Genomic DNA, 72,089 nt, shown 5'->3' with positions numbered 1-72,089 from the left:
TGAGCTCACTAATCGGTAGATTAGCGAATTTGATGGGACATATCTGGATGGTCTCACCTGGACTCTCACGTTTGGCGGGTGGTATCACTGGGATCTGGTTGTTTATGAATGGCTTCACTCACATCTGTGGTGGGTGGTGGGAGCAACAGGGGCAATTGTGTTACATGTCTCCAACCTGTAGCAGGGGAAGCTAGGCTTGTTTACATGGTTGCTGAGTCCCTAAAACAGCAAGAGAAAGTAAGTTTCAATGCAGAATCACTTTTCAAGTCTGCTTGTGTCACATTTGTTATTCTCCTTGGCCAAGCCAAAAGTCAGAATACCCAAGCTCCTGGGTGTGAGGAGGGAAATTCTGAAAATGATCTGCAACAGATGGTGATGCCTGAGCTTGGTTTTGGATACATAGGATTTTACAGATAGACAAGTGGAGAGAAAATTCATTGTAAGAAGAGGGAACATGATATTGAAAACTGTGGAGGAGTAAACATCATAACCTCCTCTGAAAACATGTGATTTTGCCTTTTTGCATATTGCCACCATTCAGCCTTGCATGTATCAAGCTTCAGAATTAGAACTTAGATTTTGAATGTCAAATTTAAATTCCAATCCATTTGCTTACCCTAAGAGAAGACACCTTAAAAATCATGAGAGAAGTAAAAAAAAAAAAGTGCAATTCTTATAGTTGACACAACTTGCCTTTTAGACTTCATATTGTCATCACTTTCTAAATATGATAAAATTTCAAGAGCTAACTCACCAATAACAAATAATAAAATGAATTATTAATATTATTCCCATTCAAGACAATTCTGATTGGGAGTGGTGGTGGGGGTAGGCAGTACATGAAACCAATAAGCACACCAGTAGAATTTCTTGAAAAAACAGACTCTGTTGACTATGGTGGATTTTACACAGCTAGGTAGAAGAGGAACCGATGACTAAGTCAAGTTTATTGATGATGGTCAGTTTTATGCAGAAAATGGTGTCTCCAGTGATAGTAGTTGACCTGTTATGTTGTGCGCCCTACTCTATGCCTAAGTGACATTTTACAACTCTTTATATTATGATGTCTGAAACTGAAACATTAGAAACATCTATGTTTAGATACATTTCACATTTAACCACAGGGGCTAGAAAATTTTGCCATTAGATCTATTTGATGCTACTGTCAAGATGTCTGTTTTTCAACATTTTACCTCTGTGATCTAGATGAACATTGTTGCTCACAGCGATTGTAGCCAAACTTTATGTCTTGGCTCCCTCATGACCTATCTGATATGACAGTTTTCAGAAGAAGAATGTCATACATTTAAAAATTAGTGAGTTACCAAGCTGTTACATTTGGAGTCTCACAAGATTATTAATATTGGGGTTTTTTTGGCAAAGGTGTGGAGAGATTAATCTTAGAGTATTAGGGGTGAATTGGAGATTGGAAATACGGTTCTACTTTTCATTTTAGCACTGCCCAGAGAGCTGAAGGAACTTAGCCAAAGCTACAAAGCCAGCTAATTACAGAGTTGAGGACCTAACTGAGGCTACCCATCTGGGCTAGTGCTCTTTCTACTACATCATGCTGCCTCTCATCAAAGTTTGTGGTACAAATAAATCACCATTTCATAGCTATTACAGAAATTTATTTAAATATTTTATATCAGCCCAAGTTCTAGGTGCTTAAAGATAGGACAGTGAACAAAATATAGTACTTGCCTTCATGTAGTACCAGCTTAGTTATAATATCACATCACTGATGATTTTGACATCTTATAACTGTTTGCTCCTATATTCATTCATTCAGGAAATATTTCAGAAGCACTAAATATATGTCATTACTTTTCTAGGCACTGGGAAAATGTCAGTGAATCAGAAAAAAACAATCCCTGCTCTCAAGGAGCTTTTAGTATAGTATTCATTTTTAAATACATTTATTTTTCTTTATAAGTAAATATAATAGTGTGTAAATATAAAATACATAAGTAGAAAAGAAAAGAAAATATTAACTAAAAAGAAACATTATATAAATATAAACATTCACACGTATAAATAATATGGCATAATGAAAAGACAACGTTCTAGTAGTCAGGAGATGTGGATTTTAATTTTGATTTTTGCCTCTGAAGAACTGTGTGACTTTTAAAAAGTTACGTAACTTCCCTAGATCCCCATTTACTAGTCTATAAAACAGGGAATAGACTAAACCTGTATTCAGTATCATAGCCACATGCCAGTCCCAGAATCAACCATTCCTCGTAGAAGCCCTGGTTCCTTTCTGTAGGGGATGATGTTAGAGACCCAGGGTCGTGGCACAAAGTACACTTGTTGTTTGGGTTCCAGGGCCCTTTCACTGGACAGAGCTCTTCCTGTTTCTTTTCCTTAAAAGTGCCTGCCTTCTCCCATTTATCTCAGTCATCCCTACCTGCTTCTGATTCTTTCATCATTTTGCATCTGCAATACACTGTTATTTGTACCAATCCCAACCCTCATTCCTGATTTGCCCTTCTTTTATAGATCCAAAATAGCTTCTCTGTTAGTCTTTGGAAAGTTGGTACATGTTGACTGACTTCTTTTCTTCCTTCATTCTGGGCCCTGAAAAGTGGATAAACCTCCGTCTGTGTGTGTGTGTGTGTGTGTGTGATTGGATTGTGATTTATTCTGTTATCACACTTTCATTTTACAAGTCCTTCTATCAAATTGGTCTACGAGTTAGAGTGCAGTATTCTTCCAGCAGTGGCCTTAGCCTTTTTTTCCTGCTACAGTTTTCTGAACTAAATCCTTTTACTTTTCTTTTAATTTGAAACTTGTTCATTAAGTCGTTCATTCATAAAGGTATCATGACTGTGCTTGGTATTCCAGATAATGAGGTGAAAGAGACAGACATACCCTGCAGTAGTGATTCTAATCACAGTTCATGCCACCAAATTTTTTTTTGGCCACCAAAATATTGATAATTATTTTCATTTGGTGATAGATATGTGGAGACTCATTATACTAGCCTCTCTATTTTTGCATATGTTTGAACATTTTCATACTAAAAAGTTAAATTAAAAAACACCCAAAGTGCCAAAATGCATCATTTAGATTGAGTTCAGTTTGTTATCAGAATATTTTGCTGGGCACTAGCTGTCTCACCACCGGTCAGAAGGTCAATTAGGGATGTTTCTTATTTCATAGAGAATTATGTAGAATTTTCATTTTTAAAAATAAACATATGACTGTATTTAGTTAATGGATTCTGTGGTTTACGTACCCTGAAATAAACTGATTCCTCCTTTCAGGAAGGATTCTAAAAATCACATTCATATTATATATTCATGTACCCATGGAAGGCTGGTTTTGACATCAGTATGGAGTGCTATTCTTATATATGCAACCCTAAACTATTGCCTATTTGATGACGGTTGGCCCTTCTGTGTATGATGATCTTTGTTCAAACTGTGCTGATTCTACAGTCCGCTCACCTGCAGAGCTCAGCTGTCTGCAGGAGTTACAGCAGCAGACCCTGCACATCTCACCTGCTGTTCGGTCCTCACGGCTGTGCTGTCTCCTTCCTTGCAGGTAAGGCTCATTCACATGGAACTCACTTAACTCTCATAGCGAAACACTGTGCTGACGTGATTACATTAGTTTTCTCTCTTAGGGGGTTCTCATTTATGATATAATTTTGCATTGTAAACATTTTCTCCCTTGATTCCACAGAAAACAAGAGCCCAGTCAGACTGGAATGAATGTCTTAAATCAAGGAAATTCAAAATAATAAACTGTAATATACATAATAGTCTGCCCATTCTAGCCTGATTGATTCCAAGCTCCCCGCAACCAGGGTAACTTTTCTCCTGGAAGTACCCTGGAAAAAGTTGTGCATGCCAAACGGGACACATAAATGAGTAATTGTCTTGTGAAATATTGAAATTTAGAAAAAAGACATTCTCTAAATATCTAATGTTTGCTGGCTGAAGCATGGTTTTATCCTAGCAAGCTTATCTGCTACTAATTACAGTGCACTTTCCTCCAGTGTGCATTTAGTCCAAATGTAAATATTCCAAACATAATTACCCTTGCAAGGCTCTTACATGGTAATGGTTGCTACAGTCCGGGAATATTCCCAGTGGAATAGCTCCAATTCTTTCATTTCTCTATTAATAGTTCCCCACAATTTTTTTTCATTACAGATGTTCTTTGAAAACCTACGCTGGATGCATTTTGTTGCTTAATAAGAATTTTAAACTTTTATATTTTAATAATACTTTGGATAATTCAGCATCTTCTCCATAGTCACAAATTTTAATTTTTCTTGTCATGAACCACGAAAACTTATTATGAATTAAAAAGGAAAAAAAAATTAGATAGGTATCAATTGTAATAAAAATTAAAATGTGACCCACAGTTATAATTCTGTATTTCTTCTTCTTTTCCCAATCATTGTATTTATCATCATTCAGTTTTGAAATTACTGTGTAGAGTATAAAATATTTTAAAATATTATAAAATGTAAATTGCAGGTACTCTTTATATTAGCTGATTAAAACTGAAAACAGTTTCATGTTTCCTTATCAAAATTTGTTGAAATGTATGTAATATCATTCAACTTGGATACCTGGGAATCTATAATTGTGCACATGGTCAGGGAAGAAATATAAATTGACAATTGTTATTTTGTATATTTCTGACATAGGTGGAAAAGCATGAATTGTTATAAAAGCAAATATGTTACTTGCTGAGTTTTCAAAAGTACATTATCTTTTTCTGATCCTAAAAGTTACACATGTTCATATTAGACAAATCAGAACATATGTTTTTTCAAAAATACAAAAAATTCCATAATCCAAAGACAAAGAGTTAATATTTTTGCACGTTTATTATATACTTTTATATTGAAGTTTGTTTCTTTAAAAATTTATTTCCTCTCATCATTATAAATGTTTTTATTTTTAATATTTTCCAAAATTTATCTTATGTCATATTCACTCACATTACTATTTATGGTATCTTCAAGTTTTATAAATACTTTTGTGATAATTGTATGTGTGCACATTACAATTTTTGTATAGGAATTTCTTCAAGGAGAAAATTCTAAAAGTGGAACTACTGGATTAAGGGATTCAGTCATTTTAAGACTTTAAATCTAATAGTAACAAAAAGGTTTAAACCAGTTTATACTCCCCAGGGAATATGAGAGTGCTTGTTTTATTACCTCCTTACCAGCACTGAGTATTTTTATTTTTGAAATAAATAAATGAAGAGATGAATATGGAATCTACCTGGATCTAATCATTTCATTTTGAAAATTTTTAAAGGCTTTTAATGATGTTAGACTTCTCCACATTTTTAACACATATTAATTTCCTTATGGGTGATTGTCTGTTCATATCTTTTGTAAAAATGTTTACTGGAGACTTCTTTTACTATTTTTAATTATAGGAAGCTCTTCCTTGCAGAAATTTAATAAATACTTAATTTTATGCTTGCTTTTTATATTTTAAAATTTGCATTTAATTCTTAAATTTATTTGGTATGTATTTGATGAAATGGTTTATATCATATATTTTATAGTATGAGTTATAAAAAAACCTCTAAGTTTGTGACTTTCCCCAGAATCATTTAATGAATAATCCTTTTTTTTTTTTAATTTGGGAGGTTTTCTTTATCATATATTTAAAAAAATTTGGTAGCACTGTAATATTTTAATGTTTGAACATGTTACATCTCCCCTCACAATTATTATTTTTCATTTTTAAACTTACTTTGTGTGTTTCTTCATCTAAATACATTTTAAGATCATTTTGAAAAAATTTTTATAAATGGTTTTTGGACTGTCAGTGAACTTATAAGTGAATTTGGAATGATTTGCCACCTTTAAATTACTCAGTTTTCTTTTCCAGGGAACATAGTATATTTTTAGCTTTTTCTTTATGTAGGTCATGAAATGTGACTATTGTGAATAAAATATCTTATCTTTTACATTATCTAGCCACATATTGGTAGATATGTAATGAAAATATCCATTATAACAATATTTATCTATATAATAATATCTAAATGTATCTTTCATTGTCTAGCTAGATATTGTCAGGTATATAATAATAATATAATAATACATTCATTAGTCTTAAGGTTTATTAAGCAATTATCTTATTTAATTTTCAAAATAATCTGAGGAAGTGGACATTTTGGTTTCCATTTTACAAATGACGAAACTAAAACTTAGAGAATTTGAGTAACTTGCCCCAGTTTACAACTGCTGAGTGACAGAACCACATCTCTGACCTCTGACTTCAAAGTCTGTGTGTACTGTTAACCACACCCCTCAACACTTTGAAAGCTGTTCAGTTATATTTTTGACTTATATTCTGATGGACTACATTTTAGGATTTAGAGAAAAGTACATTTGAATTACAAATTTCGAGTCAGCATTCTTTATTCCCTGTTGCAGACTCCTCAATAAATCCTCTATTGAATTTCAAAGAATACGCCAGAAACAAGAACTCTCAAATGACTGTCAGTAGAACTTGTCAAAAGAAGATTAGAAAGGCTCTATTAATATTTTTGCATACATTATGTCTTTAGCACAAACTTTGCGATTTAAAAATTATGTCTCTTTCCCACCCCTGGAATTTCTTATGTAAAAAAGCTCCTAGACACTTCCAGAAATCCCTGCTTAGTATTTTGTTATACATTAGACAGCCATCCTAATGACATAGTATTAATATACCTATTGTGGTCACAACAGGAAAAATAAGAGGGAAAGACAGGTCATTTGCCTCTCCAAAAGCCATTGAGTATTGTACTCATGAGCTCAACACAGCTCAGTTGACCACACAATTTAAAAAGTGACCATTGAGAAATGGATGATGATGTATCAAATAATAGCTTATGAACAATGACTGTAGCATTTCTTCAGAATGAAAAAGAGCCCTTTAAATATGGGACCAGACTGTATAACTGTCTCAGAAACCTGTACATTATCAAAGATACTTAATGAAAGAAGGAAAGGAAAATGGCTCAGTCTTATAAGATTAAGGCATCCAGGATCTTGGGTATTCTGATGGTTTCTGTCCATCAGGACTGTAGCCTTCTTGTTTTGCTATATCATGTTTGTATTTTGTCCAAGTGGTAAAAAACAAAGAAACAAAACAAAACCAAAACCCACACAAAATGTTTGTGTCCTTTCTTTTCACTGGGGCCACAAGGATGTTATCTTCATTTAGAGGATAAACTCTTTCTTGTGCACTTGGTTCTTGTGAACATGTGTGTATCTTGTCTAAAACTGAGGTTTTGTTGTGATTTTGAAGAGGTTCATCAGAATTCAGTCTTGCACAGTATTTCCATGTGTAAAAAATCACCGTCTTCCTCAACATTCTGTACTTTTACTTTTTTTTTTTTTTTAAGTGGAGGTACTGGGGATTGAACCCAGGACCTCATGCATGCTAAGCATGCACTCTACCACTGAGCTATACCCTCCCCCTACATTCTGTACTTTTGATCAGCGTAATATTGGGACTGGCAGGTACAAACTCAGAGGCCATGGCAGATTAGATGGTAAAGCTAGAACTTTGTTCCTTGACCTGTGTCAGCTATGAACTGTCTTTTCTTTCTTCATTTGGCTGTGTAGATTATATGAATGCTTCTCAAAGGAAAATTCCAGCAAAGTGACTTCCACACCAAAACTAAATACTCTTTGGGAGATGGAATCCTCTCTGGTCTGCTGCAGTCACAGCTGAAAGGGTCAGAATTACCACGGCATTGAGGGGTTGACTCCAGATCTTTTGGTGTGAGCGTCTCATGTTTAGAGTAACTGCATTCTGAACTACTACACTCGTTACGAGAGGCATCTAACCTACCCTGAATATCACATAGTCAGTATAGTATGCCCAGAAGGCAGTTGTGGAATTCAGAGTTACAGAGCCTCCATTTTGACAGCTAAGAACATTCCCCAAGCATCCTTGGGTTTTCCTAAACCAGTACTTTTCAAACTTTACTATGCATACAAATCACGAGGACTCAGGTTTTTATCATGTAGGTCTGGAGTGGGGCCTAAGATTCTGAGTGATGGCGTGGAGATGCTGACATTGCTTGTTCGTAGACCCCATTTTGAGATGCAAGACCTTGGCCAAAAAAAATCCCAGCTGACTTTTAGATGGCCCACTGCCAAAGTAGCCCTGGCTCCCTTAATATTTCCATAGCACCTGCTGCTCCATTTATAGAAAAGAATTTGAGGGATGGGTCTTTGTAACTCCGAAGAACTTTTACATCATTCAGAATGTCTTTTAGAGCCTGCAATGAAAAAAGGCCACCAGAGGATCAGTAGAAAACACTCTTCAAAAAGTAACAGTCCCCAATATTTTATAAACTATCAATGGAAAAAAACTTTTAAAAATTGTGAATCACTGTGTATACCTGAAACTTATTTAATATTGTACATCAACTATACCTCAATCTAAAAAATTTAAAAAAATAAAGACTTGGCATTGTGGGGGGGGAGTAACTGTCTTTTAAATTTTGAAACATTGCACACAGTTCTCAATTGGCCTTCATCAGGGTTCCTTGGAATAATGGGTATTTCTAAAGGGGCTTTTTCTCTCTAGGATGTTGGCATGCTACCCTTTTGATGTTCAATTTTCACTGCATCCTTGACTATTGACTTTTGTAGAAAATCTTTGCTGGATATTGCATGAATGATTATGTTCTTCTGTGACGTTGGCGGGAGAAGTATTAAAAGAAAGACACAGAGTCAGAAACCATAGTCATGATATTAAGTGAGACAGGTTTTCTGGAGGCACTAGTATTTGGGCCTCCTCCCCCCGCCCCCCGCTAGGCAGAGACATCTTCTGTGGTAATCAGTTACTTTCTGGTAATGTTCTGCACTAAGCACACCATATGTGGTGACCATCCTGTAGAAGAACTTAGCAGCCTGTGTGGCCCTGTCAACTGAAAAAAAAAAATGCACAACCTGAAAGTTGAGAATTTTGTTGTTGTTGTTGTTTTGTTTTGTTTTAAATTTACTTTCTGGGGGGAGGTAATTAGGTTTCCTTATTTTTTTTTTAATGGAGGTACTGGGGATTGATTGAATTCAGGACCTCATGCATGCTAGGCATACATTCTACCACTGAGCTATACCCTCCCCCTCCCTCAAGAATTGTGTTTTATTTGGCGGACTTTCTGAGGACTTAAGCCTTGGAGACAGCCTCTCAGATCACTCTGAAGGACTGCTCTGAAGAGTTAAGAGAGGAGCCTGGATATATAGGAGTTTTTGCAACAAAAACTGGGTAGTTGAACATCAAAAGATTACTGTTAATTAAAGAAAACCTAACATCTCAGGTTAAGGAATTTAGTACTTTTCTATGTATGGGAAGATGTAAGAGTCTGGGCTTACTGAAATCATTCCTTTGATGTGCACCTTAACTATCTAGGGCCGGTGTCCTGTTCTTTCCCATCCTGAATCCCCTCTGGGTGCACAGTTGGGGCAGCTGCAGTGGCTGATGGCTTGATGGCTGCAACTTCCTGTGTTTACTGATATGGTCCACAACGTTCTTTGTCCACAGCCCTGACTGATCAAGTAGGAACAGCAATCAGATGATCATGGAGCTAACTCTGTAAGATCATGTCTGGTTTGTGTCAGATGTGACCAGCAAGAGCAAAAAACCAGGAAGCAGCACCTCCAGGTAGAGTGTGTCCTAACAAGGAGGGCCTCATTTGTGATCTCTGTGTAGGTCGAATTTTTATTTTGGTTGTATTCAATAAGGGAGGAAAAATGGATATGCGTGACTTATCAGACAGAAGAGTCTAGATAAGCAGAGGATCACAGTGGGGGAAGATCCAGGAGGGGCTCATTAAATCCCATGGCTGGTAACCTCTCCATTCCAGTGGACAGCCAGAATTTATTTCTTTCTGAAACCAGTGCGAGTGTCCTCTCTTCAGATCCAATTTCTGCCTCTTCCTGTTACCAGTAATTGCAAAGTCCAGCCTTCCTCTGGCCTCCTCTGTTCAGCTAAATATTGTTTAAAATTCTTTATCTGCATGTATAATACTTTGTAGCAAACCCATGCTCATGACAGTTTCTTTTTTATGTGTTGTTGGATTCTGTTTGCTTATATTTTGTTGAGAATTTTTGCATCTATATTCATCAAAGATATTTCCTGTGATTTTCTTTTTTGGTAGGGTCTCTGTCTGGTTTTGGTATCAGGGTGATGGTGGCTTCACAGAATGAGTTTGGGAGTGTTTCCTCCTCTTTAATCTTTTGGAAGAATTTGAGAAGGATTGCTGTAAGTTCTTTGTATGTTTGGTAGAATTCCCCAGTGAAGCCATCCAGTCCTGGACTTTGGTTTACTGGGAGTGTTTTTAAATTACAAATTCTATTTCATTTCTGGTAATCAGTCTATATTCAAGTTATCTATTTCTTCTTGATTCAATTTTAGTGGACTGTATGTTTCTAGAAACTTGTCTGTTTCTTCTAGATTCTCCAGTGACGTTTCCTTAATAACGATTTTTTTTTCTACAATGGAAGTAACAGATATAGGAATCTTGGAAAATATAAACTTACAGAAAACCCCAAATTGTCCAAGTTCTTATCATTCAAAACAACCACTATTAATGTTTTAGTGTATTTCTTTCTGTTTTCCTCTTACTAAGCATTTAAAAGTTTGTTTTTATTAAAGCAATATAAAAACTTAGAAAACCTTGACATTTTAAAAATTTCTCTGTTAAGCCTCCTTGCCCCTTCTCCCACCTCCTATGCCAGGTCTCACTTCTCGGGGGTAATCACTGTCATCAGTAGTCTACTGAATGTAAGGGATTTTTGTTTGTTTGCGATGCTTACTCTTTAATCTCAAATAATACATTTCACTTTTATTTTTTCTTATTAATTTTAGGTAGTATTCATCAACTTGTTCTGAAAGATGAGGAAATTGGAACACTTACAGATACTCTACCTTTGTCCTTCCTGAGTTTTGTTAAATTTTTTAAATTGTTGACATGTGTCAAGTTGATATTGTCTCATGGCTTCGAGGAGCTCTTCCATGCTGTGTTTGTAGACTGAGTTTGGAAATGTAAACCCAGGGGAAAGAAAAGGAAGAGAGGAACAGAGGATCAGGGAGGACCCAGTTGTCTCAGTGCTTCTTTAATTAATTACGCTGATCATTTCCCCTTCCCGAACTGACTTTTGCCAACGTTGCCTCTGAACTTGGAATTTCTCTGGGCCTCCTTTACAGAGGACTCCTCTTACCTATGCAGTTTTGGGTTGTAGTTTTTCACTCCTTTATTGGCTCCTTCAGTCTGATCCTAATTAGTTTCTATCTTCTAAGATTTCTGCAAACTTGGTCAGCTGCTTTCCCCAGCTCATGGAAGGATGTTGTTTTTAATCTTTAAAAATATTTTTTAAAATTTACATAGTGTCTCTTCTGTTATTTCCCTGGGACTCTGGGGGGTGGGGGTGGGGTGGACAGTCGATCACTAGGCAACACTAGGAATCACTCCCCCGCAAATGGCCATTGCGTGGTTTCAACCATATTATTATGAGCCTGATGTCTTACTAATTGAATTAGGTTATTTAGAAATCTTAATACAAACAAAACTAAAGAATCACATCGGGATTTATTCAGATGCCAGGATCTGAAGCTCCCTCTTCCCCATTGTCTCTGTCTTCTGCTGTTGGCCTCGCCTCCTCTCGTTTTCTTCTGTTAGAGCCATTCTTATCCTAACCACCTACTTATGTGGTTCCCATAAATGCACTCTGCCAAAACCAAAGGGAAATTGAGGAGTAATTTACTTCTACTTAAAACTACATTAATTTTTTTAAAGTATTTATTTAGTGCCTACGCTGTGCTGGGCCCTGTTCTAGGTGCCAGGCATCCGGCAGAGAATGAAACAGAGACAAAGTCCCACCCTTGTGGTTGCTTGTATTCTACAAGGCAGGGGCATGTTATATCCTGTAGGACAACAGCCATCAGCTCCACACAAATTGGCAAACACCAGAAGGATAAAATGTGTGATGGTGCCAGCTTAGTAAGCATGTCGTCCAAACTCCTGGCTGGCTTATCAATACCCTAAACTGGGTCTATGAATTACTAGGTAGTCAGAATCTCTTTGCCCCTGAATCAGTGGATATTTAATCATGATAATAATAATCACACTTAAAGGAACAAATAAGTATTATCATTCAATTCTTAATGTTTGAAAACAATACCAATGTCTTACAATAGAATAATGATTTAAAAAATTGTGACATACCTGTAAAATGGAAATATGAGACTATTATAAATAATATTTATGAAAATTTTCTAAGATGAGAAAATTGTTATTATTAAGTGAAAAATCATGATATAAAATCATGTATATAGTTTGATTCTTTAAGTTAATTAAGCTGTCTCAATATTCAAAGCCATAATGGTACCTTTTTTTTTTTTTTGTAGTCACTGTTTTCAGCTGTGCTCTATTCCAGACTAACATCTTGGACAGATTCCATAACATTGTGGTTACTTTCAGGTTTTGAAGTGCAGTCCAATTTTAAAACTTCGGTTTCACTTCTGATTCAATCTCTTTACCTTCCCCCACGCAGGAGAAGCAAGAACTCTGCACACAGCAGAAGCAGGGGAGGCGGTACAGCAGGATCTGGAGGAGAGAGTGGGACTGTATCCTCCTTCTTCTGTGAGTGGCCCACGGGCCAGAGGTGGGAAGGTGTCACTGGTCTCACGCTGGTTCAGCATGTTCTCATCTGATGCCAGTGCCCCTGAGGATGAGATGGTCTTCAAGCAGGTGAAGCGTGGGTCCCCTCTGTTGCTGGGAGGAAGAGAAGGGCAAACTAGATTCCCAGCAGTTCAGCCTCTCTGCTGCTCTCTGGGTTGTGCATATCCCACCCGTCAGCCTCACGGGCATCCCTGTGCCCTTTTGCTTCTCCTCAAACTACCCACCCCTTCAGGTGGAATCATGAGACCCCTGATGTCCTGGCCATGTCCTTTAAAATCATGGCAAACAGACTGGGGGCAGAGAAGTCCTCACTTTCTAAGCATACTGTGTCTTCAAGCCTTATTGGGAGTGGCTTTTCTACTCTCACCTTCAGAAATTTCTAGACTTCTAGTGGGACATTAGTCTCTACGCATGCCCCATGAGCAACGGAAAATACTCTCCAGAACTGGGAATGCTTTGCTCCAGTGGCAGCACAGAGTTGCAAAGGGGTTGCAACTTAGCAGGCACCAGTCAGGGAGGGAGATGCCGGTCTCCCTTTCTTCAAGACACTTCATGAATCTCTATGAATTATTCTCCTGGCTTTCTTCCCTTCACCCCCACCCCCCGACTAAGCTTTTCCTTTGCTGAGGTGAAGCTAAGAAAGGAGTTTCCTAGGGTGGTGGTGGATTGTAGTAAGGTTGCTTCTATACTTTTTTGTTTTATTTTTTGTTTTAGGGGAGAGGGGAGGTAATTAGGTTTATTATTTATTTTTAGAGGAAGTACTGGGGATTGAACCGAGGACCTCTTACACGCCAAGCATGCACTCTGCCACTGAGCTACACTGTCTCCACCAGTTCTATGTTTTTTAATAAGCCCTAGTGGATGTTTTTGAGCTCTTTAGAGAATGGTCTCAGCTTTGAGCAGCAGCCACAATTCTGGGGCAACAGGGAAAATCCAAAGTCACATTTTACTTAGCAGAAGGTAGGTCAGGGCAGGACTAGAGACACTTTCAAAGCTTAATCATTTTTACCCCACTATTTGTATTAATTTGTATTATCTGAAAAAAAGTCTTCTCAATTCATCCATAACGGTTTTCTTTTTTTTCATATGATTATTATTTTGATTTCAGCTTTATTGAGGTATAATGGACATACAATATAGTAAGATATTTAAAATGCATATTGTGATGGTTTGATATACATATACTTTAAAAAAAATTTGTGGGGGAGGTAGTTAGGTTTGTTTGTTTGTCTGTTTGTTTATTTTGATGGAGGTGCTGAGGATTGAACCCAGGACCTTGTGCATGCTAAGGACGTACTTTACCGCTGAGCTATACCCTCCCCCTCGTATACATACATATTTTAAAAAGATTCCCCCATCTAGTTGATTAACACATCCTTCACCTCACACATTTATATATATATATATATATATATATATATATATATATATATATATATATATATATTTTGGTGAGAGTATTTAATATACACTCTCTTAGCAAATCTTAATTATATTATGATTTTCTTAAATATCTTGGATAATACCATAGTGTCAGACTCTACCTGGCTTCTGTTTCCAGTTACTAATGTTGGCGTCAGTGGTGGGCCAAGGCATATGAAATGGCTACCCTATTCTCCCTAACCTGCTACCTGGTCCAGATACCAGGACTTCGACCTCACTCTTGTCCTGTCAGTAGGAGCAGGCAGCTGGCCACTATGCCTTTGAAAAGAAGAAACAGGGTTCAGGGATGCCAGGCAGGACAAGTGGGATCCGGCTTCGGGCTGTCGGACTCCTTACCTGAGCCTGCGCAGCGAGGTCCCTTGTGCTTGTCTCAGCATCCAGCACCATGAATTGTGTGGTTACTGATACTCGGCCACAGCCAGACTGGTCCTGGCTCCTGCTTTGTCTCTGAATTATCAGGAAGGGCAGCCTGCGCACAGCACCTTCCCAGAACTCTAGTGCTAGACCGTGACCGAACTTTAGCTTCCGCCTGCATCAGTTCACTAAAACGTCTTCAACCCAGGATAAGAGCAGCCATGAATTGCAATATTTTTTTAATTGTGGTAAAATACACATAAATATATATAAAATTTACCATTTTAACCACTTTTAAACCAACAGTTCAGTGGCATTAAGTAAATGCAGATGTTGTATAACCACAACCATTATCTATTTCCAGAAGGTTTTCATCATCTCAAACAAAAATTCTGTATCCATTAGACAGTACCTCTGTATCCATTAGACAGTACCTCCCCATCTTTTGTTTCTTGTTCCCTCTATTCTATTTTCTGTCTCTGTGAGCTTGCCTAATATGGATTTTTTTTATTGTATTTTATTTATTTATTTATTATTGTATTATTTTATTTTATTTTGGTGAGGGGGCAGGTAATTAGATTTTATTTATTTTTAGAGGAGGTACTGGGGATTGAACCTAGGACCTCAAGCATGCTAAGCATGCGTTCTACCACTTGAGCTATACCCTCCCCCCTAGATACTTCATACGATATTACTGTTTTTTCCTCCAAGGCTTACTCACCTCTGGTTACACTGATCATTGAGTGCCAGATTTTTGGGGTTTTTTTTTAATCTTTTTTTTCTTTGTTTTAATTGAAGTATAGTTGATGTGCAATAATATATGTTATAGGTGTACAATATAGTAATTCACAATTTTTTAAGGTTATACTCCATTTATAGTTATTATTGTACAATATATCCTCATAGCTTATTTTATACAGAATAGTTTGTAATCCCCTACCCCTATGTTGCCCCTCTCCCCTTCCCTCTCCCCACTGGTCACCACTAGTTTGTTCTCTATAGCTGTGAGTCTGTTTCCTTTTTGTTATGTTCACTAGTTGGTTGTAAATTTTAGATTCCACATATAAGCGACATCATACAGTATTTGTCTTTCTCTGTCTGACTTATTTCACTTATCATAATGCTGTCCAAGTCCATCCATGTTGCTGCAAATGACAAAATTTCATTCTTTTTTATGGCTGAGTCTGTTGTGTGTATGTGTGTGTGTGTGTGTGTGTGTGTACCACATCTTCTTTATCCATTCATCTGTTGATGGACATTTAGGTTGCTTCCATATTTTGGCAGTTGCAAACAATGCTGCTGTGAACATTGGGTGCACTGACACAGCAGTTCCACTTCTGGGTATATATCCAAAAAAAACGAAAACACTAATTCAGAGACTGCCTAGACTTTTGAAGCGGGAAAATGAGAGAGGTAATAGTTAATTTAAGAAAAATGTGCAAATATGTGTCACCCCCTCATCCCCTTGCCCACCGGCCAGGCAAGATCTCGGTTTTCGACTGAAGCACAAATGTAGAGAACTGAGCTTCCCATGTCTACTAGCTTCATGATTTTTGCTAAGTATTTATTATATGTTTTTTAATATAAGGAAACTTTATATCACTGGAAAGTCAGTGACATTTATAAATGGAAGAAAACTATAAAAATTGATAGAATGGAAACAGTTGTTACATTTTAGCTAGAAACTATTGCTTGCAAAGGTTGCACACATAAAGCCCTACTGTTTTTTTAAGAAATGATTAGTAGGTATTTGCAAAGTGCTAAAAACTGCCACCAGGCTGCAATTTTCTCTTTCCTGAATTTAGAAAGATTTAAAGCCAGCTATGTAATACTGTATCTATAGACCACTGAAGTGATTTCAAGTATCACTAGTATTAAGAGGCCAACATTTTGGGCAGGACTTCTTTGTAAATGTTTTACTGTTTAGCTCATGTTTTTCCTTGTGTTATGTGGGTCCACCACACTTTACTTAGCCTAATATAAGTTCCTTATATACCTGTAGTGAGAAGGAACTTTAAATAATATCTTTTATCATTTCTTTTCCTTGGGAACCAGACTTCTGAAATCATTCCCATACTGATTTAATTATCAAGAAAAAAATTTCAGGTGCTGAGATTTGAACTTACCAAGGCATAAAAGGTTAAAAAAAAAAAAGGAAAGAAAGAAAAGAAAAAGCATGTTCATTCTTCTTTAATAATTCAAGATTTCAGTGATTTGAAACTCTTGCGGGGAAAAAAAATCACCTGAGTAATAGAGCATGCATCATTTGAATGGATTAAAGTTCAAATCACTGCAAAGCAGCTTATTTTTCATCCATCACCATGGATACAAAAGGACAGCTCAAGTGCAGGCATGTGACATCACAAGCATGTCCAAACAGGCCAGGGAGGAGAGCCGCAGCAGAACCACAGAGGACGGGAGGAAAGCCCAAAGGGAGGGGAGGAAGAGGCAGAGGGAAAGGGTCATTGTTAAGATGATGAATCAGACATTCAGTTGGGAGGATTAAATAGGAGGAGGCACGAGGCCAACTACAAAGCCTGGAGACCTACGTTGTTTACACTGACCTTTAAATACCTTCTTAGCCAGAAATAGAACCACGGGGAGACTGAGAGAAGGTATATCAGATCCTTTGCAACTCGATCAGCAGTTTCGATCGTTTCTTTTGTGTTCTCCTTATTTTATGTTGAGGCTTTAATTGTAACTAATGTTCTAAAGCTTTCACCTGCCTGGCTCACTCATTAAAACGCAATCCCCAAAGTTGCTGAAGTCTCCGAATAACAGCTTGAAAGACGATGCAAGCAGTACCCACGGGATAATAGAAAGTGGTAAATATTGAGGCAAATTGCCGTTTTAGGTATTAAGTTCTTCTTCATGGGCAGACACAATTTTTACTACAGTGTAAGTATTTTTATCTGCTTAAAATTTCATTTCCCGTCAAGAGGCAGTGCATGCATCTTATTCTCAGGTTGCTGCCTAACGTATGAAGACCTGGACTTGGAAACCCTGGGTTCAGAGGTGTGCTGGTCAAGGTGCAACAACCAGCTCTCTGGGGAAGGTCCTGATGTGTAGCATTTGCTGATTTCTGTGGTGTAAATGTTTTCACCATGGCTGATCTCTAGCTACCAATGTGATGTCAGCTGGCTTGCTGACTTTCTGAAGAGATAACAGTTGGCTCTTGGGAGCTGGTACCAGTGAGCTCTCCCAAAGCAGTGGATTGTTTTCTGTGGCAGCTCTGACACCAACTTGCGGTGGGACTTTGGGTACCTCACTAGGCCTCGGATTCCTGATAGGATGAAGGGGCTGGAGCTGGGCTGAGACACTGGTTGTTAAAATTGTGTTGGTTTGCCCTGGACCCCAAAAGGTAAAGACCCCAGTCCTTGTCATACCTGAAAGATAAGTTAACAGTCAGGAGATGGTGCACTGTGTAGTGGAAGATTTTAACAGATTTACCTAGAAAAGGAAAAGCACGCCTCCAAGAACGGGAGGCGGGGCTGGTCCAAGGGAGGGAAAGCCGCAGTCTTTGTCCTTCCTCTTATACCCTCGCTTAGAAGTGGTCTTTTGGTTGATTGACAGCTTTTGTCCCTGGAATGCTTAGTCATGTTTGGCCCCTTTTCACATGTCCTTACCCGTGGTGTACGCAAAAAAACCCATGAGGTGTGGCCTAAACCGAAATTTTAATTATAATACAATGAACATTTGGTCATGTCTGGTTAAGTCCTTTCTGCTACTGTGCAGTCGTGGTTGCTGGGTTCTAACTGGTGTCTTACTGGCACTCATTTAGAAGAAATAAAGTCCCTTTATGCTGGAGGCGAGCATAACGCCACCTTCTGGACCGTGGTCCCTCTCCTCCACCTGTCTGCCCGGTGCCCCCACTTATCTAACTACCTAACAGCTTGAGAGAATTCTTGGGGGCCCGCTTCTGGGAGGGGGCGATCTGGGTTTTGGAGATCCTCACATGCACTTCACCTTTGCAGGGCTGACCTGAGTATATTTTAGATTTCTGGGTAAACTACTGTTTAAAGAGAAGCTTCCATTATTAAGAGAAAAAAAATTCAGAAAGCCGCTTGAATACTTGATCTTAAAGCCCCATTTCCATTTATAAAAATTGATGATTCCGTGAAATTAAAAATGTGAGTCAAACACCAATATATTGGTGTCTGTGGATTGTACTGGACTTAAAATAGTAGTTTCTTTTCTTGTTGAATCTGAAACTAAACGCTGGCTGAATGGGTCAGCTACACCTGAGTGGAATTGTATCCAAGAATCCTAGACTTTAAAATGAAAAAGATCTTAGAGATGATTTCCTCCAAGAGTTTACAGATACGCCGGAGGAATTCATCCAAGTCCCCTCAGAAGATGCTCTGTGTGTGTGTGTGTGTGTGAGCGCGTATGCGCTCGTGTGTGTGCACGAACACGTGTGAATGCTGAATAGGTTGTGGGCCACTTGTGACCCTCCTCTCCTCACTGCCATTCCTCCTTCAACAGAGGAGCAAATCTTACGTTTTTAATACTGGCCTTCCATTTAGGATTTCACTTGAGGAAAGGATTCTCCTGTGTGTACGTGGGAAGAGGGAGGGCCAGGAAGGAAGTAAAGATAACTAATTAATGCCACTTGCTTTGTTTAATAAACCAGGAACCAAGCTGTAAAGAAGAAAAGTGCCTTGTCCACTGTCCCACAACCAGTAAGAGGCTTAGTGATTTCTAGAATTCAGGTCTTTAGGTTTTCAGACCACTATTTCCCTTTTCAGAAGCTGGCTACCTCCCTACTGAATGCCTCTGGGTAAGTAATCTAACTCTGTACTCTCCAGGAGGGTAGCCACAACCCACTGCTGAGGGCCTGAACTGTGACTGGTCTGAACGGAGATGTGTTGTAACTGTAAACTACACACTAAGTGTTAAAGTCTTAGTAGAAGAAAAATGTGAACCATCTCATTGATAATTTAAAAATACCAACTGCATGTTGAAAATGATACTACTTTAGATACAGTATGTTAAATAAAAATAAAAATTTCACTTTGAAAAACTTACTTTAATGTGACTACTCAACAGTTTAAGGTTAAACATGTGGCTCACATTATGTGCCTGTTAGACAAATCTGATTTAACCTCAAGGTCAGTTTCCCCATCTATTGAAGGTCAGTTTCCTTATCTATTGAAAGTGGAAAATATCTGCTATGTCTGTTTCTCAGGGCTGTTTTAAAATCAAATGAGGTAGTCTTTGTGAAAGTGCTATGCCAAATGCTACCCCAATATAAGGTCATACTCCAAGGCGTTTTAAAATGCCTTGTTGGATTACCCATTGTGTTAGTTGCTCCCTGGACCTCGGTAAGGGTTTTGTGGAGTTTCCTTTGTCATCATTTACGTTTTTGGAGGGTGGGGGAGGGGGAGGTGAAGTAATAGTGTAGCCTACAGACATAATAATGAGCACATCCATTCAGTCTTCTCATTTATATCCTGTGTGTGCGCTGAGCATCAGCTCACTAACCTCAGTACTGAGCCGTGGAGATTGTAGATGCTATTTGCATGCAGTGAGGATCTCAGCTGGAGCCATGGACCTCAGAATCCTGCTGGGAAAGAACTTTTCCAAGGGGAAGAAGTACAGCTCCCTTGATCAGGAGCTGTCTGAGGAGGTAGCCTCTGACTCTAGCACTCAGATCCCTCCCAGTCCAGCTTCCTACTGTGTTTGCATCATAAGGCAAGAGAAATGAAAGCACTGTTTTACTAAATTATATAAAACATCTGGGCATAATAAGTATTTTAGTTCAGGTTGCTATAAAAAACAAAACAAAACACTGGACCATAGACTGGGTGGCTTAAATAAACAGGAATTTATTTCTTACAGTTCTGGAGGCTGAGAAGTCCAAGATCGAGATACCAGTAGATCTGGTGTCTGGTGAGAACCCACTTCCTGGTTAGCAGATGGCTATCTCATTGAATTCTCACATGGCAGAGGGCAGAGAACTAGCTTTATAGTTTCTTCTTATAAGGGCATTAATCCCATCTGTGAGGGCTCCACCTTCATGACCTAGTTACCTTCTAAAGGCCCCAATTCCTAATACTATCACATTGGGGATCAAATTTCAACATCAGTTTGCAGGGGGACACAAACCTCCAGTCTGTAACAGCAAGTAACACTTCACTGGGATGCATCTAACAGAAAGTAACACATAGGGAAGGGGGCATATCACCTTTGCCTCCAAAACTTGGCTATAGAACACTAGATCAGTCAGGATGCTCTTAGGAAAACAGAAACTGCACTAAGCGGAGGGTATTTAATACAGGGAATTGGTACATAAGTGTTTAAAGGCTGAAAGGTCACAATGGGAACACTGAGAAAACCCAGATATTTGTAACTGAAAAAAACAACTAACTTGTATGGGTAAGGGAACAAAAGATTAGAAGTGGGGTCCCCAGGACCTAGGAACTCAGAGAAAAGGGCCCACAGGGCTGGTATCTACACCCCTAGGAGAGAGCTCTAGGTACTTAGTCCTAGGAGCAGCAAAACACAAGTTAGACCAGAGCCAACTGCTGCTGCTGGAGCAACACTGATAGGAACAGGGACATGAAGAAGGAACTTCCCTGTCCTCAACACCCGCCTTCCAACCTTTCCCTAATGCCTGCTGCTGTCAGAACCTGACAATGAGCCAGCTTACGAGGGAGTCTGGGAAATGTAGTTTGCCGAGTCCTGGCCCTAGCATCACATAATAGAATACAGAAAGGCAGGCTAGGAACTGAGAAACAATAGGCATCTAATTGGCACTATTCCAGTTCAGCTTTGGCACTGACATAAGTGGTGGTACTCAGTGAATCAGTGACAGCCACCAGTGGAAGTGGGATAGCGCATGTGGTCCTGTTGCCTTTCCTAAGAAGGATGACCAGTGAAGGTAGATGTGTTTGTAAGTATGAGACACTCTCTGGAAAGTCCCAGAAATTACTGGTGGGGAAGCCTTCTGACAGTGGAGTACCATAAATCAAAAGAGGTCAAAAGACAGCAAAATTTGGTTGATTCTTATTTGTGTCAACAGACTGGGGAACTTAAAATTACATGTGCTTTTATTCTTCTTCTTCTCCTTTTTCTTTTGTTTTCTTTCTTTCTTTCTTTCTTTCTTTCTTTCTTTCTTTCTTTCTTTCTTTCTTTCTTTCTTTCTTTCTTTCTTTTTTTTTTTTTTTGGTGGGGGGAGGTAATTAGGTTTATTTATTTATTACTCCTAGAGGAGGTACTGGGTATTGAACCCAGGATCTCATGCATGCTAAGCATGCACTCTTGAGCTGTACCCTCCCCCATTACATGTGCTTTTCTTAAAAGAATTTAAAAAACACCAAACCATATGAACCTATTTGAATAAAATTATCATCATCACTTTTGGGGACAGCTATTGGTTTTGTCTGGTATTCCTTCTTCTTGTAAAAGCATTCCAATTTTCCTTTGCAGGAAAGGAGAACCTCTCTCAGCTCCTCTAGGTTAACATGAAAACTCAGATAACGTGATTATACCTTTTCCACCTCCCCCATCTCAGGGAACCACTTGGCTACAGTAATTAGTTTATAGTCAAGTATGGGCAGAGTTAATACTAGGATTTCTGCTGGGCCAGTCAGGAAAGAGGTGGTACTTTCCCTATGGGGTTGTTACGTGAATAGAAAGTAAGTGTGGAGCTTTGGTGGTCAAACCTGGCGGGGAAAGCCGGCCTGATATAAAACCAACACATAGGAAAGTATGTGTAAGAGATAAAGAGAAAACCGAATTTTAATAACATTGAGCACTTGTATCCAACCATATTTGGAGCCAGGCCTACTTCCAGACTTTTCTATTATATAGCTCAATTTATTCCTCTTTGTCTTTTACTAAGCCATTTTTTAAAATTGAGATAAAGTTCACATACAGTGAAAAATACCTATCTTAAGTATAAATTTTGGTAAGTTTTGATATGAGAAACACTTTTAACTACTGCCTCAGTTACAATATAGTATATTCATATCACTCTAAAATTCTCTATCATTCTTTCTGGTCTATTCCTATCCCCACCCCCGGGGTCGACTGTTCAGATTTTCATCAGGATAGATGAACTTCGCCTGTTTTTGCACTGATTTTTAATGGAAATATACACAATATATTCTTTTATATGACTTAACTTTGCTCAACATCATGTCTTTGAAATTCATCCATGCTGATCAGTAGTTAATTCTATTGATGGCCAGCATTACATTGTAAGGATATACTATATTTAAAAATTTTACTCTCATGTTGATGGATATTTGGGTTGTTTCCTGTTTTGCCTGATATGAATAAAGCTGCTATAAACACTTTTAAGTATTTTTTGCATTCATGCTTTTTTAACTCCTGTGTAAATACCTTGAAGTGACATTACTAGGTCATATTAGAAATGTATGTTTAATTTCATAAGAAATGCCATCTGCATTTTCACCTGGATGTCCCATAGATATCTCATAGTCTTCAAGCCACTTATGACTGTCCTTTATCTCACACTTGCCCTTGTGTACTCACTGTCTTTGGTGAAGGGTACCAGGGGTCTTTTCCAGGAACTTGGGGTCAACCTAGGATTCTTCTTCCCCAGTCACCCTCCCACAATCAGTCACCCAGACTTGTAACACAGGTAGTACATATCCATTTTCTTTCTCTCCTCACTACAGCTGCATTATAACAAAGTACAGTCATTTTCAATTTTTTTTTAATTTTGAGCCATAGTAATAGTATATTACAGGTATATAAAAATAACTGAAACAAAAGTTTTATAGAATGATACTTATCCTTCCTGTATACAATATATTCTCTTAGTTTCTGTTCTCTATATCCATTAAAAAATGTGGTTATAAACCATAAATTGATTTGATGATTCATTAATGAGTTACAATCACAGTCTGAAAAACAGATGGTTGAAAACCCAGGTCCTGGAGTCAGAGAGACAAGGGTTTAAAGCTCTACTCCTCTGTTTCTTAACTGTAACCTTGGGCAAGGTCCTTAGCGTCTTTTAGTCCCAGACTTCACTTGTAACAAAGAAAATAGCAAAAATAATACTACATCAGAGTCGTAGTAAGGATTAAAATGGTTTGTAGCAAGGGTTAAAGTGAATGTGTAAAACTATAAGCTCAGGGCTAGGAATAGAAGATTCTCAATTGATGTCAGTTGATTCAGGCCTTCCTCATTTCTTGCCTTTGTTATCAGCCCTTTTTTGAAGTTTTAAAGGTCTTAGCTGACCTTTCTTTTTATAGTCTCACCCTGCATGGTGCAACCCTGTGGGATAATCTTTCTAAAGTGTAGATGAAATCGTATCAGTCCTCTGTTCAAAAATTCATTAGTCATTACCTATGGCTTTTGGGATTAAATATAAGCCTACAGAGGTGTTTGAACATCTAGCCTCCTCTCCAGCCATACGCTGGAGAGAGACAGAGGACCACTCCCTCTTCTAGAGCACTCTCCCCCTTTCCCCATCACGGTTTACTAAAGAATTTGCCCTGCCTCTCTAATGCCTCGGTATGTACTGATTCGTTTCTATTTTGTGTATCTTCCCACTTCTGGTTAGCTTTATGTAACATAAGCTTTAATTCAATAGTGATTTCCCCTGGGAAGCATATCTGGGCCACCAGGCTGAGTTAAGAGTCCCTTCTCCAAGTCCCCTTAGCACCATAAGCATACCTTTATCACTGCCCTTACTCCACAGGACCTGTAAGCAAAGAAACTTACCTTTCTTGTTCATTAGCTAGCAGGCAGCTGGAAGACAAGGACTTCATTCTTCATCTCTGAATTCTCCAGGTACTTAATATGTATTTAATGAATGAACGAAGGTTTCTAATGTAGACATTTTCCATGGCAACTCTACTATGCCATTTTTTTGTTTTCATTTGGAGAAGCAGGTGGCTGTTTTATTATACTAGAACTCCAAAGTAGTAAAAACACTTTTTTTCCTTACCTAGCATATTTATTGTGAATTAAAAATACAGTCACTGATTTTAACAGAATCACCTATGGATTATTTTCAGTTGAGAACAGGCAATTATCTTCTAGGAAAATTGTATTAACATTCTCCCTTTCAAATCTAACAACATGAATACAAATAGAATTACAGCTTCTTTTGATGCTAGTCCTGTTGCTTTGGAGACAGCATTTGATCTGTGGGTCAATTTACTTAAAGATGTCATTGTGGAGTAACAAAATACTGAAAACATGTATTAAAAACTAGCTTAAACTAACTTTTGGTTTTGTTCTTTTTACGCAAAACAAAAGCAAAAGCCCCCCCTCCCCCCATTCAAATAAACTCCATGGAAATGAGAAACTATCAATGATTTATTCACCAATTATGAAAGAAAAATAGTAGTAAACATCTCAACAGTTTTCTTTCTCCACTAACAAAATAATTGTAAATTTCATCAAGTGTTCAAAAAAGATTTATCCTTTCACTAAAAAAAGCAATAATCAAAGGATACCAGCTTTCTGTACTGCAAAGGCAAATAACAATAATTATAGTAAATTTGTTTTTATAAGAGCAGATCACTTTGTCTCCAATTCACTGTTCTTCACACCCAACTTTAGTTTTCCTAAGCCATTCAATTTCCTTTAAACACCTGATGTATTAGATATTATTTAGAAGTTGATTTTATCTGCTAACAACCTACTACTTACCTGGACTTTATTAATAAATTTTAAAATTTCTAGCAATATAGATTTTAGAATTTTTGAATTTTGTATTACTTATCACATACCTAGGTAAAATATATAAAACTGTGGCAGGGTTTTTTTGGTTTTTTGTTTAAGAATGGTATTAAATGGACAACTGAACTTTAGCTAAGAATAATTATATGTAGGTGTGCTTTCCAAGTTGTAATTATTTCTAGTATACCCCTTTTAAATTACAGTTATTGTAATTTTTGGATTGTCTACAGTTGGAAATTCTACTTATTATTCTGCCTCTGAAGTTTATGAAATTTCTAACAAATTGTTCAAACTCTTTCATTTCCCTATATGGAAAATGGGAATAGTTCTATTGGTAAGCATTTCTAGGAAGATTTTAATTAATATCATATGTATCATTGCCACAGCATTAAACAAGGAAAACTCCTGCAAAAATTAATATTCCGTTAAATCTGGAGATATTGAAATATCAATATAAGTCCAAGAATATTAAAAATAAAAAACTCCAAAGTCCTTAATGATTATTAGCATAATTTTTTTTCATAAATACAATCTTTAAAAACAATAAGAAGCCTGGTTCCTGTTGACTATAATTTCAACTGGCAGAAATTTTAAAATGTAGTTTTGTTGGCTGTGTTCCCTTTTATTTCTGAAAAACAAAATTCTACATAGTATATAATGAAATGAAATGAAATGGCAAATGGTATAGTCTTAGAAAATTCCAGTCCCATCAATATGATTATATCAAAACCATGTAAAATCACATTAAAACATTTGAAATTATCTCATTTGGGATAACATTTTAAAAAATTAGTTCAATAAGATTTTTTAACTTTTGTAGGTTTATAAATTCTTCCGGTCTTTTTTCAAGATCAAATAAATTGATAATCACTATTATTCTGAATATGATAGAGTGAATAAAACTGCACATTGTAAAGATTTTGAAAATGTGTTACACACAATTAGACAATTCTTTTTGAGACTCCTGAACTTTTAAATACATTCTTGCTTTCCAGCAACGCTACTAACCTATAGATGAAACACATTAAAGGCATTAAATCTGAAACCTGGAATTTAGCCCACCTAGCTTGAATCTTGGCCCTAACACTTACTACCTTAGTATCTAGTGGTATATCCTTTAACCTCTCAGAATCTGTTTCCTCAGGTAGAACGCTGAATAACAATACCTGTCTAGAATCTGAATGAAGATAAAATTATATTACACTGCCTCTCGCACTGTGAGGGCTGACTAAATATTGTTTTATTCTCAGCTGTCCTTGAGTGCTAGCAAACTCCAGCTGACTCTTCGGGGAGAGACACCGGGTTTTTGTTTTGCTTTGTTTTCTTTAGCTAATTACAGCATATTTTTTTGACTCCTTATAGCAGCTCTCCTCAAAAGTAATTCACCCATGCGTTTATTAATCTACTTAGTATTAATTTTAACGGAATAATAACCAGTGAGCTATTTTAACAAAGAGCATTAGCCGATTTAAACAAATTAAAGTTATTTCAGTGCAGTTTTTGGTATTACTCATCTTAATTTTTCACTAACAGATGATTGCTATCTTCTACTGATTATAGCTCATGCAGAAAAATTACATTTAATTATGGTGTTGTTTAGATGGGTTAATCTTTAGCTTGAAGTAAAATATATTGATAGGATAAAATGAAAGTTTTGAAACAGTGCAAAATTGAAAACAAGGTCAAGCAAGAAACGGAATTACCATAATTCATGGTCAGAAAATTGATTAGAACGCCTTTGTTTCAAGAATTAGATTCTCTGCAGAATGAAGGTGCTAGAGAAACTAACAATGGCGACAATAGCGGAGTACGGTGTTAAACCATCTTGATAATCAGACGGCTCAGAAAGGCTTAAAAGAACCTTCATCGAAGAGAGGATTTTCTTTTTACCTTCCCTGTCTTTCATAATTAATGCCGTTTAATACACTGTCCATGTTTTTTACAGGGGGAAAATATGCCATCCAGTAGCTCTCAATAGGTTACTGACATGCGCCACAGACGTTTCCTTTCCAAAAAAAAAAAAAGTGCAAACGTTTCAAATGTCATTCCACCTCAAACCCGTTCCAAAACCTAACAATCAGTTTCAAGCCAAACTCAGGGCGCTTTCGGCATTCACGAAAGCCAGGACCTCGAGACAGGAGCATCCTGCCTAACTCCACACCTTCCTGAAAATCAGCAATTTCAGTGCTAAGACAAAGACGCGATTAGAGGATTCGAGACAGTTTTCAACGTCTTCATTTACGCAGTCACTATTTCTACAATTCATGAACCCCCTTTCCCATCTGTCTGTGCCCGTCTCTTCCCATCATCCAGAGCCCTGGATGCTCTACGGTCGCCCCTGGCTCCGCGGAGCCTGAAGGGCCGGGCGCGCTTCTCTGAGCTTCCGAGCTCTCGCTTGCAGCTACAGCCAGAGCGCTCAACCAATGGCCGCCTTCTCTCGTACCCATCGTCCCGCCTTCCAGTTCTACTGAAGCCAATAGAAAGAGCCCTCTGGCGACAGAGGCCAATGGGAGGTCGGGGCGGGCATATCATTGGCTGCGGGCGTTAGGCAGTGCAGTCTGGGCCTCCGCCTCCGTTACCCGGGAGCCGAGGTCGCCGCGCCGCCGCCACCCAGGAGCTCTCGTCTCCGCCCCTATCCTAGCCGAGTATTCAAACTTCCCGCACCCCCGCCACCTCAGCGCCCGCCCCGCAGCCCCCGCAGCCCCCTCGGGAGTCAGGCACTCACTCTTTGGCGTCCGGACGCCGAGGCCCCGCGGAGAGGAGGAAGGCAAGGAGGCGGGCGTCGCGTCGGCCCTGAGGAGGGGCCGGAGCGGGTTGGAGGTGGGCTTTGAGGTGGGCGTGAAGGCAGCGGGGAGTTGGGGGTGCGAGGTGGAACTGCGACTCGGGCGTGGGGGAGCTGGCGAGGTGGCGTCCGTGGACGGGGAGTAGCGAGTGGAGTTGTTAAAGGATTAGGGATGGGGGAGGATCTGGGGACGCGGGGAGAAGAAAGTCCTAGGAAAATAAGTGGGGAGAGGCCCCGGGAGGGAGGGGAGGTCGACCGAAAGGTAGGGGATTGGGAGGTTAGGCAGAGGAAGAGTTGGGGAAAGGTTGGTTTTGGGGATCAGGAAGAGAAGGCAGGGAGCGCATTTCAGGAGGATCTAGAGAATGGGTTAGGAGTTAGAAAATCCTAGAGGCCTGTAGGCACTGAAGATGGGGAAGGAGGCCGTAAGGCTTTGGGTAGATCTGGGATTATAAATAATTGGAAATGAAGGCTGTGATTAGAGTGGAAAGGCGCACTGGTTGGTGCAGGCTGTGAAATTTTTTACACATCCTTCAGAGATGGGATGAGAGGAGGAAAGAGTTGACAAAAAAATGTGCCTTCTTGGCATAGATGAATTGGAGTGGCTGCTTAGATACTCGGTGTTTTACGTTGGCAGGACCAAGGGACGGCGTCTCAGTGGTGAAGAGCACGGGTCCAGCTCACCTGAGCTTAAACCCTTCTCATTCACTTTGTGGCCTTGGACAAATTACAGACATCAATTAGTAACAAATTACTGGCTAGGTACAAGCATCAACACCTCCCCCCATTTCAGAATGGAAATAGTAGATACTGTCCTGAGTATTAATTTTATTGAGATGTTTGCATCTATACTTACATAAATGAGGAAAAAAATGAGTGGTTTTGTTAAAGTGAATTTGTTACTGGCATTTGGTTTGTGTGAGCAGTGGGCTGTATTGACGTGATTTTCTTAATCTTTCAGTCGTGGAGCCTTCTCTGAAAGTCTGAAGAAAGTTTTGGCTCCTCTCTCTCCCAATGCACACTTGGCACATCCATGTGTTTGATGATCCTTTACCTTCAGATTGGGAACCTGGACTAGGTATCTCTTTGGGATCAAGACTCATCATTCAAATGATTTGTTGTTGTTGTTGAGGGAGCTACATACATTTTGGAAAACAGTAAAACTGAAAAAAGGAGATAATTCTGGAAATTCAACTTCTCTTTTCTTTCTCTCTGTCTTTAGCCTGGTTGTTATTTTAATCTGTTTTTTCCAGTTGTGTGGTTCTACATTTGAATTTTATATTACTATTCTAAATATTTCACTTTAGGATTTTGCTGCATGTTGAGTTGTACGTTTATCCAAAAACATAATAGGAAATAGTTTGTTTTGATTCTCTTAAGTTGACAGTGTCATGTCAGATATCAAAAAGTAATTGTGAGTTTTTTGGAAAAGGGGTTTTTCTTCTTTTGTTAGAGTCACATATCTTTTGTTAAACAGTTATGGAACCGTAATTCTGTAAGACACAGTAGAGGTCTGTTGCAATAAAGATGCTACTCTCTCTCCTGGTTCTTCTCCTGCCTGTCATTCTCCGTCTCCTTAATGGAATTCTCCTCCTCTGTCCACCATTTAATTACTGTGTTTCCTCATAATTCAGTCTTCCGTCTTCTCTTCATTCTGTATTCTTTTCTTGGCTGAGTTCATCTTCAAGCTTTTGGTAGTCTTGGCTTCCACCATCTGTATTTTATTAACGTAGTCTCAATATTTTATCTCCATCCTGGAACTCTTGAGTTAGCTACAAATTTATATAGCTGATTTTTGGTATTTCTGCATAGATTTCACATACACATCCTATACTTAGTGTGTCTGATAGCAAACTCATCACATTTCCCCACCCAAACCTGTCCTGTTGAATGGTACCATATTCACCCAATTTTTCAAGTCCAAAACTTTGGAATTTATTTAGGTTCTTCTTTTGTCTCATACTCTACATATCATCAGCCACCAAGTCCAGTTTATTTTCCTTGATAAACATGTCTGAATCCATTCTACACTTTCTATGTCTAGTTTCCGAACCTTAATTCATACTGCTGTCATTTGTCACCTGATTTGAAGACCAGGTGGTCTTCTTCCTTCAGCCTTATTGCTCTCCAATTCTTGGGTTAGAGATGGATTTTTGTAAATGTCACATCTGTTCATTTAAAGTCTATTGAAGATGCTTTGTTTATTTTCAACCAACTTCTTAGTATGGCATAAAAATCCTTCCTGTAATGATCTCTTCCACTTAATCCTGCCTCACTTATTTTTACTTTATCACTGCCCCTAGCCAGTGTAGTCATTCTAAACCCGCATTGTCCAATAGAAATACATTGTGAACAAGATAAATAATTTAACGTTTTTTTCAGGTGCCACGTATGAAAATACACACAGGTGAAATTAATTTTAGTAATATGTTTTATTTAACCCAATATATTCAAAATACTATTTCAACACATAATGAATATTAAAAAGATTATTAAAGAGATAATTTATGTTCTTCTTTATGTAGTAAGTTTTCAAAATTCCAGGTGTATTTTACACTTACAGGATATCTCAGTTCAGACTGCCTTTCAGTGCTCAGTTGTCACTATATTGGACGACACAATTGTAAACTATTTGCAGTGTATCTCATGCCTTTCACTTTTGCTCACATTGTTTCTTCTTACTGAAAAAGGATCTTCTCTCACCAGCTGCCTTCTTCCGTTAACCTTATCTGTCATCTCACGCCAGCAAAACAAGTGCACAACCCAAATCATGCTAACCTCCACTACAACCTAAAGACTCAATTTTAGGTATTCTCATCTCTGGAAACCTGCCCAAACTGCCTCTTGTCCTCTCATCTTAGTTTTCAGTTTACTCAGCCTGCTTTACTTCCCTTTATCATTAGAATTTAATACTCTTGCATTCTCTTTCCTTTCTAGGCTGGGAGTTTCTTAATGGTAGGAGATAAGTTGTGTCTCATTTTTGTATCTCCAGCTCCATTCAAAGTTCAAAGCCTGACACTTAGTAGGTGTTCAGTAAATGCGTTATGAATGAATGAATGGATATTCTTTGATGTTTTAATCTGACTGAAGTTTGGGAATACATACTGTAGTTAAGATACCTTAATTTGACCCATTGTTTCAACATGTTATTTAAAAGGAGTTGATTATACCTTAAATTTTAAGTCTAGCATTTACTGTGATCTGATCTAGAGTCTAGGAAACCATACTTAAAATCTAAACATAGCTTGATTTTTAAGCAAAAAGAGGTGTTGTGTAAATAAATGTAGGATAAGGAAACACTTAGAAATACCCTGGAATGTAGAAGTAGAGGAGTGGAAACACTTAACTTGGTTTTATTTGTTTCTAATCACTTTTTCCCCCTCCTTTATAGGAGTTGCAGTTTTAGTGCAGTAGTATTGTTTTTACCTTTACCTCATCTTCAGTTATTATTTGGGGAGGGGGTAGAGGAGAGAGATCTTATTTATATCATTCTCTCTTAGTTTATTTTTATTTTACTCATCTAGCTGCCTGTTGTGTGAGCTCTTTTGCTGGCAGCAGAGGTAGCCAGGTAACAATGTTTTATACAGAGAAGCTGAACACAGGGAAATGACAAGAAATTAATGGTTCGTTGAGTTTTATGGTTTTATACAGTTTTTTTTTTGTCTTAAAACTAAGAACTTTTCTTAAAGTCACATAAATCAGATGACGATTATGATATTCTATATACATGGAGTCTATAGCTTAGATTTACTTTCTGATTCATTTGAAACTAGATATAAAGGAGGCAGTTCTGGTACAGCAGGAGCTTATGGAACTTCCTTCTGGCATGTTATGTGTGATGTGTACTACTTGAGACTTTTAAAATAAAAGTCGATTTTTGGAAAATGACAAGTACTGGTTTAATAGCTTTCTAGTACTGCCATAATAGAACTCTTGGCCATTTTTAGAGGATAAACAATTCTTAGAAATTGAACTTGGACAAGACTGATAGGTTTTCTTTTTTGTTCTTATCTAGTTACTCCCGTACAAATAAGGGAAACAGATGAACAACTGTTAAGTGATTCATTCTCTGTCACAAAGAATTAAATTAGCTGGAGAACTATACATGGAATATAAATCTTCAGTGCTCTATCTGTTGATCTAGATAACTTTTTTCTTTTAAGAGAAAAAATGATTTTATTCACATAATAATATTGTGACCAGTTTATGTTAGTCTAATAGAAATTATTGTTGTAACTGCAGGTAAAATTAATTTTGTCTGAAACCCTATTAGGTCTTCTCTGTTATTTAAAATTAACCCAGTAAGAATATTCCTACTTTATGATGGTAATAGCTCTGAGCAAAACTTTGATTTGCTCATTTTTCTCCCTTCTTAGATATTTTAGAGATTTAAGTAAGTTTTATGCAATTATTTGAAAGAGGAAAGGTTTAATATTTCCTTTAAAACAGAAAGGCACATTTTATAGAAGGAAACTATTAATATTCTGTTTGGTATAGCATTGTAGAAAAATCATTCATTTCACAAAAAATTTAATGAATGGTGTTGTGGTTACTGTGGTGAGCTAGAGAGATACAATTTCTGTTCTCATGGGTCTTAACGTTTAATAGAAGAGGAAGATAGTAAATGTAAGGTGATTCCCAATAGGAGCAAAGTCTATGAAGAAAATAAAACAGAGTAGTAAGATAGAGTGACTGGGCTCCCTTTAATAGAATTGCCACGGGAGCAGTCTATGAGAAGGTGACATTTGTGGTGAGAACAGGATGAAGAGAAGGAGCCACCTTTGTAAGGTTCTAAGGGAAGGGCCTCCTCTAGGTACAGCAGGTACAAAGTCTGTGAGTTGGCAACAAGTTTGTCATGCAGGAGGCACAAAAGAAGGCCAGTGTGTCTGAAAAAGCAGGTGAAGGGAAGCGTGGCATGACATGAGAATGGAGAGGTAGGCAGAAGGGCTAGGAGTTTGCAGGTCTGGTTAAGGAATCTGATGACTAAGAAGCCACTGAAGGGTATTAAGCAGGAGAGTAACGCTGTCTGATCTCTGCATCAAATAGCTCTTTCTAACTGGGGAAACAAGAACGAAAGGATATCACTTAGACTATTGCAGAAGTTCTAGTGAGAAAAGATGGTGGCTTGGGTCAGGGGACTAGCAGTGGGGATGGTAAGAAATCATCAAATTTGGAATGTATGTTGGAGATAAAACTGCCTGGTTTTACAGATGGTTTGGATGTGGGATGTGAGGTTAAGAAGGAATCCTGGATAATCTGTAGATTTGCAATGTGGATAATTTAGTAGATGGAAGTGCCATTTAAAAGATAAAAAAAACAGGAAAGAGTGGGAGTAGAAAGGGGACAGATCATGATTTTGGTTTTGGACATGTAAGGTTGCAATGATTAAATTTAGATACCCAGGTGGAGTTGTCAAATAGGAAGGTGGATATATGAATCTGGAAGGCAGGGTAAATGAAGCCTGGATGAGATGCCTAAGGAGAGAGTGTAGATAAAGAAGAGAAGACCAAATATGTGGTGCCTTGTGTATTCCAAGATTAGAGATCAGGAAGAGGAGGCAGATTCCACAGAGGAGATGGAGAAGAGACAGCCAGTAAGGCAGTGAGAAAATCAGGAAAGCAGATGGCTATAGAAGTTAAGTAAGAAAAGGAGGTGTTGTAGGAAGGAGGGAATGGTTAGTCTTGTCAGATGTTGCTGTGAGGTCAAGGATGAAATAGAGTGGAAAATTAGTTACTGGATTTTGCCAGGATGAATGTCATTGTCTATTTTGACAATTCTGTTTCAGGGCAGTGGTGGGGATGAAAACCTGACTAATGTGGACTGAGAAAAACATTGTTGGAAAGGAAGTAGAGATAATGTTCTAGATTATAGACTACTCTTCAAAAAGTGTATTGGAAAATTGGAGTGGAGGAGTTGGGTTGTAGATGTAATTGGACATGGAGTCAAGCAACAGCTTTATTAGAGCCTCTATGTTGATAGGAATGATCCTGTAGGGAGGGCACAGCCCTTGAGATGGAGAGAAGGTAGGGAAAGAAGACAGTGAAAGGCTTAGCTCTAAAGAGGAGCAGAGCTGCTTCTTCAGTTTTAGCAGAGTGAGTGCAGCAGTATGGGATAGTTGCAGATGGAGGTGGCTTTCAAGATGACACAGTTCCCATCTGATTGTCGACACTGAAATGCTGAATAGGTCCCTCAACTAAGTCAGAAAACTTGTCCATTTCAAGTTTTATTAACTTAGTCCTGTGACCTTAGATAATTGTGATCTTGGATAAGTCACTTTGTTTTTCTGGATCTTGATTTCTTTAAACTATGTGAAGGAATTTTTTTTTTCCAGTGCTAAGCTGTTATGTAATCTTATTAAGCTATAGTACTTCATTTGTTTTTGTTTGTAGCTTGTAAAAAAAAATTATTAGTTACTGTTCTAATAGTTGTCTTACCTCATTTTTATTTCTTCCTCTCATCTTTTGGTCTGATATTTTGTGTGTTTTCTTTTTTTCTTTAAGTTGTTAACTTTGGTTTTCCTGTTTGCCTGGCAGCACTGTCAGCCAGGCAACGGTGTTTCTACAAGGACTAAGGGGTAATTTTATAAAAGAAAACTTTCCCAAGTGTCTACATTTCCATTCTCTAGGAAAGCTCAGATCTTTGGGTTGCTACATTTTCTAAGGAAGGCTTGTTTGTTGTCATGAAGAATCGTAACACAATATGGAATATGTAGGTTAGGAATACCCATCTTACTTCAGAATAGATCCTAAATAGTCAGAAGTTTGACAAAGGTAAGAAAATGTTCTTTAGTGTTCCTGAGGCCATTCTTGAATTTGTTACCACTCTTAAAGTGTTCTTATGTAATTAGCATGTTATATTTTTAGGGAATATATAAAGGATGCATATATAATTTATTTTGACTGTTTTTCTTAATCATCTTGCTTTGATGGAAGAGCCAGACTGTGCCCTAAAAGAACTCATAGTGTATTCGTGCTCATCTTGGTTTCCTCATTGTCTAAAATGGCATCTGTGTCATCAGTAATATTTGATGATTGAATAGGTGTATGAATTGTAGTTTCATGAATTTGGGAAAAGTGATTCCTTATATCAAATTGGCTTAAAATGTTGGGGATAATTTTCAGAAATAATTGGCTTAAAGATGACCTGTATTTGCTGTCAGAGTTGTAGATTTGACCATACGTATTGTCTCCTCTCCCTTTGGAGACAACATTAAAATCGTATTAAAGAAAGAAAGGGAATAAACCTATAACCCTGAAGGGATGATAGAGTACTGTCTGTAGATGAGAGATTACAATACATTTCTGAAGTAGGAAAGAGAAATGGTGGATGAAACAGATTAAAACAGAGAGAACTATGTCCAGAGATATTCAAGAGGGAACTGCAGTAAAGAAACGTTCTCAGGTATGCCCCAGAGTTTCAGAGAATCTTCGGATTTAAAAAAGAGAGAAAGGAAAATTGAAAATGGGAAGGAAGAATAGTTGAAAAATTGTATACGAAATAGTTGTGCCTCCTTTCCGACCCAAGTTCATGCGCAGTGACAGCCAGTGTAGTATTCCCTGCCTTTCCCATCAAAAAATACAAAGGTAACTTCTTCTGGAAATAAAAACAAAGATAACACTGAAGGAGAAGTAGAGTTGCCATGGTGGACATTTGTGTTTGGAGATAATCCCTCCTCATCGCTAGCTTTCAGGGAGGTCCACGCATAATGGCCGAGTCTCTGCTGTTCATCCTAAAGCGAAATGTGCCTGTCAGTAAGCCTTGCTCACGTGTACGTCGTTTCCATTCATTCTTCTTCTTTTTTCTTAAATATCAATAGATGACTAACAATTATCTTCAAAGAAATAAAACCATCAGTGTATAAATAAAAATCCCAACATAAACAGAAAAACTATAACTGAAGCAGAGATTCTGGATCAGCAGAGACCTTAAAACAAATAAAATGTCTATTTAGTGTTCTTGGAGAAAAGAATATGTATTGCTTCATTAAAGCAAGAACAGAAGAATTATTTTTTAAAAATAAGAACAAGGGGAGGGTAGTAGCTCAGTGGTAGAATGTGTGCCTAGCATGCACAGGGTCCTGGGTTCAATCCCCAGTGCCTCCATTTAAATAAATAGATAAAAACCTAATTACCTCCTGCACTAAAAATAAGAACAAGGAAGAGTTCTTGGAAATTAAGTTGTTTGCTCAAATTCAAAAAAAACCTTGATGGTTTGGAAGATAAATTAAGTAAATGTCTTTGGAAATTAGAACAAAAAGACAAAGAGAATTGGTCTATTATTTAACCAATAGAAGTTTCAAAAAGAGCAAAAGGAGAGTCAGTTATCAAAAAAGTAGTCCAAGAACATTTCTAGAACTAAAAGATAGGAGTGTCCAGATTAAAACGAAGTTGGGGAGAAAAGGGCAACACAATAAAAAAGAACCACACCTACGTACATCATTGTGACATTTCAGTATGACAAGAGGGAAAATCCTAAAAGCTCCTAGGGAGTTTAAAAAAAAGATTACCTATAAAGGAATGAGAATCAGAGGAACATAACTAGTGTAAACTCCATAAGACAGGGATTTTTTTTTGTTCTTTTTTTCATTACTGTTACATAGTGAGAACTTAAAAAAATATATGTTGAATAAAAGATTAAGTATAACATCTCATAAGCAGCTCTGAGCACTTAAGCAGTGTCTCCAAAGTTCTGGGAGAGAGAATGACTTCAAATTTGAAAACTATGAAAATGATCCAGTATAAAGCAAATACGGACATTCTCAGGCATATAAAAACTCAGAACTTTTACCTCAGATAACCCTTTCTGAAGAAGTTACTTGAGGATAGAGAACAGTAAAATGACAATGAAAACCAATAAAGACAGTGACACGGGCTACTCAGTGGTGGATTAACTCAAAAGTACGATAAAAGTAATTCCAGAATGTCGCTGGTGTATCAGGTAGAAAGTAATTGGTTTAATTTAGAATAGGAACTCACTGATCTCCAAGAAAAATGTCTTTAAGTGGAAGAATAATGGATGTCAGGCCATAAATAGAATGACCAAGAAGCCGGTAGTGATCAGTGATATGATGAGAGGAATGTTTTTTCCACCCAGTAAGAAAAAAGGACAATTAGGAATTCTAAGGAAAAAATTGCATAACTAACACGTAGTTGTATGTTGCAACCATTTAAAATGAGGTATGGGGTGGGAAGGGATAGACTGGGATTTCAAAATGTAGAATAGATAGACAAGATTATACTGTATAGCACAGGGAAATATATACAAGATCTTATGGTAGCTCACAGAGAAAAAAATGTGACAGTGAATATATATATGTTCATGTATAATTGAAAAATTGGGCTCTACAGTGGAATTTGACACAACATTGTAAAATTATTATAAATCAATAAAAAATGTTAAAAAAAAACAAAAAATAAATAAAATGAAGTATGAGTTAAATCCTCATCTTTCATCATCTGAAATTGCTAAATCAAGAAATAGTACAAGCATAAAAGTATAAGCCACTAGAATTGTTCCAGGGAACAGAGCTCAGATAATGGGGCAGTGGACATTTTCTTTAAAAAAAGAAAAAAACCATGCATATATTTGGGGCAGAGGGTAGTGAGAGATCTGGCATAGATGAGTGGCTGGTAATGTTTTGTGAACTCTTACTCTTTGCAAGAAAGTTAGGTGGCATCCCTGACTTAGACAGGATAGGTCATAGGGAGCTACTTCTGCTACATGCATATAAACAAATTATTCTTACTTAATGCCATATAATCAGCTTAGTGTCTGAGAGCTTTCTTGTTTCTAGAATGACCAAATTTCTAGAGTCTTAGGTTCATCTTGTATGTTTCCTCCCTTAGGTGTGAAATAAGACGTTTTGAGGAGCTCTAGTTACTTTTAAAGGGAAATGATACCACATCTAGGGTGCTAGGAATGTTTGTTGCTACCTTGTTTCTAGGATTTCTCAATGGACAGAGCTAGGAAGTAGGTTTGTTTGTTTGTTTTTTTAATGTAAAACTCTTCATAAATTCATACTGATACTCCAGATTCACATTTTGGACTCCAGAATTTTGCAACTCATATTGGCTTACATTTGTTTCTTCCTGTGTTGATAATTCTAATGCCTAACTGCACCAACACAATTATTCATTTGCTTTATCTCACAGTACACATGTACCAGTGTGAGAATAACAGTGCCAACAATGTGATTATTGAAAATAGTTTTCAGAAAAATTTTGTACGTTTTTTGTCAGTAGGATATATCTCACTAGGGATTGTGTTTCAAAGTCGTTTGAACTGGTTAATCTGTGTGATATTGTCACCAACTGTGTATATAGTTAGAATGATTTGTTTCATTTTCTTTTGCTTTGTAAGATGCTTTTAAAAAATTTAATTTCTAAAAATTATGATTTCTAAAGTTGCATTTACAAAAATTATAGATGAAGAAGTTTACCTCCTATCCCTGTCCTTGAACTCCGCTTCCTCCCTTCCTTGACAGCGGTCTTGTCCAGCCAGCTAGCCACAGTACACATGGCCTTTAAAACTTAATTAAAGTTCAACAAACGTAAGAATTAGTTCCTCATTTACACTTGCCACATTTCAGGAGCCCATAACTACATGTGGCTGGCTATCATAGTGAACAGATTTTAGAACATTTCCCTCTTGCTCAAACTTACTGGACAGCCCTGCCCTAGAGAACCCTTTTTTTTTTCATTAAGTGTTTAGTTTTTTCTCCTATTTTTTTTAAATATTAAAAGTTATGTATGTACCTTTATAACTCTCCTTCTTTGAATAATGGTAGCATAGTCTACGTGCTTCCCCCCCCTTCCTTTTCTTAATATATGCTGGAGATCTCTCCAGACTGCAGAGACGATATACAGAGACAGTCCTCATTCCTTTGATGGTTTCATAGTACTGTGCTTCATTGTGGGTGTTTACAGTGTATGTAGCCAGTTCCCGATCAATGGTCATTGTGATGATTTTAGTCGTTTACCACTACAATAGTGCTGCAGTGAATAGTAGCAGTGTTGCCTTCCTCATGTCTTTTTCCATTTATTACTAGAACCAATATGTTTTGAACACGAATTTCATCAGTGGGCTTTTTGTTTCTTCTAAATATTAAAAAACAATTATTCTGATTATAAAGTTAATCCAAGTTCATTTTATTAGAAAATAAAAATATATTAAGAGATAGATAAAATCGTCTAAAATTCATGTTGCCCAGGAGACACTATTTTGGTGCATATGTATACCTTGCTTTACAGTTTTTATCAGTTCCTGAGTTCAGTTAAAAATCGTACTCAGTAGTTTCAGTATTTTTTCAATGACTATGTGTAGTTGAGATCACATTGTATATACCAGTTTGAATTTTTTCCTTACCATAATAGTATAAACATTTTCCTTGATAACACAAACTTTCTGTAAACATTTCTAACAGGCTGCATGATATTATGCTGCATTGATTTTTATAATACTTTTCTTAATTTCTTAATTATTTTACAGTGGCTAGACATTTAGATTGCTTCCTTTAAAAAAAAAAAAAAAGGTGTACTGCATTAAACATTTGTAGGGTGGAGGGTATAGCTCAGTAGTTGAGTGAAGGCCCAGCATGCGCGAGGTCCCGGGTTCAGACCCCAGTACCTCCATATAAATGAATGAATGAATAAATAAATAAACCTAATTACCTCCCTCCTTCAATAAGTAAATAAATAATTAAAAAAATTAACACTTGTGCATAACTTTTCCCCTATTTTTAAGGTTATTTTCTTGGTATTCAGGAAAGGAATTATTGGATCATAGGTTAAAAACATAATTAAAGTTTTAATATATTTTGCTGACTTTTTTCCCAATCTTTTCTTGATAGCCATGCTGGAAGTGTTGTTATTTTGATAAATTTTTGATAATTTGTTAGGTTGAAAAATGGTATCTGAGGCTGAAGATTTCTATGTGCTGTTGTTTGTATTGCCTGCTATGGGTCTTAACGTGTATTTGCCCACTTAACTTTCACCTCATATTTTTCTTATGGGGTGATATGAGGTATTTGTTTATTGTAAAGGATGGTAACTATTGTTCTGTCCTGTTGGAGATATTTTTCATCAAGTGCTTTAATTTGATTAATTTTTTTACATCCTTTAGTTTTACATTTTTATGTAGTCAATCTGAGATATTTTCCTTTGTTCTTGTGAGCAGGCTTGTCCTTTACCACCACCTTACCCCCTCAAAGAAAAAGCACCTGGTAATTTGATCACTATTCACTTGTTAAAAATCAGCATTTGTGTTTATTACAAATCTTAAGATTCAAGGGAGTCAAATTCAGTTAACATTTATTCAGGTACTTTACATGTTCTCTGTCTAGACTATGACAGTCTGTCATTTCTCCAAATACTGTAAATCACTGTGTGAAAATACAAATGAAATTATAGAAATTATAGCCTCTTTTTCACTTGTAAGCAGTATATTATTTTGCTTTTAGTGTTTTCATTGTAACTAACTGTAGAAATCTATTTCATGAAATACGATGAGTTTCACTCCCTTTTCCCTAATTGTAGGGGAAAAAGTGTATCTTCTGGTCACCAATGTGAATTGTGGACTGCAGATACATAGAGACAGCAGATTGCACGGATATGAATATTATCACGAGGATCTGAAGATTCTACAAAGTGCTCTTCAGGCTTGTCATGGATTTTTCTGAAGAAAAGAATCTGTAAAATTATGTGAATAGAGATTGTTTTTCAAAGCCATGGGGGAAAGAGAAAGAAGTCCAGATACTGATCAAGAAAGTAAGGCAGGCAAGCACTATTACTCTTATTGTTCATCTGACTTTGGAACTACACCACAGTCTTCTGGCCGATCATCTCTGGTCCATCCCTCCTCACCAAGGAGTATTAATGAAAAAAATGCTGAAAAACAAATTTCAGATAACCAAGGGCATCATCAAGGTAAGCATTCTTTAAGAGTCCAGTAGATCTGGAATATTCACTTTGAGTGCTTAAGGAAAACTTGTATGAATGAAACTCTTCTATTAATATATATAGATAATGTGCATGGAAATGGGCTGATTTACATTTTAAATGGGATATATTTCTATAAATGTATATAAATGATGCTTATGGTACTGTGCGTTATCCTTTGTGACATTCAGAGTCATACTACATACAGAAGAAAGAACCATAATCAAGGCTTCTCATTTTGTCTTCTGTTGTTTCTAAGTGAATGACTGTCTTGAGATTTCTGAGGTACTGTAAAGGCAAAAAAAAAATCATGAAACACCTATATCTTTCTTTGTCTTCATTTTCAAAAATGAAAGGCATTCATATAAAGTGGTTAAGGGGAATTTTTATAGATTGAGTAAAATTACTTCCCCTAGGTAATGCAATGCTTACTACAAACATTCAAATTAAACCTAGAAATGGAATTGGGGACTTGGGACCACCTATCTGTTTTCTGTTAAAACTCTGTTATAATGGAAACAAAATAACTTTTTCTTATTAAGATGTTACTAATCTGGAACTAGGTATTAATATGTATTTGACTAGGTAATGTTTTAGAAATCTCTTCTTCATCTTAATAAATCCCTGGTCATGAAAACCCTGATGTACTGAGTAATAAAATTTGTAAGGACTGCAAGTCCATCATAGAAAAGTAAGCTAAGGTAAGTGTGGTGTTATTTTTTTTTTCCTTTTTCAGTTTTATTAAGTAGAATTATTATTACAGTTTGACTGCGCATACACATTATATTGCATGTAAATACATATATACAGTATGCTGCACTTTTTTTTAAGTTTACATATATGTACTAATTATGCAGCACAGCTGTAACAGCAGTAGCTTAGAATGGTTAGAGTTTAGATTGCAAGGCTGGGAGTGGTAAAACTGGGAGCTGAAAAGGTCATGAAACACCTGGAATCCCATGTTAATATATTGGCTGTTTCTGTGGGGGAATCATTAGCTATTGAAAAGATTTAAGCAGAGGTATAATTAAATTTGCTTTTATGATTTTTTTTAACTCTGAAAAGCAAAATATTTGCTTTTTTAAAAAATCCGCAAAGAAGATATATTCTTTTTGAAAGCAGCCCTTTCATGGACCCCTGATCTAGCTTCCCAGGAATGTTGATACTTATAACAATTTGGTGCTTTTTCTTTTTCCTTCTTTTTTTGCAAGTATGATGATGCAGATTTCTTCATCTCTTCCTCTAAATCTGTTTCAGTGCAGTCTTCTTGTTTTGATTTTGTGTTTGAGCACATGATCTGATATTAAACTTTTGCTGTATAATTCAGAATAAATGGACCTTAGGGTTGAACCTTAGAAAATGACTGTTTATTCCCAAGAAATCATTTACATACCTAAGGAATTATTGGTAGGAATACTTTAATTTTTCATTCCTTACCCAGAAACAGTTTAGGAGGCTACCTAATTAAGTAGTCAGAACTTCTTAACGTCTTATCTTATTTAAGAGGATAATTGAGAAAAGCTATGAGAAATAGTTCTAGCATCAACCAGGAAAATTTCATTTCCTGTCTTCAACCTCACTTGTACTGTTTTCTGCTTTGTATTGTCTTTTGCATTGAAATTTGTGGTAATATGTCCACCTTAGATCAAGCAACAGGACCAAATTGATAACTTTCCTTAAACACTAAGTTAATTTCCTTTAGCTTAAGTTGTGATCATTAGCGTAGACTAAACTAAGGAAAGAACACATGTGATTTTAAAAACATTTTGAGCACTTCAATTTGTGGAATTTCATGTTTGATAACATATTCTGCCTCCTTTTAAATTTTCAGCATATTTTATTATTTTAAAAATAAAATTAGTGCTCTATTAGAAGTTATATGTGTAATAAAATTTAATAATTTAGGTTATGCAAGTTTGTATGTTACAGGTTACATACTTACTCTATTTCTTGTTTTACTGGTAATATAAACATACTGAGTTTTCGGTAGATGCATAGTTTATCTTTGCTACGTGTTTTTTTAAATGAGTCATACTGTAATTTTAACACCTGAAGGAAAAAAAAAGGCAGTATTTGGCCACGCTCTTTTTGGTGGTGACTTAAGAGGGAGATGAAGAATGATACACACAACAGTCAGTCATCTTCTCACTCCTGCTGGCCCTATAGTTCATCTTGATAGTTTTGAAAATGAAAATGAAAAAGGTAGACGAAAGCTGAGAAATATTTTTGAGTTCTGGTTAGGTGTACTTTGTAGACATACTAACAGAATATACTAAAAATAAATGTTCAGATTTTTAGGATATCAGAAGTGAGTTGTGGAAGCGTGTTCTGTCTGGCTAAATAGTTGAAATAAAATATTAGTGGAAAGTTGAAGTTGAAAATATTAGTGAAAAGTTTTTATCCTGATCCATATACTATTTAGGCTTTAAATTTTTTAATGCTTATTTTATTTATTTATTATTATTATTATTAACATTTTTTATTGAGTTATAGTTATCTTACAATGTTGTGTCATAAGCTTTAACTTTTTAAATTAAGTTTCTATTAATATGAAATGTTGTTTGCTGAGCAATATAATTTTATGCATAAAAAGCCAAGATTTGGAATGATTAACATTCATCTTTATATACAGTCATTTTTATATATAAAGTTTCTGTCACTCTAAGAGCTGAGTACATATCTATAATTGCAAATAGATACCAAAACTCTGTTAACTCAGTATGTTGGGAAAGAAAGAATGTTGAAATGATGGATGCTCTAGTTTAAAATTGGAGCAGTGCTCTCTAATGGAAATAAAATGCAAGTCACAAATGCAAGCCACACATATAATTTTATATTGCCATATTTAAAAAGAAACAGGTGAATTAATTTTAATAATATATTTTATTTAACCCAACATATTCAAAGCATTATAATTTCTAAATAAATTTAATATAAAACATAGTGTATGGCATATTCTGCATTTTTTTTTGAACTAAGTGTTTGAAATCCAGTATGTATTTCATAGTTGTAGCATATCTCAGTTTGGACTACCCACGTTTCAAATTTATCAGTAGCTACATGTGGCTAGTGACTACTATATTAGATAGTGTAATTTCAAAGTTGCAAGTAGGCTTTCCCTCATATCTTTCTATTACCACTTCCTTTCATGTATTCAAGCGTTTATAGAGCTGGAATCCCAATCAGTACACATTTAAAATACCTTCTATAAAATTTTCATCTGTTTAATGAAACTTTATAATGTTAAATTGATATTTCTGGTTATCCTTCACTTGTTTACATAATGAAATCAGGGTATCCATGGCTGCTGATGAGATTGGTAGGGAAAGGTTGGATTTTCTAGTTTTTCTTTGTTTTTTTTTTCCCCCTATGGAATGTATTTCCTTCTTGAAAAAATGCAGTCACCTTGGAGATTAGAGTTGGTTATTCTCAATAGAGTCTGTGGCAGACTTTCAGATGCCTCTTTTAAAGGGCAGGTGCTCGTATATATGAGGCCTAAGTGTAATGAACTTTCAGTAAAAATAATAACATTCCAAATTTTTATGAAATGTTGTGATTTAATATATACACTTTAAAGATTTCATGTGCTTGTATTTTTTTAGGATGTAGTTTTTTGTTTATTCTAAATTATGTCAGGTGTTCTTGATTTGAACATAACATAAAAGAAAGCCTCTGAGGAAGCATTTAGCATCACATCTGTACTGGAAAAGTGTTTTCCATTTTCAGTCACTGGTAAATGGGATTAAGTTCTTATTACTGACAGAGAATATCTGTGGAGAACTTTCTGTCTTACGTGCATACTTCATTTAATCCTCACAACAAATGAAGTGTTATCCTCATTCGATAGATAAGGGAAATAGATCTGGAAAGGTTCAGCTGAATTGCCCAAGGATTTATCAGGTGGTAAATCTGAGTCCCAAATCTTCTTGCTGTCATGTTGTCATCCATTTTCCCCAAATAAAGATTTCTAACTGGTTTAAGAAAACATATATATTTCCATGTCTCAAGTAATGATCCCAAATATCATGGCACAAACAACTTGAATATCACAATGTTTTGTCCAATGTTTTTAGGCACCATGCTAGTGCTGATCACGCCTGTATTTGAATTCTGGCTTGCTATCTTATTTATAAAGTTAAAAAAGGTAAAACCTGATACTGCCGTCTTTTAAAACAATGATAAAATAATTCCCTGTAAGCTATTGGGATATTATTTTGATGGATCAGAATACATTCTTGAACTTTCATAAGATTTCAAAACTTTCTTAATAAAAACATTACATTAAGAGCTTTTTAAAATAAACCCTGATATTCAATGAAGTGTTATAAAGTCATTTTTTAAGGAAACAAAATAACTAAAAAATGTTATGGATCCACTTGTGTTAGGGTGAGTGAATAATACTACATCTTGCACAGCTTTCACTTTCCATTATTACTGTTTTCTTTTTTAGCCCCTAGGAAACCAAGCCCTAAGGTTCCACCAAACAGAAAGGGAGTCCGAGTGGCGTTTCGCTCCCAGAGCCTCAGTAGGGAGCCACTTCGGAAAGATACCGATCTTGTTACAAAACGGATTCTTTCTTCAAGACTGCTAAAAATCAATGAATTGCAGAACGAAGTGACTGAACTCCAGGTCAAGTTAGCTGAGCTGCTAAAAGAAAACAAGGCTTTGAAAAGGCTTCAGTACAGACAGGAGAAAGCCCTGAATAAGTTTGAAGATACGGAAAATGAAATCTCACAACTTATTGCTCGTCATAACAATGAGATTACAGCGCTCAAAGAACGCTTAAGAAAATCTCAAGAGAAAGAACGGGCAACTGAGAAAAAGGTGAAAGATACAGAAGGTGAACTATTAAGGACAAAATTTTCCTTACAGAAACTGAAAAAGATCTCTGAAGCCAGACACCTACCTGAACGGGATGATTTAGCAAAGAAACTCATTTCAGCAGAGTTAAAATTAGATGACACTGAGAGAAGAATTAAGGTAAAATTTCTACAGTTTCTAATTGTGCTGTATTGTATTGTTTTTCGTTAGGCATTTAATGTGCTCTTTTAAGAGTACTTATTGCATCTCTTATTGCTTGGAAATGAAAACTAATTTTGTAGTATTATCTTTCTGAGTAAAGATTAGGAAAAATTTAAGATTGTATCTCTAAGAACAAGATGTAAAAGATGGTATATATTAATGGGCCACATGTTAATGGAAGTTTAATTCCGTGAATCTTAGCCATTTGGCGGAAATATACTATTTGATTATATGATTGTTTTTCTAAAATTGAAAATAATACTATAATTGCTGTAGTGTATAAAACTGACATTTTGAGGCTACTGTGTAAGAAATGCCACATGAACGATACTTTCAGTTCTTATTTCTTCGAACATTTGTGAAAGATATCTTTGGGGGCAGGGTGTGCCTCTACTCCCCCAGATAAAAACTGGTATTAGAGGTGGGTAGAATAATGTTGAATTAATAGTCTGAGAATACAGCAGATCTTTTAAAAATACATTTTTCTTGAAATAAGAGAGGAAAAGAGTACTACCCCATGACTGTTAACATAGAGAACTTAGATGCTACTTGAGATATAGATCTCAAATCAAGTAATGTATTTCTCCCAAATGGCTAATCTACAGAATTAAACATCCATTAACATTTGACATTCTCTCTATATATATTTCTATCAAATAAAAGCCCTGAGTCAGGACTTAAAATTACTTAGAATTGACAAACTAGTTTGGAAAGCCAAGGTAGGGGAGAAGTATGCAAATAATGCCTTCTGTGAGAGTTCTCTAAGCAAAAGAAGGTCAGAACTGTAAATAAATTAGCTTTCTGCAGTGTATTAATTAGATGTTTTTAGTACCTGGTATGTTATAGTACTTCTTAATGTATAATATCCCATGCTCCATATACCAGTGCCATGCCTAAGGGCAATGGCTTATTAAATAGAGTGTATGTATATCAGTGTCTAGAAAAAGTGCCTAACTTAGTCTCCAAAATTAGCAATCGTTAACTTGTTTCAGTGCACAGAAGGTATCTTATTATGTAGGCTCCCAGTGATCGACTCAAAGTGCAGAGCAAACATAGGAAAACGTTTTTTTTAGGGGGCACTTACCTATGTAGTGGGGTGGGGGTAGGAGATGGAAGCAACTATTGTCATAAACAAATAGCTGACATTGTAGTTACTTTTAAAGGAAAGTATAAAATTTGCCACATTTTTAATTTTAGATTTTAAAGTTAGGAACCAAGAGCACAGAATGCTAATTAATAAGGATGGTTAAAAAAAAACCCACACACCTCTGTGCATGTTTGTATAAAACTAGAGAGAACATGGAATTGCAGTACATTCACACACACATACACACACATATGCTGCAGTTCTCTCTTAGAGCCAGTTATGAAGTCTGGTACAAGAGGGAGGAGAAAGAAGGAAGAGGGGGAAATTATGTGGCTGCCCACTTAACGAGCATGAAATTCAGTCATCCGTAATGATAAGTCTTTGAAATACTTGTTAACTGTGTAGTGTCTTCAATTCTTACTTTTTTTCCTTATTGTATTTAAGAAATTAAAAAAAAAACCTTTATTTTGAGTTAATTGTAGATTTACACACAGTTGTAAGAAAATGATATAGAGAGATCTCATATACCCTTCATCTAGTTTCCCCAGTAGTAACATACTTTGTAACTAGGATATAATGTTACAACAGGAAATTGGTAATGATACATTAAAACAACCCATCAACTGTATTCAGATTTCACCAGTTTTACATGGACATGTGTGTATGTGTGTGTATGTGTGTATTTAGTTCTATGCAATTTTATCACATGTGTAGATTCATGTGATCATCACTGTAGTCAAGATGCAGAACTGGTCCATCACAGGAATCTCCTGTGCTACCAACTTTTCTAGGCACAGCTATCTTCCTGACTTCCCTGGCTCTGTGACCAACAGCATTCACTAATCTGTTCACCATTTCTATAATTTTGTCATTTTAAGAATGTAGTATAAATGGAACCATACAGTATTTAACCTTTTGAGATTGGCAGATTTCAATTTTTCCTTGAGCTCCATCTAAATTGTTGCATATATCAATAGTTTGTTCCTTTTTTGTTCCCAAGTAGTACTCCACAGTATGACTATACAACAGAGTGGTACAATATATCCCGTTGAAGGATATTTACATTGTTTCCAGTTTTGAGCTATTAACTAATAAAGCTGCCATGACCATTCATGTTTTTGTGTGAACATAAATTTTCATTTCTCTGGGATAATACACATGAAATTGCACTCGGTGGATTGATTATATGATAAATGCATGTTTGGCTTTGTAAGAAACCGCCATTCTCTTGTAAACTAGCAGTACCATTTTACATTTTTACCAGCAATGTATAAGTGATCCACTTTCTCCACATTCTTGCCAGCATCTGATATTATTGCTTTTTAAATTTTTAGCCATTAAGTGTATAGTGCTATCTCCTGGTTTTAACTTACATTATTCCTAATGGCTAATGACATTGAACATCTTTTTATATGTTTTTTTGCCACAGAATATCCTATTCATTTTGTTCATGTTTTTGGCCTATATTTCTAACTGAATTGTTTGTGCTTTTACAATTGATTTTTGATAGTTCTTTATATATACCGGATACAGGTTCTTTGCCAGATATGTGGTTTGCAAATGTTTTTCTCCCCTTCTGTAGCTTGTCTTTTCATCCGCTTCACAGGGTCTTTCAGAGGGAAGCTTTTAAATTTTGATATGACCCAGTTTATCAAATTTTTGTTTTATAGATTGTGCTTTTTGGTCTCAAGTCTAAGAATTCTTTGCCTATTCCTGTCACCCTTTGCTTGTAGCCCCAAAGATTTTCTGCTATATTTTTATCCACAAGTTCTATGGTTTTATGTTTTACTTTTAAGTCCATGATTCATTTTGAGTTAATTTTTATGTAAGTTGTGAGGTTTAAGTCGAGGTTCATTTCTCTGTTTTTCCCCCTCGTAGTGCTCAGTTGCTCTAGTGCCATTTGTTGAAAAGGTTATTCTTCTCCCATTCAATTTGGCACCTTTGTCGAAAACCAGCTGGGCATATTTTTGTGGGTCTATTTCTGGATTCTTTAGTCTGTTCTACTGATGTTATGTGTCTGTCCCTCTGCCAGTACCACACTCTCTTCATTATAGGCTACATAGTAAACCTTACATATGTGATTATGGTAGAATGATTTCTCTCATGTTATGCTTTGTTTTTAAAATTTTAGCTACTTTCGGTCCTCTGCCCTTCTACATAAACTTTATAAAGAGCTTGTCTCTGTCTACCAGCACCTTCCTGAGATTTTGACAGGAGTTGCATTAAAAACATGGATCAGTTTGTAGAGAATTGACATCTTTATTATGTTGAATCTTCCTATTCTTGATTACATTTTATTTCTCCATTTACTTAGGTCATCTCTTTTGGTTTCTTTCGTCATTATTTTGTAATTTTCAGAATACAGATCTATACAGGTTTTGTTAGAGTTTTACCTAAATATTTCATTTTCTGTGGAGCAATTGTAAGTGGTCTGAGTTCTTTCTGGATGAGAAAATGACTTTTGAACTTTTTTTTTTTCAAATTTCAAAGCTTATTTTTGTTGCAGTAATTATTTTTATAAGGGGTTATGAATGTTTTCTTGCATGTAAAGGAGTGGCTCGGTTTTAGAAGTTTACTCTCAAGTTTTAGGAATGTTGAGTTTATTAGCACTAAGCCTCAGAGTTTGGTTGGGAGGTCTAAACTTCATTTCTGTTGTGATTGAAATTATATTAGAATCAACATATGACGTGTTATTATGAACCTACTCTCAAATCGATCCCACGTCAGCTGTCACACCATGCTAGCTCTCTTCTGAAGGGAGGAGCCTCGCAGCCCACCTGAGGGTAATTATTCTCTACTTCTTGGCTTACCTTTCCGAAACCTTCCTAAAGTTTTGGCCCATTGTGTATAATTATATCTTTCATAATCTCAGTAATCAGTCCAGAATTTGAAATATTTACTATTGAGTTTCTAAATTCAGTGTGAAATTTAGCTTTTTTTTTCATGCCTCATTCAGTTTTTTTCAAATTTTACTTCATTCAAGACTAAGTTTATCTTTTTTCTTCAAACTCAGTAGGTTGTAGTCAGTACCACTCATTGGGTAAGGGAGGAATGTAGGAGCCCAGTTGAGGTGTTTCATTTTGCAAATTAAATAAAACCTAAGAAAGTCCCAAGTAGCCCTTGAAATTGCAGTGAAATCCTAGTAGTGCTGTCTTAAGTTCCGTGCTGTTCTTTCCTCAGGGTGGCTATCTGTATGGTGTTTTGTTTTTGTTTTTGTTTTTCTGGTTTGTTTGTTTGGTGTGGCTTTTTGTTTTAAGAGTCTGTCTTTAAGCTGGAACTTGTGAGAAGCAGCTTTGTTTGTTTATAGATTGTCTCACTCCAGGAAGGATTTGGGCCACAATTCTTATTCCCCTTGTGAGTTACATTTTCTTCTTAGGAGAGGGAAAAGAAAACATTCTTCAAGGTGACCTCTAAATAGCTGAGCTGTGAAAAATTTCGCTCTGCACCCTCTGTAAGTTGGGTACAGGCTTATTTTGTTAGCTGATGGAACTGACAGAATGCACAACCTCAGTCGTTTAAGAGTACAGTGGTCGAGAAGTGGCTACATGGTTAGGGGGACAAACAACCAAAAGTATGAATGGGGACAGTCACTCGGGGCAGTTGTGTTTCCCCAACCTTGTGCGATGTGGTCTGCTTCATCTTGGGCCATATATGGGGGTGAAGAATTACCTGACAGGATTAAACTTGTTGAGTTCTGTATGAAGGGGCAGACAGCTAAATTAGACTATGTATTTCTTTCTTTATTTAGGGTTGGCTTTATACCTTCATTTTGGCTTTTATTTCAATAAGTTTATTGAATAGGGCCTTTCAAAGTAGCATCCCCATTTAAATATATTTAATATTAATAGTTATATATTAATATTTAAATAAAACTGCAACCAACTGTGAAAAAAAAACTGCAAAGAGACTTACCGTTGTGTTAACATTTACAGCAGAACAACATTTTTTGTTATATAATGCAGTGATTTTCAAAGTTTTGGTCTCAGGACCCTTTTATACTATCTATTGATATTTACCATATTAGAAATTAAAATTGAGAACATTTAAAGTATTTCTGAATTTACTTAAAATTAATAGTAAACAACTCACTACATGTTATCATAAAGTCTTTTAATGAAAAATATCTATTTTCTAAACATAAAATTAATTGAGACAAGTGGCATCATTTTATGTATTTGTAAATTTCTTCAGTGTGAGGCTTAATAGAGGACAGCTGGGTCCTCATAGCTGCTTCTACATTCAATCTGTTGCAGTATGTTGTTATAGTTGATAAATATAAAGAATATTCAGCCTCACACGCTTATCTGTAGGAGTTAGAAAATGGAGGAATATTTAAAAGCCTTTTCAGATAACTGGATATTCTTTGATACTACATTAAAACTTAGTAAGTGGTGTTCTCAAAGGTATGTTGCAATGTGGAATCAGAAACAATATCGAGGAACTTTCTGTGTTCTGTCACATTAAAATCCATTGGTCTTTCTTCTCCTTTGAGTGCATGCTTTACCCATGAATGATTTTGTAATATCATGCATTAGTCATAGGGAAAATGTTCATTCATTGCATTAGGCAGTTTCCAACTGTTGACATGTTTCATGTAATATCACATGTTATATAGCTGTTGGAAAACTCTACCATACACTCATGACAATGAATGAAAATAGCAAAGAATATCATATTATAAAATTGTTCTGACCTTGCAGACTCCCAGAAGTGTCCAGGGGACCTTTAGGGGTCCCTGCACCACTCTTCAAGAATCACTGATTTAATATAAATGGTTTTTTATTAGCAGCTTCATTAGCAGTTCCTCCAATTTGCAATTTCTATTAATGACTTCCAAACTGCACCATTGCCTGGGATTGGCCTCCGATAGAGACTGAAGATAAAGGAACCAATTCTGCACCCCACCCCCCCATAAGAAAGACTTAGAGTTGGGGTTGCATTCCTGATCTAAGGATGAGGTTGCCGATTAGTCATAGATACGACCAACAGTCTGTCATAAAACAAGTATCTTGAGGTTGTTAACTATCATAAGAATCCTTAATCACTAAATGGGAAATTACCAACTAAGTTTTATGAAAAGATCATAAATGTAATAGCATGTACATAATTACTAAAAGTACTCCAGTAGACTGGAGTACTTTTAATACATTAAAAAATGCAACTCTTGGTGGGGAGGGATGTCTCAGTGGTAGAATGTGTGCTTAGCATGCGCGAGGTCCTGGGTTCAATCCCGAGTACCTCGACCAAGGGAAAAAATAGAATAAAATTATTTTTTTAATGCAACTCTATTTTAACATTAAATTCGGCACAGAGTGAATTACCTTGTCAGAAAAATATAATGAAACTATTAACTAGGCTTTCTCTCCCTTTTTAGAAATGTCTGAAGATTTGGGGGAATGATTGAGTAGCCTGAGTATCATAGACCTATAAAAGGAAGTATGAATAGACTGCTTTTTCTTTTGATAGTTTTTCTTGTAAAAAATTGGTATTCAAATTCCCTTGGCCCTAGAGCTACCCTCCAGTAGGTATTTGTTTCTTGCCGATAAAAAATAATACTGTCCTCCACTGTAAATCATCTTCAAAAGAATTGACTCAGCATTGTCTTCCCTTACACTTACTAGTTGATACAGAGTTGAAAATTGAGTTGTTGGAAGCCCCTCCCCACTTCTCTGTCACAATCAGATTCCCAGTGGTTGAGCCTGTGGATGCCCCTGGGATCCCTATGGGGTGAAACCAGAGTAGGGGTTCCCACAGAGAGACCCACAGTGCTGGGGGTACTAGGCTCCCGGGGTGGCAGATCTCTTCAACTGAAGACTTCAATTAGGCAGACTTGCACGCCACCGAGTTCCCTTGTCAGACTGCACCACCAAATTGGTCTGCAGATGAGAAAAGCTGCGGCTTGGGTTTACTCTTTGGGCTCTGCAGGTAGGAGTTCAGTTTGTCACATTCCCAGTGCTGGTTGTTGGAAGCCCCTCCCCACTTTCTCCATCACAGAGTCCCAGTGGTTGAGCCTGCATGCCCCTGGGATCCCTACGGGGTGAAACAGAGTAGGGGTTCCCACAGAGTGACCCACAGTGCTGAGGGTCCTGGATGTCACCTCTGGGCTCTCTTTTGCCACCGGAGGAGCTGGAGGCGTGGTGCTGCACTGGCCTGGGGAAGGAGCAGTGCGCTCAGCGTGCAGCTGATCCTCTACCCTTTAGTGCAGTCTGCCTTGGTCTGTGTGGTGCAGGAGGTGTTTCAGCCTCACTCCCATGTTCTAAGATTCTCTCAGTGGTGCCTTATTCATGCGTATCTGTTCTTGGAAAAGGGGAGCCAAGTCAGGAATGACCTATGTCACCACCTTGGTGATGTCATTCTCTCATTTCTTTTTAAAGGTTATCTATTATTCCCTTGTGTAGACATATCATAATATGTTGATCTCGTCCCTTATTAACTTATATATTAGTTTCTTATTTGGGGGAGTATAAGTATACATGGCAGTGAACATAAGTCTTTGCATACATATATATAAGTAAACTAATGGAAAAATTCCTGCAAGTTGAATCCTCTGGATCAGTAAGTCATTTAAAAATCATTTTTGCGATTTGTTACTATAAGGACCTAAAGAATACTGCTGGATAATAGTTTTGCTCGAAGTAATAAAGTAAATTATTCTATTTTTAAGGATTAAATTAGCCTTCCTTGTGATTAATATCATTTAAGAAGATTTTAAAACGTGCATTTTTATGTGAGCATCTATAATATGGAAACATTGTTCAGATTTGCCAACTTAGTTTTCAGAAATTATTGCCATAGAATTAAAGGTCACATAAAATTATTTAGTTTGTATTTTAATTATGCTACCTCTTAAGCTGTTAAATTCCTAATGAAACTTAGAATTTTAAATACACACACATTATATAAACAAAGTTCAAATTCTCATTCTATACTGGGCTAGCTTTATGATGTCTTTACCACTTAGATTATCTGAACTCAAAGCCCATTTAATTTTTAGTCTGTAAAACCTTGCAGGTGGTGATAGGCCATGGGTGATAAAGTTCATAATTAGTCTGGCTTAGTGCCTGATATTTATCAGGCACCTAATATATGGATTTTAAAAATGCACTGAAGGAAAAGTACACTATTTAAAAATAAACACATCACAGCATGTTAGTATTCTACAGTTTGAAAGGACTATATAAATGGTTTAGTGATTTGTTTTCAAATTGAGCTCAGTGGACTTTAAGGGTTCTATTTTTTTTTTAAGTTTACAATTCCTGATTTGGTCCATTGATCTCTCAGATTTTAGCAGTTCTTCATAGGTAACCAAAGGCTGAACTTGAACTATTCTTTGTGGTGATTGGTGAGTTTTGATTTGCATTTCTCTGATAATTAGCAGCACTGAACATTTTTTTTCATCTGTCTTCATTGGAGAAATGTTTGTTTAGGTCTTCTGCCCATTTTTTGATTGGATTTATTTTTTTGTTAGTGAGTTGTATGAGCTATTTATATGTTCTGGAAATTAAGTCCTTGTCAGCTGCATCATTTTCAAATATTTTCTCCCTTTCCATAGGTTGTTTTTTTGTTTTATTTATAGCTTCCTTTGCCATGCGAAAGCTTTTAAGTTTAATTAGATCCCATTTGCTTATTTTTTCTTTTATTTCTATTGCCTTGGTAGACTGCCCTAGGAGAACACTGCTAAGATTTATGTTGGAGAATGTTTTGCCTGTGTTTTCTTCTCTACCAAATTTTTGAGTATGTTTTGGAAAATATTTCTCACTTAGAGGTATCCTCATCTTGTTCCCCATAAGGTTTTCAGATTCATACATCAAAATATACTTCATTTATTGTATTCTGCTCTATACATATACTATATACGTCTATATTCTAAGCTATATGCTGTACCCTCTTCTATAGTATATACTATATTCATCTATATTCTATAGGTATACTATACTTATATACTGGATTCTAGTAGATATAGTATGTCTTGATATATAGTAGACACAGTAAATCTTTCATGTTGTGATTTATTGGAGAAATGTGGGCTAGCTAAAAATAATGATAGAAAGCTTTACAGTTGGATCAGTAACTGAACCCAGAGAGTGCAAGTAAATAAATGGCTGTCAGCTTGTAGAGAACATTTCTAGGTGGGTGCTCCGAGGTGCCGTATTAGACCCTGTCCCTTTCAGCATGTTTATCGGTAAATTTGAGTGGACTTCTTAAGGATAAGAATCGGTCTTACTTGATTTTTGTATATGCAACATTTGACATGCTGTCTGGCTAGAATTAGTGTTTCTTAAAGAAATGAATGGATAGATATATCAGTGAAATAAATTGGCATTCATGACAGGTTCACAAATAGGAGGAACAGCTAATTTGATGAATGAGAAGATTAAGATTAAATTGATCTCCCTAGCCTCAAAATCTGTGGAAAACAAGCAAGACAAAATTTAATCATGTTTACTGTTAAGTCCTCAATTTTTTTCCATTTATTTTATGGGTATCACATAGGGGAGACCTGGCTTGAAAGTTATTCAGATTTTTTAAAGTATAAGGTTTTAGTTGATGAACCTATATAATCATATAGCTGTTTTAAAAGATAACAGAAGGGCAAAAACTGTCAACCAAGCATGCTGGTGCCCAGATTTTCAGAGATAATAATAACTAAATTTACTGGCCAGATCACATCTGATAACAGATATCCAATTTTAGGTAACAAACCGACATGTAGAGAGCAAGCAGGAAAATCAGAGGGCCTGAAAAATGGCATATAAGAAACAGTGACAGAAGCATGGGACTGTGGATAAGATTGAGATTAAGGGAAAATGTAACTTATTTCAGTATTAAAGAGCTGTCGTGTGGAAGAGGAGACATAGACATGCTTTTGGATGTTCCCGAAAGCAGTACAAACCTACTGGATGTTTCTGGTAAGCTGGTTTCCGCTACTTCATAAAGAAGAGCTTCCTAATAGTTGGAATTGTCCGATGATAATGAAATCAGTACCTTTTGAATTAGTGTGCTTTTCTGCCACCAGAGGTATTTGTACCAAGGCTGAATAACCACCTATTAGGAGTGTAAAAACTGTTCCAGTAAGGTGAACTAGGGTCCCTTATACAAGGGTTTGAGTCTTCAGAATTGGGTTACAGTAACACTGAGCAATGAATAAAACAATTGACATTTATAGACTTGTTTTAATAAATGCAGTAGTGTTATTTAAGTATATATTGCTTTATAAAAAATAAGTGAAAGTAAGTTCAGTTATCCCTTGGATTTGCATGCAAAAATTAAATTATGTAAACCTTTATTTCTCTCTTAAGAGTTAGAATTATGTACTGTTTCCTTGTGGAAAAAAATCAGTTAATTATGTGTTTTTTGTATTATTAAAATGTTTGTTAGTATGTATTTTTTGTATTATTAAAATATTTTGTTAAAGACATTTTTTAGATTTACAGTGAAATGATCAAACATCCATAGTCCTTCCAGCTCAAGATAACCACTATTTATATTTTTTTCTTCTTCTATTCAATATTTTTAATTTCTTAAAGCACTTTTACTTTTTTCTTATGAAATATTTTGAACATACAGAAAAGAAAATAATATTTAAAATATTCATCTACCTCCTTGATGTTTTGCTAATTTTGCTTTAGTTCGTATTTTTAAAAATAAGGTGTTAACTTTAAAGTTCCTTTGTATACTTTCTCTAGAACATTTCTCAACTCTCCCTTCTCAGAAGTAACTGTTCTGAAGTTGATAAATGTACCTTCTTCTTATTGATTTTTTTACATTTAAACACATTTTTAGAAATTGTGTTTTTATTTTATATAAGTAGCACCTGTACATTTTTAAAAACTTCTGAAAAATACGTTTTAAAATTCTTACACCAGATATCACCAGTTTTAGCACCTTAGTGTATATCCTCCTGGATCTTTTCTGTGTGTGTGTATAATACATATTACAGATGAAGAAATTTCCTTCTGTTACTAGCTTGTCAGGATTTTTACTTTAAATCATGGATAGTGTGAAATTTTATCAAATGATCAAGTGCCCCGTTTTTGCGTTTATTGAAGTGGTCAAGTTTTTTTTTTTCATTTAATTAATATGGAAAATTACACTTATATATTTTTTACTATTAAGCTACTATTCTGCTTTGCTTTTTTGAGAAGAGTACTACTTAGTTGTTATGTAATTTTTGTACATTGCTGAATACCTTTTGCTAATATTTGGGATTTTTGCAACAATACGCATTTATAAGAATGGCCCATAATTTAGTTTTTTCAAGCTGTCCTTACCCAGTTTTGGCATCAAGATTATAAAGGTTCTCACAAGGAATGACTGGGAGAGTTTTTCCTTCTTTCTGTTTTCTTTTACAGATTGTAAATGATCAGGGATATCTCTTTCTTAAGATTTAGTGTTATCACTTCTGAGACCTGGAGCTAGTGCTTATTTGTGAGCTTGTTTTTGTTTTTTAAATTTTTTCCTACGTATTCACTTCATTTATAGATCGATTCAGATCTTATATTTCCAGTTACTTTTAGTAATTTATATTTTTCTGGAAAATTGTTCACTTTACTGTAGATTTTGTATCTGTTAGCATAGGTTTTACATAGTATTTATGATTTTTAAATTTCTGTCATTTCTGTAGTTATATGCCCCACTTTTATTTCTAATGTAGTTAATATGTACCTCTTCTTTTTCTTGATAAAGTTTGCCAAATAATGTAGCATGTTTGGAAGCTGTGTTATTTATAGGTTAAGGATTGAACTTTAAATATATTCAGGGTTGTTTTACCTTTCTGGTGTTTTTTTTAATCATTAAGTAAAAATTCCTGTCCCACCCTAATAATGCTTTTTTTGTCTAAAAGCCTATTTAGTCTACACTGCTTTTTTCTTTGGTAATTTTTTTTTGGCCTGATACATTTTTCTTTTACTTGTGTCTTTTTGTGCTAATGTTTTATCTCTGTGCTTATACAGTAGTTGAATAAATTTATTTTTTAAGAGTTCAACATAAGAGTATCTCATTCAACAAAGTCACTTGTTTACGTTTGTTGGAATTACTGAGGTATTTAGATCTGTGTGGGTTCTCTTTAGAAACAAAATTACTATCTTTTCTCTCCGCTTCTTTTTTTTCTTTCTGCCTCTAACCCTTTATCCTACTTTTCCACTGATTTTGAAATGGCACATTCTATTCCTTCAGAGTTTATCTTTAAATTTTTCAGATGTATGTACTTGAAATAAGGAAGTCTAAAGCAATTAATATCTATATTTTTTTCAGATTCAATCAGGAAAGTAGAACACTTTCTCCAGTCTCTTCTCATGTCGTCTTCCATATTATTGTTGTCTGTTTTAATTACCTTATTTTGAAAGCCATCAATTTTTTAACCATTCTTATGAGGTTTCCCATTAGTTTCTTTGCTCGTTGTTTTTTCTTGCATCTCATTTATAACTTGGAATGTAAATAAATGTCTTATTCCTCATCAAAATTTAACAGCCATTGATGATTCTTTCCTGATCCAGTCTTTAGCATGATGGTTTTTCCAGCACTCTCTTTTTATATCTTCAATTCTGGAAAATTCTTAGCCTTTTTGTTTTTTAATATTACTGTTCCCGTATTTTGTCATTATCTTTTAAATTCCTATTACACGGTATTAATGCAGTTTATAAAGAATATGGATGGCCAATAAACATAAAAATTAACTTCAGTAATAATCCAAGAAATAAAATTAAAATAATAATATCCTTTTTTGCTAGTCCAATAGATTAAAAAATTATACTATCCAGTTGTTGCAAGAATGTAGTAAAATAAGGCTGCTAGACTGTTGAAGAGAATGTAAATAGTTACAGTCTCTCCAGAGGGCATTTTGCTGATGCTTTTTAAAAGGCTTGAAATTGTACAAATGTCTGTCAACCCAGAAGCTTCATTTCTAGGGTTATAATGATAATGATAAATAAGCTTAAATTTATTTATAATAGGATGTTCACCATAGGAAAAATTGGAAGCACCTTAATGTTGAGCAGCAGAATGTGGTTAAATAAACTATGATTATCTACAAAGTAGAATATTATTTTATTAAAAATTTTTATGGTATTAGTGTATTTATTGACATAAAAATCCATTTATGATATTTATTTACTAAAAAAAAAATGTATAAAATCCTCAAATTATATACACCAAAGTGTTGGCAGTGATTATCACAGAGTGATGGGACATTTAAAAAAATTTTCTATTCTTCTTTATGAATTTATACTTTAAAATAAACACTTACTATACTTATAATAAAATGTTTTAATTATAAAAGACATTCTTTTTATCCAGAAGTTAGAAATAGTATCTTGACAACTTAAGTTATTTTAAAAGAAACTTTTTTAATAGGATAAATTTGATATGTATCACTGTATAAATTAAAGGTGTACATTGTGTTATTTTGATTCATTTAAGTATAATATGACCGTCATTTTAGTGGTGTTTATCAGTAGTACATAATTATAGTACAGTATTATTTGTCTACATTTACTATACTGTGTATTAGATCTCTATGGCTTATTTACTACTCGTTACAAGTTTGTACCCTAAAACACCATCAGTCTTATCCCCCCAGCCCTTTTCCCCTGGTAACCACCATTTTACTTTTTTTTTTTTTCAGTTGCTTGTTGTAATGTTTAGTGTTTAGATCAATTCTTTTACCTAATTCAGTTAACCTTTTTATTACCAGCATTTTGAATTACTGATGTGTTGTTTGTTTCTGTTTCATTATTTCTTTATTCTAGGAGTTTTCTCTTGCTCTTTCAGTAGAAAGTAGTTCCTCTGCCTGCTTACTTTTCTTAACTTTCTCTGCCTCTGTGAATCTAGGTGAAATAGGTACCTGTTGCGGTCTTGAAGGGATGTTCTTGTTTGGGAATATCCCTGTGCGGACTGCACGTGCCCTGTGTTTTGGGGCAGGACTGGATTTGATATGGGCACCAGTCGCATTATTCCTGAGGGTGGGCAGGCAGTTCTTACCTTGGTAGGGGGTGCGACTGGTGATGGAGGGACTAGCACCTCCTCCTAGTGTGAGGCAGGGCTTCCTCTTGTTCAGTGGTTCTCACTGCTCTGTCAGGGTGTTCTGATCCCAAGTTGCTGAAGCAGAAGCCCTGAGTGTCAGGCTCGAGCTGTCTCTGTTACCCTTTAAGAGTGTTTTTCCCTTTCCTATTGCCCCAGAGGAGGGAAATGCTGAGGCAACTGGGGCCTGTTCACGTACAGAGGTCCATTGCACTGTTGTGTAGGCATCTGTGTCTCCTTTCCAATGCTGCCCATGGTCAAATCTTTTCCCTGGTTGTGGGCGTCCCAGATCCTGTGCCACATGTGGCTCAGACGGAGTAGGGCCAGAGTATTCGTTTGGCTATGGCTGGAGCATGCAGTGAGGTGGTCGCACAAAACAGAACTGCCACTAAATCAGACTTCTCCCTGCTCTGCCTCAGGGACAAGACCCCGTTTTCCCTCACAGCTGATCACTGTCCCCAGCTCCACTGTGCTGCACAGAGGAGGTGGGGCATGTGTGGTTTCTCTGTTTATTGGGTTGGGGTGGGCACTGAGATGTAGTAGAGTGGCTGCTGTGAAAAATCTAGCCTCCTTCTGGATACTACTTGAATAAGCACAAACACAAGCTGCTGCAGACCTTTCTGGGCTCTGCCCTGGCACTGGGTTGCCTCTGTGTCCCAAGGGCAAGTCTTTTCCCTGGTTCTGGTCGTCCCAGATCCATTACCGCACAGTGGCATGGAGTGAATGGGACCGGAGCATTTGCTCAGCTTGAGCTGAGGCACCGAGTGATGTGGTCTCCAGAATCCCAGTAGCTACTAGAACAGACCTCTTGCCACCCTGCCTTGGGGGCAGACCAGTGTGCACGTGCTCCTCACAAGCAGTGTCCAGGCTTCTGTAGCCTTTCTGTCAGTCCCAGTGGTCCTCCAGCCAGCCAAGGGGGCTTGTTCTCTCCACATAGGACCCCAGAATTTAATGCTTAAGAATTTGTCTACAAATCATTGTGGAAAACAAAGAAAGGAATAATATGCTAAGTATCTCCCTAAATTGTTGGTAAAGCTGTATTCCAGTTGATATTTACAAACACTGTGTCCAACCTGATTTGTGTTTTATTCACTACCACGAAAAATGTCATTTTGACACTGAATGCAGTGTTTCATTGTTGAATTTGTTTTCAAGTACTATTTTTTGTGTCTTTGTACACATATCATAGGAACTATCGAGAAACCTTGAGCTAAGTACTAACAGTTTCCAACGACAGTTACTTGCTGAAAGGAAAAGGGCATATGAGGCTCATGATGAAAATAAAATTCTTCAAAAGGAGGTACAACGACTGTATGACAAATTAAAGGTAAGCACTTTAAGTTGCATCATTTCTCCCTATAATATATATTCAATGAAAACTCAATATGTTAAAACACTATTATCATTAATAGTTGGAACTTTGGTACAATATCACTTATAAAATTCTAATATTTTCTTTGGCACTTACAAGGAAAATATTTGTTAATATAATCACTATAACCAAAAATGAGACACTAATAGGAATGATGTAATAGGAAAAAGTTATAATAGAATCTTGCATAGAATTTTCATTTTTTTAATCAAATTCTCAGAGAAAGCCATTGCCCAAAATGCTCAAGAACACTTGTGTTTTTAAAAATAGTCTAATTTTTTTAAAACATTTTTTTATTGAGTTATAGTCATTTTATAATGTTGTGTCAATTACCAGTGTAGAGCACAATTTTTCAGTTATACATGAACATACGTATATTCATTGGCACTTTTGTTTGCTGTGAGCTACCACAAGATCTTGTATATATCTCATTGTGCTATACAGTATAATCTTATTTAGCTGTTCTACATATGCCTGTCAGTATCTACAAATTTTGAACTCCAAAAATGGTCTAATTTTTAACTCCTCATTAATTCGGAACCCACATTTGAGAGATGCTAACTAAATTCCTGTCTCTGTGGCTAAGCCTAGAAGTCAGTTGAAGACAGTACTACCTCTGCCAGGTAGGAGTGGGTGGAAAATGAATTTTGCTTTATTTGTCCTAATTTTCTTGACTGCCAGGTCCTATTGGACTTTTTAGGGAGAATTATTGCTCTACCCTAACCTAAATGTCCTAGGGACATTCCTTTCTGGTAGTTACAAAGGGAAGCTGAATTAGATATATTCCAATTTGGTGAGGAAAGTACCAGTTGACGAGGTGAGGATTTTTATTTTATTTCAAACTGAGACTCTACATTCTTAATTGTATTGGATTTGTTTTCAGGAAAAGGAGAGAGAACTGGACATAAAAAATATATATTCTAATCGTCTGCCAAAGTCTTCTCCAAAGAAAGAAAAAGGACTTACATCAAGAAAAAATGGTATAGTAGCTATTATTATTGAAAAAATATTGTAGTTAATAATAACAAAATAAATTAATTTTGAAGTGGAAGAAAGATGAGGGCAAAGAACTTTACTGAAATAAATTTAAATTTCCTCATAGTTACTTTGCAGAAATCCTTCCACCTTTCTGAGTTTTTTCCCCTGAAGTCATTAAAATTGTGTTTTACATAATTAAAACATTTTTCTTATCATAATTTACTTTTAAACATTTATGAAAAAATATAAGCATACCCTGAACTAGAGATTATAGTATAATAAAACTTTATGTGTCACCTTTAAGAATTATACATTTTACTAATTTTATTTTATCTTTTTTTCTACTTTTTTTCTAGAGTATTTTAAAGCAAGTATCAACTGTCATTTCATTTCACTCAAAAATACTTTGGGGTTTTTTTGCATATCTTTACTTTAAAAAAAAGTATATAATTTCCTTCTTCTCTGAATTGCAGAAGTTAAAACATAAACTTGGTAGAAGCTTAATAGGATTTATCCCTCAGAATTATCCTCAAATTAAAAAATTACCAGTAAATCCTAGAAATAAAATTAGTAATAGTGAGTAGTCATAGAGCTGAGAAACATGCATTATCTCATTTAGAGGGTGAACAGTTGAATTCCATAGATCTTAGAACTGTTCAATACAATTAGAAAAACTCTTTTATAATTTTTATGGTAGCTGCATGCCAGAGTGATTTTACAAACCAGTGTACAAAAGGAGTACAAACCAGTGAAGACTTCGAGCTGGAGAAATATCCTATAACCCCACAAACAGTTATGTGTTATGAAAACAAATGGGAAGAACCTGAACGTCCTTCTTTGGTGAGTCTAGAAATATGATTAGGTACTAAACTCTAGGTTTGAAGTCACTCCTAAATACACAATATCAAACACTTAAAAATTTCAGCAATGAAGCTAGTACTGTAGCTGTATAAATAAGCAGCTGGTCTTTTAAAGAGAGAAATAACATCTGTGTATTTTATTAAACTCCTTTGGATTGATTCTTAGTTAACACTGCATCCTTCAGATGCTTCAGAAAGGTTGATTGTACCTTCCAGGTTGTAGGAGGAAAAGAAAAATTTCTAAGGTTCTTACTTTTTATGTCTCTTACCTGACAGTCTCTAAAAGTCCTTCTTGCTTTTGTATTTAGTAGCAAATTATCGTAGCTTTCAAATGATGTGTTAGAATTTGACTACATTTAATTTGGGGGGCCTCCTGTATAAGAGAATTTTACAAGTTAGCTGAATGTTGAACAAAGCAGCTGCAGTGGAATCGGACTTTCTATCATTCAAATTAAGGTGGAATTCAGGCAGTCTGTGTTGGACCTTCACTTAAAGGTTCTCACATATTGAGTACTGGAAGGATCTTTCCTCTAAGAGAGTTTTATCTTTAGTGTTTACAGTTGAAACTCCAAAGAAAACAATATATGAGGGATCCTGCATATTTTACATAATCCTGTATTTCTGTGCCTTGTAAGTTTCCCAGTGACCTTGAGCTCTCTTCCTGTGTGTGGTATAAAACAGAAGGGTGGACTGAATTGGTTCCTCTGTGTACTCTAGCTTTCTTTTTTACAGTTTAGGTAAGTTAGCTGTATCTTATAGATGTGTTTCTCCTTATATTTATATATTGTTGAGACTGGATCATATTAATTTATCTTCCTGAAAAGGTTAAGTGTAGAATAGCAAAGTAAATCTTAATTTTAGAAAGATTAAAAAAAAATGGTCTTTATATTATAAGATTCAGCAGGAGGAGCAGCAACCTGATATAGTGAGAGTATATAGCCTTGGAGTTAGCACTGCTTTTTAATTAAATTACGGTTCAAACACTTTAGTGACTTGTGTGACTTCTTGGAGCCTCAGTTTCCTAATATAAAACAGGGGTGGGTTACCTGTCAGAGTTGTGGTAATAACTAATCACAAAGTTTATAAAGCTGTTAAGACTAATCCTGTCACTTTAAGAGGCCTCAGCAAATGTGAGCTGTGTTAGTTAAAGTACAGGCTGTTGCTGTTGGAAGGAGACCCAGAATACAGTGGCTCAAGCAAGATTCAGGTTTCTTTCTCTTGTAACAGACTGAAGGTCACTGGGTAGTGCAGGGTAGGTAGACTTCTTTGTTCCATGGTAATCATTCTCTATTGTTCTTCCATCTTAGAGTGTAACCTCCTCTGTATGGTTCGAATTGGCTTCCCACACCTGTGGGAAGGAGGGGTGAGGAAGTGGAGGGCAAAGAGCTTTTGTTTTTATAAATGATCAGAAGTTGCATCCGTATTTCCACTCACATCCCATTGGTGCTGTCTAGCTGCAAGGGAGGCTAGCAAATGCGGTCTCCAGTGGAGCAGCCCTGTGCTCTGCTAAAACTCCAGGGACTCTGTAACTAAAAGGAGGGGGAAAATGGATACTAGGGGATAGTTCTGTACAAGTCCACTAATAATAAATTTTACTTTTAGTAAGAAAAATTACACACATACACGTGAAGGGGCCATAAGGAACAAGGAATTGTTTACATTGTAAACAACTTTACATTTTTATTTAATTTAAATATTATAAGATTTATTAGTTAGAGGCTTTGGGCTAGTGTAAACTTGAAAGATTCAATGTAGTCGTCACTGCCACTGTTACAGTTCAACAGCATATCACTTGGCCTTTAACAGTTGTTAATAGCCTTTTCTGGTTAACTGAGTTAGTCAGGTTTTGTTGTGAATGTACAAAGCCAAGGATACCTCTGATACTTGTCTCTTCAGAAGTTTATGTAGGGTATTGGCTTTGCTTCCATTATATTAGTTCTGACATGTCTTCCAAATGCCTCTTTAAATTTTTTAACAAAGGTAAGAAATAATCCTGTGTACTTTTGAAAATCTTTCAAAAGGTATTAACTTGTGGCTTGCCACTTTCGTAATTGAAAATTTGCTTTAATTTCCAACTTGGTATTTTGCTTAAGTGAGATAAATCTATGGTATTAAAATTGCTTTTTCCCGTTTTTCTGCATGTGAACTTGAATTTTTTTTTTAATGTGTAATAGTATCTGGAATCTCAAGAGAGAGATGATCATGAAGAAGCAGGGATTCTAAACCCAATTGTGGAAAGAGAAGACAAATTTGTTAAAGGTCAAGGACGCTATGCTGTGAAACAAGAGGTTGAGAAGCTGGAGGATGGTAAGAGTTTGTTTAAACAAGTGATGAGTCAGCATGCATCCCTTGAGAAAGAAAGGGTTAATATCCCCTCTTCCAGCTCAACAGTGAGTTGGTTATACAGAACAAGAAAAGGTTGATCACAGTGGTGGGGGGCTGTCTATCAAGAGTCACAACATATGAAAGAAGTTACTAAGGAAAGAAAAAGAATGAAGACTGTCAGTCAGCTGCTATTTGGGGTTAAGGGATAAAGACAAGTTACCTTCAGAAAATTCAGATGAAGTAGAATTCAGATGAAAAGGGGGAGAAATTCTTTGTGAATTAATCAAAGCCTGATGAAGAGACAACTCTGAACGGCAACCCTGTTTATTGGCTTGACCTTGAGACTCTAGTCTGTAGACTAGCCCAAGCATTAATATAATCTGTTGTAAGGCCTTGAATATGTTTCTTTAATTTTTCTTTGGTTTTGATATATAAAATAAATCTTTAACATATTCAAGCATTAGTGTGAAAGTTTAGTGAACCAACTCACATAGTTTTAGATACTGGAAATGAAGTTCAGGAATAAATTCATTTCCATTTGGATAAAATGTGTTAAATGTATAAGCGAGAAGGATCACAGACTCTAATCCTTTGCATATGTTTTATTATATATATTAGCTGCTTATCAAGAAATACTTCTTTTCCTTAAAGTTAATGGAACATAAAATCATGACTTAATTGGTGCTTCATTAGCGTATGTATATTTGTGTGTGTGTATTTAAAGCAGTTGAAATAGAAGCCATATTTATATCACCGTTGGCTCATGTACAAAGGGAGATGCTTGCACATTTTAAACTGTAGAGTAGAAAATTAGGTATTATGTTCAGTTCTGTCTAAGCACCAGGAAAAGAAACAAGTAACAGAACACTGTCACTTCTCTTTGTCGTTTTTGACTGATTTTTTTTTTTTCCTGGAGTCTGTGTGGAATGATCTTTGATATCAGTAAGAATGAATGCCATTTACTAAAGTTACCAAATGCGTAGTGTTCTCACATATGTTAATATTTTTAATTTTTTCATTTAGAAATCCTTTCAAAATTATAGCAAAGTGGCAATAATAGTCAAAGAACCACTTAAACGTAAGTTGTGTGCCTCGTGCCCATGTCCTAAAATGCTTTCTTACGTATTTCTCCAAAATAGATAAAGATATTCTCTCATCATTCCAGTATAGTTTTCAACTTCAGGAAATTTAACTTTGCTACAACACATTTCTCTAATCCACCGTGATTACTACAGTTTTGTCAGTTGACACAGTACTGTCCTTGAGAGCATTTTCTTCTCTCTGGAATGTGATCATGAATTGCACTTCGTTCTCTTATCTCTTATCTCCTTTAATCTAGAACAGTTTCTCAGCCTTTTAAAAATGTTTTGTGCAGTTAACATTTTTGATAAATACAGCCCCATTTTAAAAAATAGAATGTTTCTCATTTGGGGTTTATCTCAAGTTTTACTTAGATTCAGGTTAATGCATCTTCTGTCAGAACACTACGTAAGTGGTGTTGTGCCTTCTCAGGGTGTGACATCCAGAGGTTCAACTTATTTCTCTGTTTAAAATAAAAGTCTTGTTTCATCCACCCCATCACCCTCCATTCAGTGTACAACACTATGTTAGGTTTAAAAAATAGGCAGGGAACCTTCTTCCTCACCCCTAAATTGAAGAACAAAATTTTTTCTATAGATCTGAATCTTAAATATATATTAAGTTTATTCTTTTTGAAACCCAGAATATCAAGTATAAAAATGAAACTTATGGTGTCTACCCTCACTGTACTGATCATACACAAATTAGATAAAGATTTGTTTTATAAAAGATGAGAGTTTTCTTACTTAAAAATATTGACTACTGTAAAATCACATTTTAAACATTTGGTTTCATACAGAGTGGGAAAGAGAACTTGTTAAAAAGCAAAAGGAAAAAAAGACATCTTTGCTAGAGAGAGAAGAAAAGCCAGCGTTGGAAACTGGAAGATACCAAATGGAAACATACCAAATTCAAGATATTGATAAATTGGAAGAAGAGGAAGAAGAAAGGCTGAAGAGAGAAATGCTACTTGCTAAACTGAATGAAATCAGCAAAGAACTCCAAGATTCTCAGAATGTAAAATGTCTTTCTCTCCCATTGCTTCCTGATTGGGAGTCAAAACTGCACTCCCCAGAGAGAATCCACAAAACATACACGTTTTCTGACTCCTCAGAAAGATTATTTAATGGGCATCATTTGCAAGACATCAGTCTTTTAACTACCAAAGGAGATGGTCAAAATCTATCTCCTCTCAAAAGCCCAGTCTCTCCAAATGAGCTTGCATTTGGTAGCTATGTGCCTTCGTTTGCAAAAACATCAGGGAAGTCCAATCCATCTAGCCAGAAGAGTGGCCTTTTGGATTTCCAAAAAAACAATATAGAGAAATTTAGTAAAGACAGTGTAGATTTGATCACAAGGAAAGAGAAAAAAGCTAATCTGATGGAACAACTATTTGGTACCAGTGGCAATACCACCATTTCCTCTAAAAGCCGTGACGCAAATTCTCTGGCTGCCGGCAAAGAAGACTTTGACCCTCTAAATTTTCTCCCTGGGGATAAAAGCAGCGGGGTTAGAGAACATGATGATGAAGACGACTTTTTCCTCAGCGAAGGAAGGAGTTTTAATTCAAACAGACACCGATTAAAACATGCAAACAGTAAACCAGCAGTAAAAGCAGTTGATTCTGTAGAAGATGAAATTGAAGAAGTGGTACTGAGATGACTGACCAGAGTGTACGTTTTTTCCAATTGTAAATACGGAAATATTTAATCCAGGATTTATTATAAACATTTACAAGTTTCAATAGTGAAAAGTCCTTATTAAGGAATAATTTTTAATATATAAATACAATGGAAATAAAAAGAAGTATCATATCACAGTTCATAGCTAGTTTGCCAAAAATGAAGGATGCTCTTTTGAATGAAACCAGAAATAGAGATATATCTCACTTGGTTTGACTTTTTATTTACAAATAGGTTTTACCTCTAAAATCAGCTCTTATGGGGAGTTTTATTCCATTGGAGTACATACTCATTTTCTACTTGTATCCCTGTTTATTTATGTATTTATTTTTGGTCCTGTCCTCACTGAGCTAAATACAATCCTCCCACTGATTGTTGAATGGCAATGAAAAATGAGAGGCTCTGTTGGGAAGTGTAGCTCCCAAGAGGTGGAGAACCAGTGTTGCCAGGAGCCCTGTCCTCTGTGAATAGGGATGGGAGTCCCTTTCTTACACGGCAAGGCTCAACTACTCCTAAGTAGAAACCGTGACAACACGGGCATTTCCCATTCCTCTGGACATAACCACAGTTAAATGCTACTCATTTCCCAATTTCAAGTCTCGTTAAATCACTTACCTACAGCTGTGCTAACACATGAGGCTGAATTTAGAAGACGCTTGCTTGCACGGACAGCTCCCTGTCCTGGCTCCCTGAGGCTTGCGAGCAGTGTAATCAGTAATTCCCCTTCCTTTTCTCCTACACTTTTGTTATGTCAGAGACTGGATGTGAGATTTCATACCAAATACGTGGAATTGAAGAAATTCCGTCCTAATATAGCATGATTTTCGACTCAATTATGTTTCCAGAGTAATGTAACTTGGAAATTTAAAAAATGTACTTTTAGTATTTGAACTTCCTCTCAAACCAAAGAGACAACAGTAGTGTAATACCCTTGGGACTTACAGGACTAATTGTAAAGCAGCCTTGGTTGAAGGTGTTTTAAAAGATGAGGCGCCTGCCTTGCTGAGTAGAGTGGATGGTTTGTGGTTGAAAAATGTTCGGTCTTCATCTACAAAGGAGTTGATGACCTTGGATTATGTTGGGCGTGATTGGTCTTCAAGAAGCAGTAATACACCACCAACCAAGGAGGAAACATGGTTCAAATTAAGAGCGGTGGAAATAGGAATAAACAAATGTTGATTGGCACTTATTCTGAAGTGACCCGTTGGTTTCAAGAATTTACTATGTATTTGCTCTTAGTATGTTTTCTGATGTCAAGCATATGTACTGATGAGGGGGCTAGAGTTACTGTTTCCTTATGAATGCTTATTATTGAATGTAATTTCGTAATTATTTCATAAGACTTAACCTGGTTAGGTCTCTAATTAAAAGATGTACCACCTAGCATTTTTTAATTGTGTTCCTGTTATTTATTGGGAACTGAATCTCCCAAGAGTGCTAAACTATATTAAATTTTTTTTAATAAAGAGATTTTTTTATAACTGATATAAATAAGCATTTAGTATGTTGTAAATCATTCTAATATATGTAAACCACATTACTGTAATACAGTTCTTGATAAAATACTATTATGTAATGGTAATTTTGTTCATAATTGCTAATCTTTCTGCCAAAAGTATTCTAATTTTTAGGTTTTGTTTTAAAGGGTTTTTAAAAAGTATCAGGAAAGTTTTATATTCGGGTCATTTTAATTAGTCTCTTGCTTTTTTATACCTGATGTTTTCTAGTCTCATATGCAATAAGACAGAATTATTGAAATTAAACCTAAAATTGTTATAGACTTAGAAGCATTATAGTGTTAAGCATTAAAATTGAAGATTAAAATGTGCAGAACAAGTTTTGAACAAACCTTAGAGAGTGATTAACTTTTTCCCTAATGTCAAGTTAAATTTATTTGTACTCAGAACTCTTATTAATAAAAGTTTAAAACACACTCTGACTCTTTCTTTAAATGATACCTTAGGTCACTTAGGAAATATATAGTGGAAATAGGACCTGCAGGGTTTTTATTTCATTATTCACCTTTTTTTTTTCTGGTCAGTGTTTTTAGTTAAAGTGGATGAATTTGCCCTAAATCAGGTTAGACAGTATGCTTAGTCTTATCAGATAATTATAGTTTTAATTAATCTTTTCACCCTTAATAACTATCATAATGGCATATATGGCTCATAATATAAAAAGGTGGGGTAAAGAGGGTGAAATTGGATCATACAGTAAACTTACTTCATGGCTAACGCACTGTGTTTCTGATCCTGCTCTCCAGCTCGGACTCAGACATCCTCAACGTCCAGTAGCCCTGGCTGGGTGTTAGTTGGGTAGAGCCTTCAGGTCTGCCTGATGCAAAGGGGAAGGGACATTGGTATTACAGTGACAAGGTAGATTTTTTTAGGATTAAAGAAGTTACTAGAAATTTTCAAAAAAGGATCTGCTTTTAAAGCTTTTTCCTTTCTACACAATAAATGACTCTTTCACATTAAAGTCCCCTTTTATATCACTTGAAAGTGTCCTTTTTAAAGTAAAGAGCATGGCATGCATTCATTAACTATCCGAACGCTTCCTGGGGGTGCCCTGCACTGTGTTAGGTTCCAGGAGAGTAAGACCCTGCCCCTGCCCTCACAGGGGCTCCATCCCACCCAGTTCCATCCCTGCCCACCTACCCTTCCCTGGGTGTCCCTGAGTTCCTCAGCTGTTACTGGTCTTTTATGACACATCTTAAGGTGGCTATGGGGAGTAAATTAAATACTCTGGTTAATGCGTGGCAGGGCACCTGGTACCTATAAGCACTCAGTAAACATCAGCTGCTGTTATCCCAGCTGTTTATGAGTTTCTTTTAGGGAATAATTGAAAAAATAAAGCATAGGTATGTATATATAATACATCGACACTGTCCTTGAGTAAGACACAAGCAAAAAGAGCTTCTAAACCTCCAAATTCACTATCATAAAACATCTGTACTAAATCTATTGTGCCCTTAGGTCTGCACTTGGAACTTTCCTTACTTTATTCAGCACTAACGGTGCAGTACGATTGATGAGCTTGTTTCCTAGTCCACAGAAGAGTAGCTAAATTTTGGAAAGGTTTTCTGACGACAGGATTAGTGACATAAGGGGAGGTGAGAGTTAGCCTCACAGCAAAAAGAAAATGAAATCCGCAAACACAGGACTTTGCATAATATGGCAATCTGTATCCCAGCTCTCCCTGGAAGTCTGTGTATCCGTGCATAAATTACAAAGCCTCTCCGCACCACCCTTCCTCCAAGATGGGGCTAATGATGACCTCAGGTGTTTGCATACATTAAATGAGTTGATACATGAAAAACACTCAGAACTGTCTGATGCTCAAATTGCTGTTGATGTTTTGGAAAGGTAACCAGAGAAAAGGGGGCAAGAATGGTGTTGTTGAATTCTGTGCACGGCGGCTGGTGTTTTTATGTCTGTGGCTTAATTCTCAAAGTTTCTTCTAAAGAAGATGCTCATTATTGCTCTCATTTTACAGCTGAGACGAATAGCTTGCAACATGGAAGTGATAGATTACACAGGTAACAGACTGCCATCAATAGGCACAATCTAAGAAGTCCAAAGAAATAAAAGAGTTTTGCATTAGTTCTCTTTAAGTGGGAAGTGACAGACCCCAACTAAGACTAGCTTAAGCAAAACAAGGAAATTCATTCTGGCTGGAATCTGGAAAGCTCAAGAAACTGTGGTTTGACCTGGAGGTTAAAATAGTAATGCTGCCTCTGTCTACCTCTTTGCTTTGCTGGGTTTCATTTCCAGATGAAGTCTACATTTGCTAACAATATTGTAATTGGCAGCCTCAAG

The 72,089-nt window shown here is 36.2% G+C and overlaps 1 protein-coding gene across 5 annotated transcripts; it reads left to right on the top strand.

The window, feature by feature from the left end:
* The first annotated feature begins 12,609 nt into the window (after positions 1 to 12,609).
* On the top strand, positions 12,610 to 69,657 carry LCA5 (lebercilin LCA5). Of its 5 annotated transcripts, XM_072965528.1 has the most exons (9): positions 27,745 to 27,901; positions 40,447 to 40,836; positions 45,299 to 45,828; positions 61,164 to 61,301; positions 62,230 to 62,326; positions 63,022 to 63,164; positions 65,359 to 65,491; positions 66,533 to 66,587; positions 67,389 to 67,474. In XM_072965528.1, exons 2-8 carry the CDS (start codon positions 40,638 to 40,640, stop codon positions 66,550 to 66,552), a joined length of 1,260 nt encoding a protein of 419 aa, XP_072821629.1. In that variant the 5' UTR covers positions 27,745 to 27,901; positions 40,447 to 40,637; the 3' UTR covers positions 66,553 to 66,587; positions 67,389 to 67,474. The 5 variants fall into 5 exon arrangements, with proteins under 5 accessions (XP_072821627.1, XP_072821629.1, XP_072821626.1 ...); XM_072965526.1 differs by lacking the exons at positions 27,745 to 27,901; positions 66,533 to 66,587 and adding an exon at positions 12,610 to 12,741 and having other exon boundaries at positions 67,389 to 69,657; XM_072965525.1 differs by lacking the exon at positions 66,533 to 66,587 and having other exon boundaries at positions 67,389 to 69,657.
* The last annotated feature ends 2,432 nt before the right edge of the window (positions 69,658 to 72,089 follow it).

This window comes from Vicugna pacos, chromosome 8, assembly GCF_048564905.1.
Source record: "Vicugna pacos chromosome 8, VicPac4, whole genome shotgun sequence".
Taxonomy (NCBI): Eukaryota; Metazoa; Chordata; class Mammalia; order Artiodactyla; family Camelidae; genus Vicugna; species Vicugna pacos.
The sequence above is the reverse complement of the archived record's forward strand: the minus strand, read 5'-3'. Positions and strand labels throughout refer to the sequence as shown.

What these genes read in the sequence shown, in the direction of transcription:
- LCA5 (XM_072965526.1), top strand. Translation starts at nt 40,638, where the DNA reads ATGGGGGAAAGAGAAAGAAGTCCAGATACTGATCAAGAAAGTAAGGCA. An exon ending in ACACTGAGAGAAGAATTAAG is followed by an intron (nt 45,829 to 61,163) that starts GTAAAATTTCTA and finishes CACATATCATAG; the next exon opens with GAACTATCGAGAAACCTTGA. An exon ending in AACCTGAACGTCCTTCTTTG is followed by an intron (nt 63,165 to 65,358) that starts GTGAGTCTAGAA and finishes AATGTGTAATAG; the next exon opens with TATCTGGAATCTCAAGAGAG.